At 35.2% G+C, this 72,089-nt stretch overlaps 1 protein-coding gene and 1 pseudogene across 4 annotated transcripts; both read right to left on the reverse strand.

The window, feature by feature from the left end:
- Positions 1-11,399: 11,399 nt before the first annotated feature.
- EED (embryonic ectoderm development) lies at positions 11,400-46,605 on the reverse strand. Of its 3 annotated transcripts, none has more exons than XM_081274556.1 (12): positions 45,250-46,599; positions 40,498-40,650; positions 38,635-38,727; positions 34,667-34,732; positions 33,156-33,281; positions 32,232-32,313; positions 26,062-26,153; positions 24,759-24,892; positions 22,517-22,622; positions 13,972-14,130; positions 13,153-13,226; positions 11,402-12,770 (listed from the first exon to the last, which is right to left on the reverse strand). In XM_081274556.1, exons 1-12 carry the CDS (start codon positions 45,361-45,363, stop codon positions 12,644-12,646), a joined length of 1,326 nt encoding a protein of 441 aa, XP_081130682.1. In that variant the 5' UTR covers positions 45,364-46,599; the 3' UTR covers positions 11,402-12,643. The 3 variants fall into 3 exon arrangements, with proteins under 3 accessions (XP_081130683.1, XP_081130682.1, XP_081130684.1); XM_081274558.1 differs by having other exon boundaries at positions 12,632-12,770; positions 14,061-14,130; positions 45,250-46,592; XM_081274557.1 differs by lacking the exon at positions 34,667-34,732 and having other exon boundaries at positions 11,400-12,770; positions 45,250-46,605.
- A 12,007-nt stretch (positions 46,606-58,612) lies between these two features.
- Positions 58,613-59,014, reverse strand: LOC308641973 (mitochondrial import receptor subunit TOM20 homolog; annotated as a pseudogene). Its single transcript has one exon. The product of its transcript is annotated as a mitochondrial import receptor subunit TOM20 homolog (transcript).
- Between the last annotated feature and the right edge of the window lie 13,075 nt (positions 59,015-72,089).

Consider the following 72,089-nt stretch of genomic DNA (forward strand, 5'->3'; position numbering starts at 1 on the left):
TATAAGGAGGCTGATTCATAGTGGGGTTGGGAGGGGGAGCATGGGAGGATTAGATGAACTCTAGATAGGGCAGAGGGGTGGGAGAGGAAGGGAGGGACCTGGGGGTAAAAAAGATGGTGGAATGAAATGGACATCATTACCCTAAGTACATGTATGAAGATATGAATGGTGTGAATATACTTTATATGCAACCAGAGATATGAAAATTGTGCTCTACATGTGTAATATGAATTGTAATGATTCTACTGTTATATATAATAAATTGGAATAAAAACTAAATTAATTTTAAAAATAAAATAAAATAGCAACCATCAGCTCTGCCTCACAGATTCTCCAGGTCCAGGTTATTCCCACAGAGCACAATATGGCTCCTGGATTCTCCCCTATTTCCTATTGCTGAAAAAAGGAGGAAATATGGGTTTGTGTGTGTGTTGCTGGTGTAGGATATATTTTTTTATTCTTTTCACTTAAACTGAACAAAGAAATCCAGAATTAAAAAGAAGTGTTGACAGTTCCAAGAACCTATGAACAGATGTTCGTTCTAGATGGTGCTGTTGGGAAAAGGGAGGCATGGGACCTGGGGGCAGGCAGGGTAGCTTTTGTAGGCACACATGTGATCTAGGCAATACAGGGCACTGAGCTCAGAAAGTCCCTATGCTTGGTTTATTGTTCTACTGTCCCCATCTAGAAATTCTTAATGATTTTATCTTTGCATTCACATCATAAGTGAAATCTAATGGAACAGTGTGGCATTTGTTTACATACAGGGAACACATGCAATATGAAGGTTTCTTGCTCCCCCCATAAATATACAGCACTCATAATTCGCCATGAGCACAGACTTTCAATGGACCCACAATGTGTAGAATTCAGTGAGGCTGAAAACAAGTGCAAGATAAGCAGTTATCTACAACTAAGCAAGAAGTGTTGACAGTTTCAAGAGGCCATGCTTTCAGTTTGAACCAGATCTTAATTTGAATGTAGAAAAAAGAAATAGCATTTTAGTACTACTAGAATATATGGTATAAAGTAAAATAAAAACAGTTGAGCTATTTTTGTGCAACACTTCTACTGCACTGGTATGAACAAAATATACATATATGTACAAACACAAAACAATAACTGTGTGATTTCTATAATTTTTACATAGGAGTTAGATGCTCTTGTGTTTCTCTAAAACTGTCATAACAGAATGTGAAGTTAGTAAACTGTGTGCTAATAATTTAAAATTTAACTTTATTTAGTGAAGATCTTTTTTTTTGGCGGGGGGGCAGTGATACCAGGGATTGAACTCAGGGGCACTCAACCACTGAGCCACATCCCCAGCCCTATTTTATATTTTATTTAGAGACAGAGTCTTACTGAGTTGCTTAGCACCTTGCTTTTGCTGAGGCTGGCTTTGAACTCATGATTCTCCTGCCTCAGCTTCCTGAGCCACTGGGATTACAGATGAGCACCACCACACCCGGCTTAACTTTACTTAGAATGGCATTAAATAACAAATTTTTTAAAATGCCTTAAATTGTTGGTTGGCCTTTATTTATTTACTTACACGTGGTGCTGAGAATTGAACCCAGGACTTCACACGTGCTAGGCAAGCATTCTACCAACTGCACTGCAACCCCAGCCCTTAAATACCAAATTATAAGACACCACAAGTTGAGAAAGAAATTGTAGGAGGAAAAATGATCATCTCATTTTTTTGTTTTTAAACAAGGGACTTGCACTTTCACTTTGTAACATGCAAATTATGTAGCCAGCTGTCTTCAGGACTAAAAACATGACCAGCAGCATCCTCTGTTTCTCTTGAATTGAATTATTCTTTCACAGATGAAGTTCAGGGGGCTCTAGGATGACTGCTTTCTGAAATCAACTGACAAGAGTCTCACTGTGTTCCCCATCCAGGCTTTGGCTCATTTGGGGGCAAAGAACATGCTCTTTCCCTGAAAGGATATTGACAGTGTAGGGGTCCTTAACACTTCTGTTGAACAGGGTCTTTTTCACTTTTTTTTTAAAAGAGAGAGAGAGAATTTTAATATTTATTTTTTAGTTTTCGGCGGACACAACATCTTTGTTTTGTTTTGTATGAGGTGCTGAGGATCGAACCCGGGACTCACGCATGCCAGGCGAGCGCACTACTGCTTGAGCCACATCCCCAGCCCTCTTTTTCACTTTTAAGTTGAAGTCCAGGTGAACTAGGTATACACTTTCAGGTGTCCTCATTATCCAAGGTACATTTGTAATCCAGGAAGGAAACAGGCTGCATGATGTAGAAATACATGGAGAGCTGAAGGGTTTCACAGCACTGGTACCTTTTTTTGTAATGCGTGTGTGTGCTAGTAATTAAACGTAGACTCTTGAGCATGCTAAGAATTTGGCTGTGAACCATCTGGTTGACCTTCAACTCTTAACTCTTGTTAAGAGTTCTCTTGTTTTAATAACTAGTAACCACCAAAGGGGTTATCAAAAAAATGGCTGGTGGACAGGAAATAGGCCCACTGTCTGTTTTTATCATTGTTTTCTTGGTACATAGCCATGCCCTGTCATTATATGTTGTCTATTGTTATGGGCCAGGCTATATGGGCAATGACCAAACAGACTTCATTTTACTGAGACTCCATGTCATATAAGAAATGCTTCTCGTGGATGGGGTTGTGGCTCAGTGGTAGAGTACTCCCCTAGTGCAGGTGAGGCACTGGGTCAGATTCTCAGCACCACACAAAAATAAGTAAATAAAAATAAAGGCATTGTGTCCACCTACAACTAAAAAATATTTTTAAAAAAGAAAAGAAAGAAATGCTTCTCCTATGGGAAAACTCCACCCCCTGCCATTGTGTTGATCCTGCTTAGCATAGTCTGTTTAGAAACAAAATTGTTTCTGTTCTTCTTATATAATGTAAATTGTCCTCTTTTTAGTTCCCATTTTTCTTGGACAATATACCCTGTCAGAGAATGATTATCTAGATGTTAGTTACCTTCTTCAATTTGTACTCAAAATGACCCACTTCCCCTTCTGCCTATGATTTTAGATCTCATGATGTTTGTTTATGGTTTTGATTCATAGCTACAGCCACTTATGTTTAATGTGGTTTTAGACTATAAAGGTGTGCTGTAACCCTTGGAGAAGATTGAAGGGTATAGACTTGTAGCCTGCCCTTTGGCCCGTCAGCTGGTGAATAAAAATGGTTCCATCTCCTGCTTCAAGTTGACTTGGTGATTTATTGAAATTTTGCCATAACACTAAGGCTGCTTTCATGCTATAGGAGCAGACTCAAATAGTTATAACGGAGACTATAAGATCTATATTTCCTATCCAGGTCTCTGTAGAACAAATTTGTTGACCCCTGATCTACAGAGATATAGACTAATAAACAACAACAAAAAAAAAAAAACTGACATAAGCTCTAATATATACTGTTGGGGCAAATATAATTTGCAACAGTAGAGAAAAATGCCCTTTCATTCAATAATTGATTCTGATGAATGAATCTGAGGAATCACAGAGGCACACAAAGATTTGCATGCTGGGCAGTTAATAAAACATTATAAAAGCAAAAAAAAAATGGAAGTAATGAACATGTCTAACAAGGCAGTCAACAGATAAAACTGTATTAATGGAAATGTATCAAAACATGCAAACAAATAACAAAATAATCTAATATTTGAAAAATCAGAAGCAACCTGAAAATAAAGCATATAAACAACATTTTTAGTAATATCATTTGTTTAAAATTATGCACACAAAAAACATCTCATAAATAAAAGCAATCATTTCTGGGAAGTAAATTAAAGGTGGATTTTACCTTTTCTTTTTTTTCTTTTTGTGATGCTGAGGATTGAAACTTAGACCCTTTGCATAATAGGCTATTTTTTATGCTTCTATATAAACAGCACATGTGATTTAGAAATTATTAAATTGGAGCTGGGGATATAGCTCAGTAGTACAGTGCTTGCCTAGCCTTGGATTCAATCACCAGGCACTATAAAAAAAAAAAGTGAGAATGGTATTGATTTTTTTTATCTTAACAGAATGTTTATAGATGAAATGACATGGTGTGATTCAAAATAATCTGGGGTGGATGTATGGGCAAAACAAGGTTAGCTATGCAGAAAAAAATCTATTTATTTATTTATAGTTGTTGATGAGCTTTATTTTATTCATTTATTTATATGTGGTGCTGAAAATTGAACTCAGTGCCTCACATATGCTGGGCAAGTGCTTTAAACTGAGACATAACCCAGCCCTAAAAAATCTTAATATTATGACATTGTATAAGAAATATGCTGAACAATTATCAAGTCAAAGAAGAAATAGGGAATTAAAAAAAAGATATCTTGAATCAAATAAAAATTGAAACATAACATACCAAAACTTATCAGATGCAATAAAGGTAGTTTTAAGAGGGAAGTTTATAGCATTAAATGTTTACTTCAAAAGAGATCTCAATCAACCTAACATTATACCTCAAAGAACAAGAAAAATGGCGAAGGTCAATAAAAACAAGAGTTTGTTTTTTAAAACGTTTAAAAAGGTGTGGTGATACATACCTACAATCCCAACAACTCAGGAAGCCGAGGCAGGAAACTTTCAAGTTCTAGGCCAGCCTCCACAACTTAAGACCCTGCCTCAAAATAAAAAAATAAAAAGAACTGGGGATGTAGCTCAGTGGTAGAGAGTCCCTGAATTCAATCCCCAGTACTGAAAACAATAAATAAATAAAAGTAAAAAGCTAAATAAAATAAAAAATCCCTGAGCTAGACTAAGACAAAAGACAGAATACTCATAAATAAAATCAGAAACAAGAGACATTACACCTGAAACACAGAATGCTGAGCATTATGAGAACGCTATGAACAATAATATGCCAACAAATTAGATAACCTCGAACAAATGAATTACTAGAAACCTATAATGTACCAAGACTAAATTATGAAGAAATCAAAAATCTGAACAGACCAGTAATAAGTAAGATTTACTCAGTAACAGAAAGTCTCCCACCAAAGAAAAGCCCAGAATTGAATGGCTTCACACCTGAATTCTACCAGACATTTAAAGAACTAACACCAATTCTCAAACTCTTCCAAAAACATGAGGAGGGACTACTTGCAAACTCAATTTACCAGACTAGCATTAACTCTAACACCAAAACCAGACAAGACAAAATAAAAAGCTAATATTCCTCATGAACATAGATACAAATATCCTCAACAAGACTAGCAAACCATATTCAACAGAATATTTAAAATATCATAAGCAATTGTCAATTAAAAATAAAAATTTAAAAAATAGTTACCAGGAACAGTATCACACAGGTGTAATTCCAAGGATTTGGGAGGCTTGAGGAAGGAGGATCTCTAATTTGAGGTCAGCCTCAGCAACTCAGTGATTTCCTAATCAAAAATGAAAATGGGCTGGGCACACACCTGTAATCCCAGTGACTCAGGAGGCTGAGACAGAAGGATGAAAAGAGCTAAGAAACTCAGCGAGATCCTGTCTATAAATAAAATACAAAATAGGGATCGGGATGTGGTTCAGTTGTCAAATTCTGAGTTCAGTCACCAGTACCCAAAGGGGGAGGGGAGAGAGAGAGACAGAGAGAGGGGGAGAGAGAGAGAGAGAGAGAGAGAGAGAGAGAGAGAGAGAGAGAGAGAGAGAGAGAGAGAGAGAGAGAGAGAGAGAGAGAGAGAGAGAGAGAGAGAGAGAGAGAGAGAGAGAGAGAGAGAGAGAGAGAGAGAGAGAGAGAGAGAGAGAAAAGAGGAAAAAAATGGGCTGGAAGTGTGGTCAGTGGTTGAGAGCCTCTCGATTCAATCCCCACTATGGGGACACACATACACAGCCATATGTAGCTCAACAAAGGGCCACATTCTAAAGAATCTTGTCATTGATTTTGTCATTGTGCAAACATCATAGAGTGTGCTTACAGACAGCTATAATGTCACCAGGCTTTATCATAGGGGGCCACCATTATATATATAGTCTGTTGATGTTGGCAAAGTTTTTATGAGGCAAATGGTCATTTTTGGTCTTGATCCCCAGTTCCTGACACAAGGTTCTAGAATCATTTTGTATATTGAGATAACTGGCAATTAGGAGTTTGGGGATAGCTTCAGGATGGGAGCTGACCATCAGAAAACCAAGGCATGATTAGAAGGTTTCAGCTCTATCTTGAGACAGAGAGGGGCAGAAGATGGCCAGTAATTTAACATGGCTACTAATGGAACCCACTCTCTCTCTCTCTCTCTCTCTCTCTCTCTCTCTCTCACACACACACACACACACACAAAACAAAAACAAAAACCTCTAAGCAATATGTTTCAGAAAGATTCTGGGTTGGTGAATGCACCTACATGCCCAAAGAGTGGTGCATTCTACTCCCTGGGATATAATCTCCCCTTTAGACCTCCCCCAGTGTACCTCCTTCATGAGGCTGTTGATCTGTAGCCTTAGCTGGTAATACTAAGCAAGCTGTTTTCTGGAGTTCTTTGAGCCATTCTAGCAAACTATTAAAGCTGAGGGGCTTACAGTCAGAAGTTTGGGAGATCTAGACTTAAGGATGGGCATCTAAAATATGTGCAGTCTGGTGGGACTAAATCCCTAACCTGTGGGGTCTGATGCTAACTTCAGATAGTGTTAGAACTGAATTGAATTACTAGAAACCAGTTGATGTCCAGACTGGTTGGTAGTGTGGAAAGCACTCACACATTTGGCATTAGAACTGTTGAAAATAGTTTGGCTATTGTAAATTGTGCTGCTATAAAAATGGTTATGCATATATCACTGTTGTATGACTTTAATTCTTCAGATAAATACCAAGTGGTATAGGTGGGTCATATGGTGGTTCCATACCTAGTCTTTTGAGGAGACTCCATATTGATTTCCATAGTAGTTGTACTAATTTAGCCCAACCAATAGTGTAAACGTGCTCTTTTCTCCACACCCACTCTAGCATTTATTTCTATTCTTGATGATTGCCATTCTGAATGGTATAAGATGAAATCTCAAGTGTAGATTTGCATTTCCCTAATTGCTAATGATGCTGAACATTTTTTGATGTATTTATTAGCCACTTGTATTTCTCTTTTGAGAAGTCTCTGTTTAATTCTTTTGCCCCTTTATTAACTGGGTTTTTTTGGTGAAGTGTTTTTTAGCTCTTTATATTTTCTAGATATTAATCCTCTGCAAGAGTTGCTAACAAGGATTTTTCCCATTCTCTGGGTTCACTCTTCACATTCTTAATTGTTTCCTTTGTGGCACAGAAGCTTTTTAACTTAATGCCATCCCATTTATTAATTCTTGACCTATTGCCTGAGCTTTAGGAATCTTACTGAGAATGTTGTTGCCTGTGCCTAAAATCTGGAGTGTTGACCCTACATTTTCTTCTGCAAGTTGCAATTTCTGGTCTAATTCATAGGTATTTGATCCATTTTGAGTTGACTTTTGTGCAGGGTAAGAGATAAGGGTCTAGTTTCTTTTTTTTTCCTTTAATTTTTATTGTTGGTTGTTCAAAACATTACATAGTTCTTGACATATCATATTTCACACTTTGATTCAAGTGGTTTATGAACTCCCATTTTTACCCCGCACACAGATTGCAGCATCACATCAGTTACACATCCACTGTTTTACATATTGCTATACTAGTGTCTGTTGTATCCTGCTGCCTTTCCTATCCCCTACTATCCCCCATCCCCTCCCCTCCCATCTTCTCTCTCTACCCCATCTACTGTAATTCATTTCTCCCCCTTGTTTTTTTTTTTCCCCCCAAGGGTCTAGTTTCATTCCTCCACATGTGATAACCAGTTGTCCCAGAACCATTTGTTAAAAAGCCTGTCTATCCTTGCATCTCCAAAGTATTTTTTTGGAAACTTTTTCAAGGATTAGATGATTTTATCTGTGTGGATTTGTCTCTTGTGTCTTCTACTCTGTGCCATTGGTCTATGTGTCTGTTTTTATGCCAATATCATGAAGTTTTTGTTACCATAGCTCTGTAGTATAATTTGAAGTAAGGTATTGTGATGCCTCCAACATTGCTTTTTTGGCTTAATATTGCTTTGGCTATTCTGGGTCTTTTATTCTTCCTAATGAATTTTAGGACTGTTTTTTCATGGTTTTGTTAAGAATATCATTGTTATTTTGATAAGGATTGCATTGTACGTTGCCTGTGGTAGTATGGGCATTTTAATATTAATTCTGCTTATCCAGGAACATGGAGGTCTTTTCATCTTCAAAGCTCTTCAATTTCTTTTAATGTTCTGTAACTTTCATTGTAGAACTCTTTCACCTCTTCAGTTAGATATATTCCTAGGTATTTTACTTTTGTTTGGGCTATTGTAAAACTGTTTTCCTGATTTCTAAGAAGATTCATTGTTGCTATATATTGTTTTATAACCTGCTACTTTGCCAAATTTGTTTATTACCTCTAGAAGTCTTTTGGTGGAGTTTTTTGTTGTTGTTGTTTTTAATCTTCTAGGTATAGAATCAAATCATCCACAGTGATAATTTCCTTTCCTAGTTTCATTCTTTTTATTTGCTTCTCTTGCCTAATGGCTAGAATTTCTAAACTGCATTAAATAGGAGTCGTGAGAGTAGACATCTTTGTCTTGTAGATTCTAAAGTAAATGCTTTCAATTTTTCTCCATTTACTATGAGGTTGGCTTTGAATTTTTAACATATAGTTTTATGATGTTGAGGTAGGTCCTTCTATTACTAGTTTCTTCAGTGTTTTTGTTATGAATGGGTGCTGAATTTTTCAGACTTCTCTGCATCTATTGAGATTACTAAGTGATTTTTGACCTTAATTCTTTTAATGTGATGAATTATTTATTGATTTATATATATGAAACTATCCTTGCATCTCTGAAATAAACCCAACTTGGTCATGGTGTACAATTTCCTTGAAATGTTGTTGGACACAATTTGCTAAACTTTATTAAGTATTTTTGCATCTAATTTCATTAGGGATATTGGTCTATAGTTTTCTTTCCTTGATGTATCATTATTTGGTTTTGGTGTGTGATACTGGTTTCATAAAATGAGTTTGGAAGGTTACGTCCTTATTTCATGGAATTATTTCAGGATTATTGACATTAGTTCTTCTGCAAAGGTTTGGTAGAATTTGACTGAGAACCCATCTGGTCCTGGAACATGGAGGTCTTTCCATCTTCAAAGCTCTTCAATGTCTTTTAATGTTCTGTAACTTTCATTAAAGTCTTTTTATTACTGCTTGTATTTCAATACAAGTTATTGACCTGTTTAGGTTTCCTACGTCCTGATTCAGCTTTGGCATGTATTCATCTAGAAATGTATCCATTTCTTGTAGGTTTCCCAGTTTTCAAAATAGTCCTAATGATATGCTGGATTTCTAACATCTGTGATGAGTTCTCCTTTTTATCTCTGGTTTCCATTAATCTTACTTTTCTCCCTTTTTTAGTTTGGCTAAGGATTTATCAATCTATTTAAAAAGAACTCTATTTCATCCATCCTTTGGATTGTTTTTTTATTCTCAAGTTCATGGATTTTCAGCTGTGATCTTAAGTCTTTCCTTCCTTTTACCGGTTTTGGAATTGGTTTGTTCTTCCTTTCAAAGGGCCTTGAAATGCATCATTAGGTCATTTATTTGGGACCTTTCTAATTCTCTTCAGCTATAAACTTTCCTTTCAGAACTACCTTCGAAATGTCCCAGATGTTCTGGTATGTTGTATCACTATTCTTATTTAAGAATTTTTAAATTTCTCACTCAATTTCTTCTATCACCCATTCATCCTTCAGAATATTGTTCAATCCCCATGCTGTTTATATAGCTTTCATAGGGTTTGGTTGTACTGACTTTTAATTTCATTCCATCATGATCTGATAAGATGCAAGGAATTATATCAAATTTTTTTGGTTCGGTAAGAGTTGCTGTATGGCCTAAAATATGGTCTATCTTGGAAAAGGTTCCATGAGATTCTGAGAAGTATATTGTTATTGTATGAAATATTCTATAGATGCCTGTTAGGTCCATTTGATTTATATTTTTAACATCCACAGTCTTTACTGAGTTTTTGTCCAATTGAGCTATCTAATGGTCAGAGAAATCACCCAGTATTATTGTACTAGGGGTTATCTGGGGCTCCAATTTTAGTAGTGCCTTTTATGTAATCAGTTACGCTCATACTTGGGGCATAAACATTTATTATTGTTATATCTTCTTGTTGGATTGCTCCCTTTACCAATGCAAAGTGACCTTTTTTCCTTTTTCTGATATAATTTTTGTCATATGGGAGTAGCTACTTCTGCTTGTTTTCAGACTCCATTCACATGATCAATTTCCATCCTTTCACTTTCAGGTTGTGGCTGTCTTTGATGTCTCTTACAGACATATAGTTGGGACCTGTTTTTTAATCCACTCTGCCAACTAACATCTGTTAATTGGAGAGTTGAGACAAGATACCTTCAATGTTGAGATGTTTATTAACTTCTGTCATTTTATTGTTTAGTCTAGTTTCTCATTTGCTTAGCTACTTTTCAAATGAGTTTTTTTTTCCTGTGAGCTCTGAAGCTTTTTCAATTTGTTTAATATTTAAGTTCTGTAGTGCCAGTTTACTAGTCATGAGTTCTCTTATTAGTTTCTGCTTATCTTGAAAGGTTTTTATTTCATCCTGAGTCTTGAATGATCTTTGCTTGATACAGTAGTCTTGGTTGACAGTTATTTGCTTTCAGGACTTGGAACACATTGTTCCAAACCTTTAGGGCTTGTAGAGTTTGTACTGAGAAATCAGAAGCAATTGTGATTGGCTTGCCTCTTAATATGACCTGATGTTTTTTCTCTTGAAAAATATGGAACATTTTTTTAAAAAATGTGTCATCCTTGTCCAGGAACCATGCTAATCTTCCGTTTATCTTTTCAATTTTAGTGTATGTGCTGCCAAAGCAAGCTCAATTTGTCATTCTTCAGTCTTCTTGATCACTTATTTGATCGTTTTTCAAGGTCTAAGAGGAGATGCCATCTTTGTGGTTTGCTTTCAGCTTTCATGGAACAAAGCTGAGAATTCAAAATTTCATTTTCTGCTCATGCAGGAAAAAAATTACAAAGAAAGATATTTCTAAATTATTAGATGAATCAGAAGATCACGAGAGGCAGACATAGCACTATACTCTAGAGATAGTGACAAAGCTGATTGTGTAAGTGAAATTTCAGCCTGTCTTCAGATGACCTACATTGCAGAATTTTCCCATTCAAGTAGTGAATAATATGTTTCTATGAAGGGAACATACTCTCACCCAGTTAGATTGTAACAGAAAGGATTTCACCATGCAGTAATTTGCCATAATAAACTGGACCACCTTGCTTTGCTAAAAGGATGTCACAGTACTATCTTTAATGTTTATGCATCAAAATTTATTTGCTTTTGGTTTTCAACTTAAGAAGGATCCACTGGATGCAAAGATGATAAATGTTGATAAAGTTTTCCTGTTTACTAAGAGTTAAAGCACTGTATTATTTCAGGGAGGTAGACCTTGCTTCAGAGACAGGACACTGTCCAATACCATACAAGTATACAATATCAAAACCAAATTTTAAAAATACAAAAAAGAAAATTTTATTAATCCTTTTAAAAACTTGACAAAATTCAGTCTTCCGTATTTTACCCTGGCCTGGCTCACCTCACCTTATCTCTACCATAGTTTCATGACTACTCAGGCTTTCTTCATTTTGCTTCAGGTTGGTTAACATTCGACATGTGATTGTGGTCCTCTTTGGAGATTTTGTTGTTGTTGTTCACAAATAAATGCAACATGCTTTATGTCTGAGACCAAAACCCAACTACCTTCCACCCTATGAGATCTACTTAATCTCACTTAGCCTATTGGCTACCATTTTAGAAATGAGGCAATAACTCACTACATGGACATACTATTCATTGTTAGACTGTGCATTTAAACAGTATGTCCTCTCCTTTGTTCTAATAATAACATTTCCACTAAATTTACTAATGGTCCAATTACAAATCTACTGACAAGAAAACATATGTTCTAATACTACTGAACTTTAAATATAATTACTTGTGGAATCATCACAGAAAAAAATCACTAAAACTATAAAACCATAAAACATATAATAGCCAATAATCATAAAATATACTTAGGGCTTATTATTTGGCAAATAATATTCTAAATGCCCCAAATACATTAAAATAATTTGCTTCTCATTTTTGTGGTAGTATTATTCATTTTACACATGAGCAAACTAAAGCACAGAGATGTTACTTACCCAAAGTTACACAGTGGCAGAGCCAATATTTAATTTCAGCTTAGTTGTAGAGCCTACACTTAATCTCTACATTAAATTGCTTTCTCCAGTTAAGAAAAAAAGATCATCACAAATAGATAAGCTATAATTTTATAACTTTCAACTTGCTTTCATCATAGTGAAAATAAAATAACACACAGCTTACAAAAATAAATTTTTATTAAAAGCAGTAGAGTCTGAGCAGGAAGACAGTACAAAGAATGTAAACAATGTAAACATCACTACATTCAGCTCAGCCTGATTGAACGCTGAAAAACAAGTCTAAATGCTCTATGTGCTCTTGCTAGCAAGATACATTAATTCTATTTTACACAGACAACACAGTCTAATTTTGAGTAGGAAAAAATATTTTATCGAAGTCGATCCCAACGCCAAATACTGGCATCATCACAAACTGCTATAAGAATGCTGCTATCCCTGCTAAAACTGGTTTGTCGAATAGCAGCACCACATTTATGATGAGTCAGTGTTGTACATCTAGGGAAAAAACATGACAAGAGGTTAAATATTTTACATTATACTACCAATATCTACCTTTAGAATGAATAAGAAAATAAACAGATACCAAGTCTCTTTAAAAAGAATTTAAAACCAGACTATCTTCATTAAAAGTTCAATCTCAAATCTCATAAAATTTGGGTATATTTTAAACTCAAGAGGCACCATATAATTTGTACAAGTATCACCAAGGTGCTCATTATTAAAATAAAAAAAATACTTGTAACTCTGAAATTTGTAAATGTTAAAATGTTATTTAAGGATGATATTGCAAATGTCAATATTTCTTCTATATTTGCATAAAACTTTGGGGGGAATAAGGCAGAAGTCTTTAATATTATAGAAATTTCTCAATACTTACTTGGCTTTATGAGGATCTTCTACTTCTAAATCCCAAACATAAAGTTTGCCAACCTGATTGCCCAATGCAAGCATCTGTGTAAACATTTTTAAAAACATCAAATTAATAAAATCACCATGCTCCAAGGCATTCAACAATCCTAAGACAACTTTCTTACTTCAGAAAAACCTTGGCTCCAGCCTCTGACTGCGCTCTTGACTATTTCTTTGGATCTGATTTGTAAATAGGAATAAGAGCAATTAATATTTCACAGGTGTCCTGAGTAAAATAAGAAGGCACTTCACAATTTTATGAAGGGCTTTACAGTTTACATTGTAATGTGGTACTCTTTTTTCTGCCCTGCCTTAAAGAATTATAGCAACAGCTGTGGAAAGCTCTTCCAAAACATGTTTTTCTTTTTCTTTTTTTTTTTTTAAAGAAATGAATACCCAGTTAATTTGTTACCACAGAATCCTAACAACAGATTTCTTTAACATTTTAGGTAACTAGTAACTAGTATTTAACCTGTCTTCCATGCTGATTTTCCTAGGAAAAAGCTACAGAAGTAATTTAACACTCCAATCACTAAAATATTAAATGTTAGTAACAGTTATTATGGAATGTAACCCAAATTTAACTACTGATACCAAACTGCCAATTTTATTTATAACAGGTATTGCAGATGGTATACAGAGCCCACAATGGCAGAATATTTTAATCAATACAAAACATCAAGATAGATTCTTAGAGAAAAAAGAACATGGATATAACAGAAAAAGCTAGAATTACAATGGTGTTTTATAAGCCAAATAATTTCAAAATGTAAAAATATGCTGCTACCTTTTGCCAGAAATCCATAGAAAACCTCATGTACCAAATGTCACACTGGCTGTAATCAAATCTCCCAAGAATAGTCACATTAGACTCACTAGGTTTAATTTTATCTATATCATCTTCCATTTTGCCAGGTTTCCAGCATACAATGGCATTTTCACAAGACTAAAAGAGAAAAATGAGAAAAACAAGTATTAATTTTAGAACTGAATTTTAAAAATTTAAAACAAGACTATTATTTTAGAATGACAAGTCAAAGAATGTGGTTAATCCAGTGATACACATTCATTTGTATACAGTCAATGTCCACATTTGAGTATAAGAAATCTGATCAACAAAATTAGACAATACAAAAAAATTATGTTGTTTGGAATATTCATGTTGGAAGTCACAATTTCTCTTCATAATCAAACCACGTTCAGCTCTAGATACTTTGGTACCCAGAGATACTTTGAAATTACATTTCAAAGGTATAATTATAAAAACACTGTATTAGAATACATGGCTTTTCAATATCTGGTCCTTCTTTTTATCACCAGTTTCCCTAATTTTCCAACTTATTTCTAATCCTTTATTGGATTCTTCAACCACAATGTCTGTACCACCTGACAGGTAACAGATATAATGAATTCATTCAATGTGCCTTGAAGATCAGGTTTGAAGTAGGGCAAAAGGAGGCAATCAAAGCAGTAGTTTAACATCAAGACACCAACATGTGGATGGGCTCAAATGGTATGAAGTTATACTTCTCTTATCATGTAACATTGACTCTTTGTGCACACATTCCTACTTAGGCAGGAACTGGTAAAGAATACAATGAAAAGAAAATTTCAAAACTGTGGGTGCCTTTCATATTATTAATTGGTAGAAGCCAGACATGCTGACAAAAATCTTCTGATGAATTGGATAGTTCCTCACCAAATTACGTTATACAGCACAACCTCAATAACACCAGATTAAGAAACCTTGGTTTAAGTAAACAGTGCTCCCTGGATTTTGCTGTGCAGCTTACACTATCAAAGGTGGCAACCCTGCAGCAAAGGTCACTGGCATTTAAACAGTTTAACCACATGGTCATAAGAAGATCAGAATGGGACAACACTTTTTCTTTTTTTTTAATACCACGGATTGAACCTAGAGAGGCTTAACAACTGAGCCACATCCCCGGCCCTTTTTTATATTTTATTTAGAGACAGGGTGTCATTGAGTCGTATAGGACCTTGCTAAGTTGCTGAGGCTGGCTTTGAACTAGCAATCCTCCAGAGCCACTGGGATTACAGGCATGCACCACCATACCTGGCAGGACAACACTTTTTTTTTTCTTTTTCAAACATAATGCTATATGGTATCTGTTACACAAGTTCTTAACTACAAAGTACCCTCAGAGATCACCTTAGCTTGATGACTCTTGAACAACAACTAGATCAATAATAACTTGTGGAGTTTTCTCAGGAACCTCATCGTGACCCCAACCCCAATGAATCAGAATCTCTAAGGGGAAGGCAGAAGCATAAGAATTATAAAATTGTTCTTCATGTACTTCTTACTGTGCTGATAAAGAATATTTTCCCCCCCTGTGGTGGGGGATCAAACCCAAGGCCTAAGGCATGCCAGCCAAGCACTCTACCATTGAGCTACATCCCCAGTCAAGGATTTTAATTATTAGAGTCCCGCTTCATGGAAAACTAAAGTAAGGGAAGATAAAAAGAATTTACCAGAGCTGATTCATTACCTTCGAAATCATCTAGGGAGCGTTTTAGAATCACAGATTTCTAGGGTTCTTGTGCCAAATTTAGAATGTTTGGGGGATAAAGTATAGGAATCTATTTTTACCATGTTCTTCCAGTGATTTTTAACACAGAGCCAGATTTGAGATGACCATTAATATTTAGTCCAACCTCCCACCTAAATTCAGAAATCCTGTCCTTAAGTATGATTACATTCCCAGTATGGGGAAATGAACCCAGGAGTATGGGTTCATGAACCACTGAATTATATCACTGGTCCTTTTTATTTTTTTGAGACAGTGTCTCACTAAGTTGCTAAGGGACTCAAACTTGTGTTGTTCCTGCCTCAGTCTCCTGTGTTGCTGGGATTATAAGTGTGCACTACTGAACAACTGGCCAGATTAAGTTCTAAGGGTAGAAATTTAAAGCTACTGGCTGTTTATTGCTGCTACAAAAAAAAAAAAAAAAAAAAAGAGTAGATTCACTTTTCTCTATTAATTCCCCTGAATGTAACTTAAAAGACTAAATATCATATATAAAGCAAACAATCTTAAAGGTGAGAAAAGGCAGACAAGTTATGAACCCAGGAATGTGAACCATAAGAGTGTTGAGTTCTCTGGATTTTCTTTATATCCCAGACTGGATGCTAGAGAAGGCAACACAGCAAGAATACTAACAAGTAAAGACAAGCCTCTCAAAACAGCACAGAAAAACCCATGACTCATCTTCACTTGAACCTACAAAATCCTGGTAAGGAACCATTCTTAAGTCATAACTAAGTACCTTGATTACATATCCACTGGTATCCCATACTCTTAGCATCAATAAGGTGACTTTCTGGCTGGCCTAGTATTAGAGAAAGGCTAGAGAAGGCCTAATAGAGTCAGGACAGTCACAACCACTCAGTGGTAAGGCCACAACTAACTATCCACACAGCAGTGGAGACTATTAGATCAGCACTAATGAGGCATCCCAACCCCTCCAACTATGGTTGTATTAACTGAGGCCTGGTAGAAAGGCTGTGCTCTCCTTCCCCAGCTGAAAAGTATCAAAGAAGCCTACCACAAGGGAAGCTTAAAAGAAGATCTAGAGTCTCATAATACCCCAAATATCCACAAATCAATAAAAAATTACTGGGATACTAAGAATCCGAAAAATCTCAACTTGAAAAAAAAAAAAAAAAGGGACACCAATACTGAAGAAATAGATGTCATAATTATCTGATAAGGATTTTAAGGCAGCAATCATAGAAACGCTTCAATGAGTACAAATACATCCACTTGAACTAAAAAAGGTTTCAGAAACAGAATATATATGGAAAAATTTGAAATAAAAATTGTATTATAATCAAAATTAAAACTTCAATGGATGGGCTGAATAGCAGAAGACAGAGGAGAGTTAAGAATTTTAAAAAAGAGAATAACAGTAATTATCCAATCTGAGTAAAAAAAGAAAACAGAACTTAAAAAAAGAAAAAAATCCGAGAAACAAAATTAAAGATCTAACATTTCATCAGACTCCAAACTAGGGAGAGTGCAGGGTTAAAAAATAACTCAAATAATGGTTGAAAGGTTTCCAATCTGAGACAAAAATATGCCCCCAAAACATAAACCTAGGGCTGGGGTTGTGGCTCAGTAGTAGAGTGCTCCTGTAAGCATGTGTAAGTCTCTGGGTTCAATCCTCAGCACTACATAAAAATAAATAAATAAATAAAATAAAGGTATCGTGTCCATCTATGACTAAAAGAATAATAATAATAATAATAAATAATCTATCAAAGATTCAAGAAGGTAGTGAACGCTAACAAAATAAATCTCCACTCAAATTATACTCAAACCCCAAACTACAAATATATTCATGTTCAATCTAAAAACTAAAAACAAAGGAAAAATGGTGAAAGCAGAAACAAAAAGAATGCCTTATCTACAGAGGAGAAAAATTTCCAGAAGATTCCTCATCAAACCAAAGAGGGGACAAACACTTTTTCAATAGTTAAAAAAAAAACAAAACCTAAAAAACTGTGAAGCCAGAAAACTATATTTAGTGACTACATCCTTCAAGAATGAAGAAGAAATAAAGCCATCCTTAGATGAAGGAAAACTAAGAGAATTTTGTCAACAGCAGACCTACCTACAAGAAGTTTCCTGAACAGAAGGAAATTATTTAAGAAGTCATCTTGGCATTATGAGTATGGAAGAACAGAAAAAGCAAGATGAGTAGTATGTAATACTCTCTCCCTTTTCTTTTGGGTTTTCTAAATTATATTTGATGACTGAAGCAAGATTCTGATGTGGTTCTCAATATAAAGCAAATATTTAAGAGTTATAAATGAAGAATAAAGGAATGAAAAGTCATACATTTCACTTGAATTGATAAAATACCAATACAAGGATGACATGTTACACATATATAGTAAAGCAACCACTGAAAAAAACTACAAAGAAATATACTCGAAGATATAATACATAAATAAAAATGGAATTCTAAAAAATATAATGTACAGGAAGTAATAGTGAAAAAAACCCAGAGAGAGAAATAAAAATAAAAACATATAAACAAAAATAACCAATCCAGCAGACTAATATAATTACCTATGTTAAGGCTTAAATATAAATGGTCTAAATAAATCAAATAAAATAAACCACCAGAAAGGATTAATAACAAAATGACTCAATGATATGTAATCTATAAGAAACTTACACAACTATAACAAACAGATGTTAAAAACTAAAATATTACATAACAATAAAAGGGTTAAGGCCACCAGGATACAGCAATACCAAATATATATGTACCGAATAACAGAACTGCAAAACATGTAATAGAATTGTCAGGAGAAAGAAAAATCTATATATATATATAGTTGGAGATTTAATCACTTGTCTCTTAGTAAGTGACAAAACAGTATACATAAAATCAATAAGATACAGAAGAATTTAACACCATCAACCAATAGTATCTAATTTTCACTTATAGAACATTCCATTCAATATCAAAATACTTATTATTTTCAAACTCCCATGAAACATATCTAAAATAAATTCACAGAACTTCTTTAAAAAAAGAAGATACCAATAAAAATTAAAACATAAAGAGCAACAAAATAAAAAGTTCTTTGAAAAGATCAATACTGATAAAGCTCTAGAAAATGACAAAAAAAATACAAATTTCAAGAATAAAACAGGTTTTATCATTAGAGACCCAGTAGATAGTCCCAATTCATTTATATAAAGTCATTATTACTGATACCCAAACCATATTAAAATAACAAGGAAAAAAAAATTCAGGTAAGTTTAATACTTCATGAATCATCCACAAAAATACTTAGAAAATAGAATTTTACGACATATAAAAGAAATTATACAGCATGACCAAGTAGGGTTTATTCTAGAGAAACAAGGCTGGATCAATACTCAAAAAATAGTACAATCCACTAAATTAATAGGCTACAGAATAAAGAAAAATCATAATTTTATCAACCTATGAAGAAAAAGCATTTGACAAAAATGAAACCCATTTGTGGAAAAACTCAAAAATTTAGGAAGAGAATACAATTCTCAACTTGACAGAGAATACCTAAAACAAAACAGAACAACAAAAACAACAACAAAACCCAGCTAATAATTATGAGACTACAGTCAAAATGTCTGTTCTTAACATGGTTATTCAAAATAGTACCAACAGTTGAGTTCATCAGTGCAATAAGGAAAGAAAGAAAAGGCATACAGATCATATAGGAAAAAGTAAAATTGTCCTATTAATAGATGACAAGATGGTCTACATAGAAAATCCCAAGTAATCACAGAATCAACAAGAACAAAAACACTTCTTAGAAAAAGCAATTTATTTAGGTTGTAGGATTCAAGATTAATATTCAATCAATTGTATTTCTATAGACTAGTTATGAACTCATGGAAATAGAAATTTAAAATACAATTTAATAGCTAAAAAAGAGAATAAAGAATACTTAGATGTAAATCCAACAAAGCACAAACAAGGACTTGTATGCTAAAAGGTATAAATGCTGATAAATACAATTTAAAAACTAAATAAATGAAAGACATACAGTATTTATGGATTATAAGACTCAAGATATTAGTGCCCCTCAAAATTACATATAAGTTAAACATAATTTCAATCAAAATCTCCTTCATCCCAAAAAGAAATCCCATTAAGATTTTCTTTTTTTTTTTTTTTGGTAAATGTAGACAAGATTCATTCTAAAACTTATATGTAAAGGCAAAAGAACTAGAATAGCTAAAAACAATTTTGAAAAAGAATAAAGCGAGAAATCAACCTATCCAATTTCAAGACTTATCATAGTGCTATACAATAATGAAGACCATGTATGTAATGATGGCACAGAGACAGACATACAGTTCAATGGAACAAAGTATGTTCAAATAATTTTTGACAGGTACAAAAGCAATTCAATGGAAGAAGCATAGTCTTTGAAAAAATAATACTGGAGTAACTGGATATGTATAGGGAAAAAACTAACTTCAACTTGAACCTCATACTTTTTATAGAAATTAACTCAAAAGATCATACATTTGAGGGAAAACATAGCAAGAAAACAAAACAAAAGAGAAAATCTTTAAGGCCTAGGACTTAGTGAAGAGTTCTTAGACAACATTAAAAGCATTGCCTACAAAATTTTTTAAAAAAATCAAAAATTGAATTTCATAAAAATTGAAGACATTTTAAAGACCCTTTTAAGAGGATGAAAAGCTACAGACTGGAAGAAAATATTTGCAAACTATGTATCTGACATAGGAGTCATATTTAGAATATATTAACAACTCTCAAAACTCAACAGTAAAAACAAAACAAAACCAATCCAATTAGAAAATGAGTAAAGATATGAAGAGACATCACCAAAAAGGATATATGGATGATAAATAAGCACATGAAAAAGATGTTCGACAACACTAGCCATCAGGGAATGCAAATTAAGACCACGATGAGATATCACTACACACCTATCAGAACAGCTAAAATAAAAAATAATGACAATACCAAATGCTGGCGAAGATTCGGAGACACTGGATCTCTCATACATTGCTGGTGAGAATGTAAAATGGCACGGCCACTCTGGAAAATAGTTTTGGCAGTTTCTTAAAAAACTAAACAAACTTAACCATGACCCAGCAATTGCCCTCCTAGGCATTTATCCCAGAGAAATGAAAAACAAGTCCACACCAAATCCTGTATAAAATCATTAATTAGCAGCTTTATTTGTAATAGCCCCAAACTGGAAACAACCAAAACAACCTACAATAGATGGTTAAATAAACTGTGGTGGTATACCCATACAATGAAATGCTACTTATCAATAAAAAGGAGAATTACTGATATAAGCAACAACTTGGATGGATCTCCAGGGCATTACATTGAGTGGGAAAAAACAATCTCAAAAGATTCCAAACTGTTACATTCTTGAAATGACAAAATTCATGTGATTAAAATAACAAGAAACTACACACACATTATAATAACAGTGTCAATATCCTGGGTTTCATATTGTGTTATACTTATGTAAAATATGACCATTAGGGGAAATTAGGAATTGATCACACTGGACCTTTCTGTACTTACTATCTTTGAAATTTCCTCTGAATATAAGTATTTCAAGATCAAAAGTGTAAGGGGGGAAAAAATAAACAACAGCAGTAAAACTATACCCATAGGAAAAGAAAAAGAAAATAAATTAGGTTCTGGCCCAAGAATACATGAATATCCTGAAATCCGCATCAAGAAACCAAATAGCAATTTTTTCCAAATCTGACAATCCAAATGTTCAAATAACATCACCAATAACTTCTCTCAATTGCCATCTTAAAATGTGTGTGTGTGAAAATTGAGCCCTCAGTATCTGTAAGAGAATGGTTTCAGGACCCCCCCCCCTCCAAATACCAAGTACTTTATATAAAATGGCACAGTATTTGCATATACCCTACACATATCCTCCCATAGACTCTATTTATCTTTTGGCAAAGGGGATTGAACCCAGGGGTGCTTTACCATTGAGCTACATTCCTATACCCTCCCCCTTTTTAAATTTAAGACTCAATCTCACATCTCACTAAGCTGCTGAGGCTGACCTCAAACTTGCCATCCTCCTGCCTTAGCCTCCCAAGTGACTGGGATTACATGGGTATGCCACTACACCCAGCATTCCCATATACTTAAAATCATCTCTAGATTACTTATAACATCTAATGCAATATAAATGCTATGTAAATGACTGTTATATTGCATTGCTTAGAGAATCATGACAAAAAAGTCTGTACATGTGCAGGTTTTTTTTTTTTTTTTTCCAATCAATGGTTGGCTGAATGCAGGATGTGGAACCCATGAATATGGAAGGGTATACCTACATCCATCAACATGTTAGAGCAGGATATGCAGGATGGGGCTATAGCCTATAAACCAACCAACTCCAGCCACCTGTTTTATAAATAAAATGTTATTGAAATAGACACAAACATATCAATAAAAAAAGAAACACTGTTGGTTTTAATTATTGGTTATTTTGCAACATCATCAAGTATCAGAAAACACTATCACTTTATAAGCTACATTTCTCTTACTGGAGCACAAATAATTGTATTATTCCCAAAATAAGTTTTCAAATCTACCAAAATATTAGACTTTGAGAGTCTAATATTTTTCCCTTCTAGTATTCATTTTAACCAAATGAATTTGCAAAGTTTCACACACACACACACACACACACACACACACACACACACATACACACTCACACACTTGCACTCTCTTTCTCTCTGAAAGTACAGCTTAACTGCAGTTTCTTTTCATACCTTGGAAAGTATCAAATCGCCTAACCATCGCACACAATCAACATAATTCCTATGTATGTCTCTGGTAGAAAAGTCAGGAAAGTGGATTTTCTGGGAAATAAATGGCCTGAAGGAAAATAGAAATGTAAAAAGTTAAAAGAAAAAAAATATTAGAAATGACACTAGTTTTAATTTTTGAATTTATAAAACTCTTTTTTGTGGTATGGCCAGGGGCCTTTTGCATGCTAGCCAAGTGTTCTACTACTGAGCTACATCTGTAGCCTGACTTATAAAACTTTTAAAAATAAAATGTGACTCTCAATTCCTCTGTTTCCAGACAACTTATATTTCAATCTGTTTACTGAAGAGTAAGTCTCCATTTTTTTTCTCTATTTTCTTCCATTATCAATTTTCAATCTTATTTTTGTCCAATGATATTTAAAAAATAAAATTGTACTACATATGACCCCAAATTAATCATTCAATTCTGAGTATCCTAACCAATAAAAAAGAAAGAGATCTGATAGCAGGGGTGAAATTTTCCCACAAAAGTACACTAAACTACTTATTTAATCCTTTAAAATTCAGCATTAATGGTCTATGAAAGTTAACATACTTAAGATAGCCATCTTTCTGGAAGCAACGAAACATCATCTCAAAGTCAGCTACAAATAAATTTACAGTCTTGCCTCAAGAAATAATTTCTGAAAAAGCCTTGCAGAAATCTGATAAAGACCTTTCCAAATAATTTCTATATTTCAGAAACTAAAATGTGACTCCATTTCTTCCCTTAAAGACACTTGCAAGAAGACAATGAATAAGATAAGCTGCTACCAATTCTGAAGTTACTGGTTTTAATACTACACCTAATATTTCTAATCTAGTAAATAATTCAGTTTTGTGTGTTTTTGTTGTGCTACGTATAGAACCCAGAATTCATATATGCTAGGCAAGTACTTTACCAGTGACTGCTTCCCCAACCCCAAGAGCCGGTTTTTATACTGAAATAATTATAGAATTACACATCATGAATTAATTGTCTTAGTCAATTGACATGTTCTCTTCTTACATTTGCCCTCATATGTAAAAAGCATGTTGGGCTGCATTATCTGGTATAATGCTTCCAATTCAAATTCTGGGAATTTGTTAAAACATTCAAATGTTATTGATGATTTAACGTAAATTTTTAACTGTTACACAATTACATTAAATGCCTTTAAGTCAAGTACATATTAAAAGTCTTATGATTAAACTCCTTCAAGGAGAAAACCAACACAACTCAATATTATTTTCTGTAAACTAAGAAATATAATTTGTATTTATTTCAGAAATATACAAAATAATTTCAAAATACAAATTCAACACCATATTAGTCCATGGTCTTTTAAAACAGAATTCTAAAAGTTGTATTTATTCTTAAAGGTCACTAAGGTTTGATGAGTGTACTTAAATGTAGCTTACAAATTTAACTATTATTAATATAGTTTGCAAACCAGAAGATAACCTCTAGCTCTTTGCTTAAACAAAAAGGCAAAATTAGTATATGTAAACATATGTTTAAAATGAAAGTGTTAATGATAGCCTCATGTAATGCTTAAAAAAGTTAGCTGCATTAAGAATTCAGGCATTTCCAAAACTGAGACATTTCAAAAACACAAGGAAGTTACAAAATTGCCCACCACACGGTATCATGGAACAAGACTTCTGAATTCAAATTTTCTCTATTTAATGAAGTGAGATTCATTTAAAAAAAAAATGTTATATTATCATTATTCTTTTTAAATACGTTCTATTATCTTGAATTAGAATTTACTGATGTGTCTTTTACTTTAGTCCACTAAAACTGTTAATATGTGGGCCTGGGGTTGTGGCTCAGTGGAACAGCACTTGCCTAGCATGCATGAGGCACTGGGTTAGATTCTCAGCACCACGTACAAATAAATAACAACATCTAAAAAATATTTTTTAAAAAACTGTTATATGTGTAAATTTAAAAGGTCAAGTATATGCATAGCTAAATAAAAATCAGTAAAATATGCTACTAAATGAAGGCAAAAACAGTTCTAAAGGGATTGTAAAAACTGAGCCATAAGCATTAAAAATAAAAGGTTTCCATTTAAAAGGGGTGAATTTTATGGCAGATAAATTATACCTAAAGGTTATTAAAAGACTTCTAAACTTAGTGTTGGGGGTTTATTGAACAATTCAGGGAAAAAGTAAAACACATCTATTCAACAGCACAATAAAGCATATTAACTGTTACCTGTTAGTTTTATTGGGGTTATAATCATAAGATTCCTTAATTGCATTCATCATTCTCTTTGAATTGATTCTCCAAAGTTTAAGGGAGTGATCCATACCACAGGACATTATTTTTTCACCCAAAAGGTCATAATCCTATATGTAAAACAGAAAAGTTTAAATTAAGTATAAAAATTACCATCACAAATTATATTTGTCCAATTTTCACCTAACACAGTGAAAATTGTATTTCAAATTGTATTTCAAATACTAACTCCATTTTGTTTTTCATCTATGTAATCCATAAATCACAGTTTACTACTTCCAAGATTTAAAGTTTTATTTGGTTTGTCACCAGAGTAAACGAGTTCTTATAATATGGAAGGCCAGAAAGTAAATTACGTGAATTTTACTTTTATCTATTCCATTATATTAAAGTATTCCCTTTGCTTGATTTTCAAGGTATATATTGAGTGCTGAGGTAAAATTATTATGACACAAAAAGCTGAAAAGTTACATTGCTTTTCTTGTCCAACTCCAATCAAGAAATTCAATTGATATCTGAATTTGAACCTATGAGTCCTTAAACAACTCAGATTTTATTTTATACTAGTAAATCAAAATATTTCAAAGTTATATTGGTGTTAGAATTCACTTTTTAAGTGAATAAAGGGAAAAAAACACGAGAGTTGGAAAAAAGTCACCTTAAACTCAGTGTGAGCACAATAAAATGCTTTCTAAAAAGTAGATAACTTACTTCAAAGAAAAAGGGAAAATATATTTTTTCATTTTCTGCAGTACTCTGGATTGGACCCAGAAGCCCCCTATCACTGAGCCATACACCCAGACCTTTTAATTTTGAGACAGGTCCTAAGTTGCCGAGGATGGCCTTGAACCAGCAATCCCATCTCAGCCTCCTTAGTTGCTGGGATTATAGGTGTACACTACAGTGCCGAACAAGAAAATGTTTCTTAACTAGTGTAATGTGTTCCTTCAGTAATTAAGAAACAGGAAAAAGAAAAAAAGTTACCTTTTTTGGGGTGATTTTAGATTAAAGATGGAAAGGAATAAGTTCATATTATTCTTACATGAGAATCTAGGCACTGGTAAGATAAACTACAGGTAATTTTTAAAAACAAACACCAAAAAAACTCTTACTCTATCCCTTCACCAGTAAGATTAAAATCTTACATTTTCAATAAATAAAATGCCTGCCTGGCAGGCTGTATGAAACAAACATATGCTTTCTATTAAGAACAGAGTTCCATGGGGATTGTTCACAGCTTATAAACCTGAACTTTACTCTCCTGTAGCTTTCAACTTACAGCACTTAGGACTTCATCTCTGTGCCCTTCTACACCTCCAAATATTGCCACCAGAGTGTCCGTTTGAATATTCCATAATCGTAAAGCATGATCTAGTGTAAACATACAAAAAATTAAGATGAACTTTTATCATTCATTTACTCTGAACTTTTTCAGCACCTCCTTAGAGAAGCAAACACTATAAAAGTTTAGACTTAAGTTACACACAGTAAAGACTAATAATGAAATCCATATTATATAGCAACTTAAAATATTTATAACATTTATAGTATTAACTAGATAATTTTTAAATTATGTAATTTAAAAAATATTTTAAAAATATTTTAAGCTTATTTATGTCAAATAAGTTTCTTTAAATAATATCCTAATTTGATGGAGAGATACTTTTGAGATTAAAACAGAGATTTAACATAATTTTATATTACACCACAGAATAAGGTACTAGCTCTTCCCTTCACCACACTCATATTAACAAAGCAAAAGGGATTGAGCAGATTTATAAGATTTCTACAGAAAGCCAAAAATGACTGAAAATAATATGCATTGTAACACGATTGTATAGTATGACAGTTTTCCTTTGAAAATTACGTAACTGTAATTTGAACAACTTCTTTTATTTCTTTTTTTTTTTTTTTGCAGCCCTGAGTACCAAACCCAGGGCCTTGCGTATACTAGGCCAGCCTTCTATCACTGAAATATACCACCCCCTGCCCCGTCCCAACTTATTCTATTAAACAATAAAGAATGTATAGCAAGCACCAGTGAAACTCCACATCATGTACAACCACAAGATGGGATTCTAATTAGAGAAGTTACACTCCATGTATGTATAATGTCAAAATGCATTCTACTGTCATGTATATATAAAAAGTTTTAAAAATATATAGCAAAAGAATGCCACGTAGAGCTTGAAATATAACAATACTCATATTGTAAATGAGTATTAACATACTATATAATTACCACCAGGAGGCAATAGTACATTGAGAAATTAACATTGCTATAAAACTGATTTCTTGATTCCAATCATGTACAAGTTTTTGAGTATACAAATGTTTTTCACTAGTACAAGTATGTGCACATGCATGAGCAAACCCACACCCCTACCTACAATTCATAATTTTATGTTTAATATTAAGGACCTGCTAGCTTGTTTTACAAAATGGTTACATTTTACATTCCAACCAGCAATGTTTGATCATGTTATAATTTCTCCACATCTCAATCAATACCTATCTGCCTTTTTTATTATAGCTACCCTAACTATCTGTGAAATGGTTCTCATTGTGCTTTTGATTTCAATTTCCTTAGTGATTAATAATGATGAACATCTTTTAATCTGTTTATTGGTCATTTGTGTGTGTTTTCTGGAGACATGTTTATTTGGAACTTTTGTCCATTTTTAACTGGGTTGTCTATTTATTGTTGAGCTGTAAGAGCTCATATGCTCATGACATATATTTTCTCCCATTCATAGGTTGTCTTTTCACTTTCTTGATGGCATCATTTACAGTAAAATTTCTACTCAACTTGAAAAGGTTGTATGCTTTTTTTTAAAAAGCTATATAGATGAACACGATGCTATTATTTGTTTACTTATTTTATGAGGTACTGAGGATCCAATCCAGTGCCTCACATGTGCTGTGCAAGCACTCTACCACTGAGCCACAACCTCAGCCCAAGGCTGTATGTTTTTTAAAAACATTCTTGCTCATACAATAGGGAAAGACCAGGGTTAAAAATTGTGATATTTAAATGAGGAGAATTACGTCTACTCAGCTGTACAGGAATATTTGAGCTCAATTACTGTCACCAAGGGACAAAAGTAACTTCTTTTCCTAGTGGTAATTTTTCTTTCTTTCTTTCTTTCTTTTTTTTTTTTTTTTAATATAGAGGATTGAACTCAGAGGTGGTTAACCACTGAGACAAATCCCCATCCCTTTTTTATATTTCAAGACAGGGTCTTGCTGAATTGCTTATATATTAATATTGCTGTAAAACAGCTAAATTGCTGAGGCTGGCTTTGAACTCATGATCCTCTTGCCTCACTCAGACTCCCGAGCTGCTGGGATTACAGGCTTACACCACCATGCCTGGCCTAGTCATAGTCATTTTAACTTCAGCCTCAATATTTACAGAAAAAATTGACACAATTTTCATATGGGAGTTTTTTTGTTTCTGGGGAATCAAACCCACAGCATTACACATGCTAGGCATGCCCTAATGTTAGGTAGTAGCTACCAATGAGAAGTGAAATGCATGCCAAGGTCACAAGCGTGCCTTAAATTACTTCTGAAACGGAAATGAGGAAAAACACTCCATTCACAATATCCTCAAAAAAAAAAAAAATAAAATACTTGGGAATCAACCTAACAAAAGAGGTGAAAGATTTATACAATGAAAACTACAGAACCCTAAAGAGAGAAGTAGAAGAAGATCTTAGAAGATGGAAAAATATACCCTGTTCATGGATAGGCAGAACTAACATTATCAAAATGGCGATATTACCAAAAGTTCTCTATAGGTTTAATGCAATGCCAATCAAAATCCCAAGGGCATTTCTTGTAGAAATAGATAAAGCGATCATGAAATTCATATGGAAAAATAAAAGACCCAGAATAGCAAAAGCAATTCTAAGCAGGAAGTGTGAATCAGGCGGTATAGCGATACCAGATTTCAAACTATATTACAGAACAATAGTGACAAAAACAGCATGGTACTGGTACCAAAACAGGTGGGTGGACCAATGGTATAGAATAGAGGACACAGAGACTAATCCACAAAGTTACAACTATCTTATATTTGATAAAGGGGCTAAAAGCATGCAATGGAGGAAGGATAGCATCTTCAACAAATGGTGTTGGGAAAACTGGAAATCCATATGCAACAAAATGAAACTGAATCCCTTTCTCTCGCCATGCACAAAAGTTAACTCAAAATGGATCAAGGAGCTTGATATCAAATCAGAGACTCTGCGTCTGATAGAAGAAAAAGTTGGCTACGATCTACATATTGTGGGGTCGGGCTCCAAATTCCTTAATAGGACACCCATAGCACAAGAGTTAATAACAAGAATCAACAAATGGGACTTACTTAAACTAAAAAGTTTTTTTTCAGCAAGAGAAACAATAAGAGAGGTAAATAGGGAGCCTACATCCTGGGAACAAATTTTTACTCCTCACACTTCAGATAGAGCCCTAATATCCAGAGTATACAAAGAACTCAAAAAATTAGACAATAAGACAACAAATAACCCAATCAACAAATGGGCCAAGGACCTGAACAGACACTTCTCAGAGGAGGACATACAATCAATCAACAAGTACATGAAAAAATGCTCACCATCTCTAGCAGTCAGAGAAATGCAAATCAAAACCACCCTAAGATACCATCTCACTCCAGTAAGATTGGCAGCCATTAGGAAGTCAAACAACAACAAATGCTGGCGAGGATGTGGAGAAAAGGGTACACTTGTACATTGCTGGTGGGACTGCAAACTGGTGCGGCCAATTTGGAAAGCAGTTTGGAGATTCCTGGGAAAGCTGGGAATGGAACCACCATTTGACCCTGCTATTGCCCTTCTCGGACTATTCCCTGAAGACCTTAAAAGAGCATGCTACAGGGATACTGCCACATCGATGTTCATAGCAGCACAATTCACAATAGCTAGACTGTGGAACCAACCCAGATGCCCTTCAATAGATGAATGGATAAAAAAAAAATGTGGCATCTATACACAATGGAGTACTATGCAGCAATAAAAAATGACAAAATCATGGAATTTGCAGGGAAATGGATGGCACTAGAGCAGATTATGCTTAGTGAAGCTAGCCAATCCCTAAAAAACAAATACCAAATGTCTTCTTTGATATAATGAGAGCATCTATGAACAGAGCAGGGAGGAAGAGCAGGAAGAAAAGATTAACATTAAACAGAGACATGAGATGGGAGGGAAAGGGAGAGAAAAGGGAAATTGCATGGAAATGAAGGGAGACCCTCATTGCTATACAAAATTACATATGAGAGGTTGTGAGGGGAATGGGAAAATAAACAAGAAGAGAAATGAATTACAGTAGATGGGGTAGAGAGAGAATATGGGAGGGGAAGGGAGGGGAGGGGGGATAGTAGGGGATAGGAAAGGTAGCAGAATACAACAATTACTAATAGGGCATTATGTACAATTGTGGATGTGTAACCGACGTGATTCTGCAATCTGCATTTGGGGTAAAATTGGGAGTTCATAACCCACTTCAATCTAATGTATGAAATATGATATGTCAAGAGCTTTGTAATGTTGTGAACAACCAATAAAAAAAATAAAATTAAAAAAAAGAAAAAAATAAATAAATAAAATAATCATTTGTTCTAATTTAAAAAAATTACTTTAGGTCCTTCTTTAAACTATTTCAAAGTAGATGAGAAAGAAAAGTGTGGTAGTTAATTTGTAGACAATAAACAGAAGCAAAGGAGCTAATGGGAAATATGTCAAAAGAAAAGGATTAATGGGATGGGACTTGACAGGGTCCATTGATGGTGATGTGAAGCTAGGAATTATGGCTATAGGTATCTTCATCTGTCTGGGAAGAAAGTTTCCTTTAGTAAAACAGGCGCACTAAGGTAACTTCTGACCAGCTACTGACCCCAGTGCCCACATCAACATGGGATTGACTTGTAGATGAAGCCCCCCTAAATAGGATGGCCACCATGACAGTTCCAGAGATGAGCAACTAAGGTCAAAAACTCCACTGCCTTGGGACTGGGGAATGTAGCTCAGTTGGTAAAGTGCTTGCCTTGCATGCACAAGGCCCTGGGTTAAATCCCCAGCAACACACACACACACACAAAAAAAAAAAACAAAAAAACAAAAAAAAAACAAAAAAACCCCTCCACTACCTGAAAGAAGTTGAACACCTGATTGGCAAAGAGTACAGAGTGGTCTCTAATTCTGGTAAACATCAAACACTAATAAATTTGTAGACAGCATTGTCTCCTTTTATCATTCTCTGCTCAGATGCCCTAGTGTCTCATTGTAAGAGTGCTCTCTGCTTTAAGTTTCACTTTGCTTATTTACTTTAATTTCACTTACTTTCTCTTTAAAGTCCTCTTGAATTGCTTTTGGTGTCTGATTTTAAATTTTGTTATGTCAGAACACAAGAACTGAGATTTGGAGTTTCAACTCCTTGCTTTCCTATAACACTACCACTGAGCTACATTCCCAGCCCAAGTTTTAATTTGAGGACTGATACGCCTAAGAAAAAACTTGACTAGAATAAGTAGAAGCATAAGAGAAGGCAATGAAAAATAGAAACAACACAACCTAATTCATTTTGGAAAGCTCAGAAATGATTTAGAATGATTAAGTGGCCTGTTTAGACCCAGAATAAACTTATAATGTCAGCATAAGCATAAGAGCAATACAAAGCTTTATCTTCATAGAAAATATTCTTAAAAGTTTATGCTGGAGAAATAAGAATTTTATGGAATTCTACAAAGAATCCTTTATACAACAATCTTCGAAAATTTAAAAAAACAGTGATTGTCATATGCTGTTTTGATTACATGATTAGACAGAGTGATGGTAACTGGTAAAAATGTTTTTTAAAACTATCTTTAAAAACTTTTTTAAATGCTATAACTTTGAGCCTGTGTCACTTAAAACCTGACAAAACTATAATTATTCATATGAGGACAAAGTTCTAGAAGTACAACAATACCATATGCTAAATGAGAAGGGTAACATATACTTCACTGTCAGTACCAATTATTTTACTAAAGTCTGATGTCAATGCCATAAGTACATTTCACTGTTCCTTTCTTTAATTCTTGGTTTGTGAAATACTAATGTAGCCTAAGATTTTATAAAAATTCACTGTTACAGAATGACCCCGCAGATAGCATAGGTTTTAAACGGGCCATTAAACCTGCTGGTGACCCTGTCCACCTTGGCCACGTTCATCTGGATGGACACGTGGTCCGTGGCACCAATGATGCAGCTACTGGTGAAGCATTTCTGTGGCATGTACAGGTCCACGAACTCACCAGCATCATCCTGCATGTTGAAGCGCACTAGCTGCCTCCACCACAAGTGCAAGCGCAGAAAGGAAGTGGCCTACTCTTTAAAATTGTTATTTCCGAAGAAATAAGACTAAAGAAACATTTGCTTCTCTTACCTTTACTTACTGACAGGAGAAGATTTGGATCTCTTGGGTGGAATTTCAGCTCATTGATGGCATTTCCATGACCAACATAGTGCTACAATAAATTTAAAATATTTCAAATTTCATATCTCGAAAATCAGTAAATTTTTTATAAGTCTTAAGAAAATGGAAAAATAGTTTTACTCATTAAAGTAGTGGTTTTCAACCTTAGCTACAAATTAAAATTGTCCTGCAGACTGAAGGGGGAAAAAGATGCTCAAGTCTCACTTGGATGTTCTGATAGGACTGGATAGCAAAGACTCATTTAAAAGATCCTTAGGTAATTTAATGTGCCCCCAGGGTTAAAAACAGTTAATTAAACCAGTCTCCATATCATCTTCCTAGGCTTTACCATTCAGTTAATCACAAGGTGTCCTTCAATCTACAAACCCCAGTTTGGGTGTCTTGCAAAACCTGGTATTTGTCCATTAAAAGCCTCTCAAAAGAAAGGCAAGAAGGGAAATTATTTTAAAAGAAAAGCATTACAAGCCTGGTGGTGGCATACCCCTGTAATCACAGTGATTTGGGAGGCAGGAGGATAGCAAGTTCAGAGGCCAGACTCAGCAACTTTGTTAGGCCCTAAGCAATTTGACAAGACCCTGTCTCAAAATAAAGCATAAAAAGCAATGGGATGTAGCTCAGGGATGTCACCCCTAGGTTTAATCTCTGCCAAAGAAGAAAAGAAAGAAAGCATTACAAATATTAACATTTTTCCCACTTATTCCTCAATTTAATTACACAACTTTCACAAAGGACTCAAAAAGATTTGTCTAAAGAAAACAATAAAAATGCACAAATTGTAAATTTTGCAGTCACTGATTAGATTAATTTTACATTGAAAACAGTATGTTTTCACCAATGTACATTCAAAATATGCAATTTAGCCATAAAACCCACCTTTATACATTGCATTGTTATAGGATTAATTATCCTTATTATGCCTCTTGATCCAGCTACCGCCAGCAGAGGATGGCTTGTATTGCTATCATAGGTCCATGCACAAGTGTAAAAGTTTTCATCAGCCTAAGAAATGCCACAGTTAAGAAATATATTTTTGAAATAAATATGTTAATAATTGTAATATGTAGAATCCTCTCAAAACACTGCTGTATTTTTTTTTTTTTTGCGGGAGGTGGGGTGGGGTGAGGGTGTACCAGGGATTGAACTCAGGGGCACTCAACCACTGAGCCACATCCCCAGCCCTATTTAGTATTTTATTTAGAGAGACAGCGCCTCACCATCGCTGAGGCTGTCTTTGAACTCGTGATCCTCCTGCCTCAGCCTCCCGAGCTGCTGGGATTATAGGCATGCGCCACTGAGCCCGGCAAAAGCAGTATGGTTTTTGACATATAAGTTCTGATTTTTTATTATACAACCAAATTTATAAAATGGTAATTTTAGGTCTAAAATCCATGCCAAATGAGTAAACAAAACTAGTCCCTTCACTCAACTGTATTTATTATTTAGCTGTTTGTATAATTCTGTTCTTATAGTGTCACTGTAGTGCCAAAGCAGCTATAGACAAAATGTTAACAAGTGGGCATGGTTGTGTACCAATAAAATTTTATTTACAAAACTAAGTCAAGCTGTAGGCTCTACTTTGCTGACCCTCTATCTTGATAGTTCTGTCCATCTCCAAATAAAAATAAATATTCCACTTTCCACTTTTTCTGTGTGAGATCTTCCCCAACTAGCAATACTTCTTTCCATTATCACCTAGAGAAGACTGTCTTTATCTTGTTTGCTTGGTTTTTCAAATGGATCTGGAAGAAGCTTTTACTGCTCCACCTAATCCTCTGCCTTTTAAATTTTTCCTTTTATTCGATAACTCGTGTTTTGTAATATTTTATTTCCTAAGCAGAGCATGTTAATTTTTTCCATCTAAGTTTTTGTTGATCCAATACTTGGAATGACTGACAGTTACAGCTTCTGATCAACTCAAGTTCATTATTAAAACTATGCTGAAATTTAAAAATTCTAGGCAAAGTCAAAGAAACAAGAAGTTTTAGCTAGTCCTAGTCTCAGCTAATATTTTCTATTACCAGATTTTTACTATTCCTTTCTCCAGTCTGATTCTGAGGATCAGGAAAGTCAGATACCAAGATTCTATTGGGTGACAATGACAGTGAAGGAATAACATTGCCTAAAGAAAGGACAGTAACTTGGGGCTGGGACTGGGGCTCAGCAGTAGCACACTTGTCAGGCATGTGTGAGGCACTGGGTTCGATTCTCAGCACTGCATATAAACAATTTTTTTTTAAAAAAGGCCTATCAACAACTAAAAAAATAAATTTAATTAAAAAAAAAGAAAGGACAGTAATTTAAGGGAATTAATTTAGAAAAGTTTTGGTTTTTTTATTGAAAATAAAAGTCTTTGACCAAAGATACTAAAACCCAGGAAAGGATACATCAGCATCCACATAAGACTGCAATAACCGGATTTCACCTTGTGAATGACATTCATATAATGTAACCTAATGAAAACAAAAATAAAGTAAATTTCATCTCAAATACAGAAACACACTCTTTAGCTTCTAAACATTCTAATCACAATATTATCTTAAAGACTCTACAGAAACTATTGCCCTAAAAATAACTCCTTTAAACTTATAAATTTATGAAAATCATTATAAAGCCTAATATGTTTCACATAATATCCAGAGTATATTAAATATTCTAGTAATGTTTCTATTTATTAATTTATAAATTATATTTATAATTTTATAATATTTTACAAATATTTTATTTCCCATCATTTAAATGTATTCTTCATCCTTATAATTGCACCAACCTCTCAAAGTGAATAAAGTTGAACACCCAAAGTAATTGTGGTTTATCATCCTTTATTTAAATCCATAACAAAAGTCTTTGGCACCATAAAGAAATAACAAATATTCAGAAACAGATACATTTACCATGATTAAAGAGTATACAATGTATCCATGTACCAACACATCAGCTGATACCCAATAAATATGTATAATTTTTGTGCTTTTTTGTATCAGTTAAAAAAAATTTTAAAAAGACTTTATGTAGTTATAGGCCATTATTAACATAAAAAAGTCTACAATTTGCTAACAGTGAATTGCTTTTCCTTGTATGGTAGCCCTTTTCATTTGATTCATATTCCAAAATTTAAAATATAGCAACATATACAACTTTAAAAATTTTTATAAAATTTGCTCCATTTTTCTTATACCTTAGTCACATTAGTAAAAATCTATTATTAAAATTTAACAGTAGCATATACTATGAAGATCCTATACATCATTTATCACTATTAAATTCATAAAATAATCTCCCCTAGATCATAATCTAAAAACTAATCTTCATGTGGTTGTTAATTATATCTTAAAAGATAATTGTTTTCCCTTTCTTCTTTTAAAGAAATCCTAATGGCAGGACTTTTTAGAATTCAATAAACTATATGTAATACACTTCAATGTCATTTTAAATGATTCTTTTTCTTAGAAAGCTTAGAACACTGCAATTAGCATACTTGAGCAGAAATTATACCAATTCTACTACTATCATGGCCAAGTTGAAGAATTATAATGGTAGGTTTATGGGGATATCTTAAAAATGGATTCAAATTGAATTAATGGGCTTCATGCCAGTTAGAAAATCTTTCTTGAAACTACACTTTTCCACTGATTGCTATTTTCAAAGAATATGAGAACTAAACAACTACAGGAAGACTACATATCACACAACCTATGTTTGGCTGAACACTAAGAAAAGCTGTTATCCCATGTTATCAACTTCACTAGTAACTTTCAAGTACTTTTAAAAAATTTTTTAGATGTAGGTGGACACAATACCTTTATTTTATTTATTTTTATGTGGTGCTGAGAATCTAACCCAGGGCCTTGCACATGCAAGGCGAGTGCTCTTACCACTGAGCCACAACCCCAGCCCAAGCACCAGAGTCTTAATGTAATTAAAACTTTCTCAAGTCAAAATTTATTTTTTAGAAAAAAAGAACTGGAAGGACGCAGCCCAGAATGGCTGATATTTGAAGAATACTGAACGGACAATTTCCCTGTTATCAAGTTAACTTACTAAAACAAAAAAATATTAATACAAGGAATCAAAAATATAGAAAACAAGTAGTTCACATAAAAAATTAGAACTCTCAATGAATTTTAACACAATTACTAAAGACACATAAGATGTCATTTTACTCAATTAAATGACTAATGAACATCTCAGATTCATTTCTTTCCTTTTTGAGCTAAGGGTAGATAGAGTAAGTGACTTGTTAACAGTCCATATCCAATTAGTCTATTTTCTTCCTATTTCTTTTTCTGAACACATCAATCTATTTCTATGCTATTCATCTTAATTCCCACCACAGTATTAATGGATAACCAAAATGTTAGCTACTTATAGACTTAAAGAGGAAAATTTTTTCTTGAGATGATTTCAATTTTTAAAAGAAAACCTGTGAGGACTCCCTGGAAATTCTAACTAGGGAATTCCTAGTTAGAAATGAATAGAATGAGTACATCTTTGCAACCCAGCTATTTAATTTAGCCCCTTATTTAATTAAAACCTTAGAGGATGCGGCTGTAGCTCAGTGGCAAAGCACATGCTTGGCATATGTGAGGCACTGGGTTTGATCCTTAGCACCACATAAAATAAAGGCATTCTGCCCATCTACAACTATTTAAAAAAAAAAAAAAAAAGTTGTTGATGCCATGATGTGTGCCTATAATCCCAGCAGCTTGGGAGGCTGAGGCAAGAGGATTGCAAGTTCAAAGCCAGCCTCAACTGAAATGAATTACAGTAGATGGGGTAGAGAGAAAAGATGTGAGGGAAGGGGAGGGGGGATAGTAGGGGATAGGAAAGGTAGCAGAATACAACAGTTACTAATAGGGCATTATGTAAAATTGTGGATGTGTAACCGACGTGATTCTGCAATCTGCATTTGGGGTAAAAATTGGGAGTTCATAACCCACTTCAATCTAATGTATGAAATATGATATGTCAAGAGCTTTGTAATGTTGTGAACAACCAGTTAAAAAAAAAAAAGAATTATACTTGTAACAGTCACCAAAGTTTAGAATAAATTATGTGTTAAGCAAGAAATATTATGCAAGACATCATTTTTTACACAGATAACACTTTCACTTAACTTCGTTGTATCTTATACTTAAAGTTTTTACAACTTTTATTTCTGTGAGATCATTATTTCATTTCTTAAGATCATTACTTGCTTGTAATATATATTTGGAAATTTTTTTTCAAACAAAAGACTTTTTTATTGTTTCCTATCTATTAATTCAAAGACTATTAAATATTGGACTTATAGAAAACAAAAAAAAAAAAAAAAGAAAGAAAACAAAGCCAGCCTCAGCAAAAGTGAGGCACTAAGCAACTCAGTGAGATTCTGTCTCTAAATAAAATACAAAATGGGGCTGGGGATGGTGACGCCCCTGAGTTCAATCCACAGTACTTTAAAAAAAAAAAAAAAAAAGTTAAGTGATGGTTTATGTTAAAATGTGCCAGCATTGCTCTTTTCACCCATTTCTCTCAATTTAAGATAACTCTGGCTTTCTTAAAAGCAAACTCAATGGTAAAGTACTGCCTAGCATGCTCAACGCTCTGAGCTGGATCCCTAGCACCACAAAATAAATTAGTAAGAAAATAAATAGCAAACTCAGATATTTATTGCAAATAATTAAAACACTTGCAAAACTGTTATTTAAACCCACTGGCTTTATGCTTTCATTTACAGAGCCATTAATTACTTTATTTTTTAAAAAAATCACAAATTTCTCATCCAATTCAATTCATAAGTAACAAAATAACTTTAAAAAAAGAGAAAAGTAGTCAAATGTGGTAGCATAGGTCTATAAATTCTACATACTCCACAGGCTGAGGCAGGAGGACCAAAAGTCTGAGGCCTGCCTAGGCAACTCAGCAAGACACTGTCTCAAAATTTTAAAACAGAGCTGAAGACATAGTGCAGCAATAGAGTACTTGCCTAGCATGCATGAGGCCCTGGTTTCAATCCCCATCACCACATCACACATACATACAAATACCCACACCACACATACAAATGCACATGCACACATGGACACACACACACAGCAAGAGAGAAGTTAGTTCTTTCAATCACCCAAAATACTTATGAAGAAATATAAAACCTGTTTGATGACCTACTTTAGTAATAAATGTATTTTCCAATAATAAATATTAGTTTTAAATTGACAATTTCTAGAAAGTTTTACTGTTAGATAAAAGAATCATATTGTTAAACCATTGTTAAATCATATTGTTAAACACAAAATTTAGTTCAAAATCATTCATTCTATAATAACAAATCCAATAATCAAGCAGAGGGCCAAAAAGACCCCATAACACTCACTCTGTTGCTTCCTACAGTTGCAAAGACTAATGGATCTCCTTCTTTACTGTGCCAGTTAAATTGAACTCCAAACAATGGTTGGTTATGATCTTCCTATAAAATAATCATGAAATAAAAATTCAACAGTGTCTCTTAGAAATAAAAAAAAGATAGTGAACTAACCGAACTAACCTTTACCCTTTCTCTAAAATATAATATGTTATTTTTGTGAATCATACATAAGCTGACTTTTGACTATAAAATTAAAAAATCTTGACTAGACCAGTTTTCACATCTTTATATACTGTATATGATAAAGTTTTATAACAATAAAAGACTTTGATCACTGCCTCAGTAACATTTATTTAGGTTACAATTATTTGTCTATAAAAAAACTTCGATATGTACCTTTCATTTTCTTTAACTCAAATCGTTTTTTCCAGAATCACAATACATTGGGTAAATTTTGATACACATATTTAACATATTGGGTCAAGAGGATAAATTTATTTTTCCAAAAGAGGAAACCAACAAATGGCTTTATAGAGGTAATATAACTTTTTGGCAATCACTAAATTTTACTAGGCTTAAATTTTCCTTTGTAAAGTGAAATATTATCAAAACTCTATTTAAATTACTGCTTTCTATTAACTCTATATAAACAATTTTAAATAATCTTGAATTTGGGTCTTTAAAGAAAAACATTCCAGGAATTTTATAATGAAAAAGAATACCTGAACAGTGAGGGCCGTGGGAGTAAATGGACTATATCTTCAGAGACATACAAACAGACAGATCATAAGATTACTCACTTTTGTTTACATGGTTATTTTTCAGTTTTAGGACTTCACTGGCAATCTCCTGGCATTTAACATTAAATTTCAAGTTTACTGGAAGGTACTGTTTTCACTTTAAAATTTAACAACTTTCATTTTCTTATCATTTGAAAAGCCATAGCTTTAGGCTTTTGAATTATTTAAAGGCAGTTAAAAACATCTTCCAGATATAGTAACTAACTCTTAAGCTAATATAATATTATCGTAATATTTTAATAAACACTTTTTTGAGAGGCTGAGATTAATTTCTCTTTTACACACTAAGCACTTAATTTTTGCTAGACAGGAAAACATCATGTAGCCACAGCTTCTTAAGCTCTCCTAAGCCTTTACCTAAAAGTATAATTAGTTATCTACATTTAAACACATATATATGAAGTAACATAATGTTTATTTTCCTTCAGGAAAAATAACCCCAAACTTAAAAAATAAAAAACACAAAGTGGAAATACATCAGAAAGCATTTAAAATAAACACCAGTAATCCTTTTTATAAAGTAAATGTTATTGAGGCAGTAATTTAAATAACCCTAATCTCTTATTTTCCCCAAATATTGACTACTGAAAAGTTTTTAAAATTGCACACCTTTTCCTTTTAAGACAAATATAAATAAAGCAAAGGACAAAAAGATTTTTTAAAAAAACTGTACAAAGTAAGACATCTGTTTCAATTTATACTTCTTAGTTAATGCGTAACATTCAGCTCTTTTTAATAACTGGTGCCAGAAGTAGCTCATGTTTTTTAAGGTTCACCAGAACATAAAGAGTTACATTTCCTAAAATATTTTATTTGAATTAACAAACAATAAAGCAAAACCACATGCAATACTCAGTATTACACATTTACATTAAAATAAAAAACAAAGCCAAAAAGCTGAATGTGGGAGATTGTATTATGCTATTTGAACCTCAAATTAAAAAAAAAAAAAAAACCTTAAAAACCCTCTAACATTAAAATATTTTAAACTTAAAAGAGTATCTTGTATGCCATTGAGAAATAATTCTAAAGCCTAACATTCAGCCCAAAAAACCTGTCTTTCTGAACATACCTTGAGGCTGTTTACACATTTGAAAGAATATTTGCATTTCTTCGACTTCCATTTTCCCTTTCCCCAACTTTTCCTTCCAGGTGCATTTGGTGTATTTGTAGGTGTATCAGGGCGTTCAGTGTTTGTACCACTTTCTATACTGACAGCATCATCCTATAAGCAGTAAATTAAGAAAAATTACATGAGACAGTGATATTTTCAGGCAAGTGACTTTATACTGGAAAGATCTAATGGACCTAAAGTCTGCAAAAAAAAAAAAAGAAAAAAGAAAGAAAGAAAAATGTACTTCTGTCTTCAAATAAGGATACAAAACACCAGAATTTTTGTAGGTATTTTTATATTTCAGCAAAAATGAAAACAAAATACTAATCAGATTGATAATGGAAAAGTAATATTGCCTTTACATAATAAGGTACTGACCTACGCCAGCTACTTTAATACATGGGATCATTTAATCTTTAGGGCACTTGTTAGATAAGGAGGTGTTGAGAAAGCCTAATTGTTCTCATTAGTTAGGGTTGCTGGGATTCCACCCTAAAACTGTGACTACTAAATAATTTCCTTGCTTGTTACTCAATTTGGAGCATAGAGGTAGGTGGCCATTTGAGGCCAAAGTGTTAATGCTTCCACTTTGATGTAGTTTTTACAAGTCCTGATATTCATATGCTGTATATTGACAACAAACTATTCAGAATTTAAAGTCTCAATGGCTTCAAATGGCTATTTGTAAATAAAATGTGCCTCGTAGTCCTAACATAATCAGAACCCTGAAGACAATAGTTAAAAGTAAAATCCTTCCAAATACAGAAATGAATGCAGAAATCTTAAAAATTCTTCTAATTTATTTCTTATCTCTGGTACAGAAGACATACTAAAGGCCCTTTAATCTCAAGACAATTTCACTACCTTCTTGAATTACAGATTCCAATGTCTCCTTAGGAATAAGATGATTTATTTACATCTATGACCCTAAATTCATTCAAGGAAAAGTTTGTTTTGTTTTGATCTTTCTTTCTTCAAGTGCCTACTAACATCTGCTAGAATAGTCTAAAAAACATTGCCTTTAGGGTCTATTTCTAAATTACTGCTTCCTAAAGCTGGTTTATATTACAGAAGGTTAAAATTAACTGAAGTATCAAAAGGCATAGTAAAAAAAATCATATTAACTCACTTGAAAACAACAATATATTTCCTGGGGATTTCAAACTTCATATGACTCCAAAATGAAATGCATTTTTAAAAAATACCCTATTCTGGAAAATACTAATTATCTAGCATAAAAAAAAATAGATGGAGACAGGTGGCACAAAGTGCTCAACAAATATTTGAACTGTAATTTAATGTGAGTGCAATTAAACATTATGGAAATAGAAAATGTAAAATTTTAAAGTTGGGTTCCTAGCTTGAAATGTTTTTTATGTCTCCCTATATTCTCCCCACTTGTCAGTTGTATTTACATAGTTAAAATCCAGGATAGAAAAATGTATCAATGAAAAACCATGCTTGTAGTTCCAAATTATCTGATTACAGTCTTCCTCACTGTCTTTACTGCTAGACATGCAAATTTTGTCACCATAGAATAAATTCAGTATAATTCCCTTTCCATTAGTGTAAAAAATATTTTGTCTCCATTTGCAATTCATCCCTTCATTTCTTTATTTTATATAAATTTGTACTGTTTGGACTTTTTTGGTTTTCAAGTTATAACATTTACCTAATTCCTTCAAGTGAGTAAAATAAAAATGTTAACAATGTTCACACACTTTTTTTCTGAAAAATTACCTTTTAACAGAAGAGAAATGAAAGAAAACGAACAAACTCTGGAGTTGGGAATGTGGCTTAGTGGTAGAGTGCTTGCCTAGCATGCATGAGGCCCTGGGTTCAACACCCAGCACCACAGAACAAAATAACACAACTTCTTTTTATTTTGGCTAAACACTGAGCCATTAGTCAAGAGGCCATACAAAAACATTGTCACACTGCATATTTTATCTCTTGACCACTTAATTTACCCATCTATCTCCTCCAAAGGCAAGATGGAATCAAACGGAAACAAAATGCTTTCATTTTGTCTTTAAATTAAAATAAAATCTTTGTTTAATATGTACTCAGGCTGACTCCCACCCTACTCCTTCCTCAAAGTGCAGAATGACAATGCCCAACAAGAAAACAGACTCAGGAATAGTAATTTGTCCCTTAATCTTGTCCCATTACTCTAGCAAAGGGCAAGCCTCCAGATTAGGCCTTCTGGTATCATTAACCACAATAACCATTAATACTCTTTCAGACACTAACTACTTTACAGTCATCTGATCTTAAAAAGCTTGATAAAATGACAGAAATATATACAATAAATCTCAAATATGTTCTTCAATTCTTTTAATAACTTTTTAAAGAGTGTTAGCTGGGGCTGGGGATGTGGCTCAAGCGGTAGCATGCTCGCCTGGCCCGGCACCACATACAAAGATGTTGTGTCCGCCGAAAAACTAAAAAATAAATATTAAAATTCTCTCTCTCTCTTAAAAAAAAAAAGAAAATTAAGATCAATGTAGCTAATTAAAAGAGTGTTAGCTGCTCAGGTTACCTAACTCCAACTCAAAAACACTTTCTTCCCCCACCTGCTTTTGGTCTTGTTATTATTCCCTCCCTATAGAGTAAAACCACTGTCCTTGTTAGTTTTTCTGGAACTTATTTTTATAAAATGTTCTCTACTCTGTGTTGTATGGAATTCAGAAGGTCTGTGAATTCAAGTGGGGAAAAAAATTACATCTTAATTTCCACCACTTTGAAATTTTACACTTCCTTCTGTTATAATGGAGGTAATACAGGTGCCAATGTTAGCATAGTTATGATTCTGTCACTAATAGAAATTAGATATTTCTTTTTTTAATATTTATTTTTTAGTTTTTTTTTTTTAGGTGGACACAATATCTTTATTTTACATTTACATGGTGCTGAGGCTCAAATCCAGTGCCTCACCCATGTAGGCGAGTAAATACTCCACCACTGAGCCACAACCCCAGCCCCGAAATTAGATATTTCTATATCACACTGGTTAAGTGTCCTTTATCCAAAATGCATAGGACCAAAAGTGTTTCAGATTTTAGAATATTTGCATATACTTTACCATTTGAACATTCCTAACCCAAAAATGTTAAAAGCTCCAAAATTCTAAACATTTTGAGTGCCAACAACAAATTTCAACTCAAAAAACCCATTCTTCCCCTACCTGCTTTTGACCTATCATTATTCCCTTCCTCTAGAGTAAAATTACTACCCTCGTTGGTTGTTCTGCATTTCAGATTTTGCATTTTCACATCAGGAATGTCAACCTGTATTACAGTTGCTATGGATCTTGAAAAATAAGCCTGTCACTATCCTCAAATCCAATGCTAGATTCTGTTGTTAAAAGAAATATATATTATTAAATCTGATTCCACACCCCCCAATCCCATGGAACCCAGGGCCTCCCACATGCTAGGCAAGTGCTCTACAACTGAGCTATCCCCCTGGTCCTAAAAAAACTTTAAAAATATATTATACAATTTTATAATTGATCATGTTTTGTAACCCCATATACTGTATTTAGTACATTTAAAAATGTTATTTTGGGAAGACTCCACAGGCTTCATTGAGGGGTCCAAGCATTAACACCAAAAAAAAGTTTAAAATCTCTGTCCCCTATTTGGAGGAAACAAAACAAAAATCTAATCCAATCATTTGGTTTTTAATTGCTTCAGAAGGTACCAAAGAATATATTCCCCTCAGGGGTCTACAAAAAAGAAAATAAGCTTTCACTTTATTTTGTCCCCTGAATTTTTCCTCACTCTAAGTAGGTTTCACATTTTCATTATATTTTTCCCGATTATTAAGCATATGAAATGGCCAGAAATATAACTCTATATGATCACAAAATAAGTAACGGTAATTATTATAAATAATTAACAAACATTTGTGTACTATTTATTATGGGACATATACTCCTTAACCACTTTACTTATATTACCTCATTTAATCCTCACACTCCGTTTAACCTTCATCTAAATAAATCTGTCTTTACCAGGGTTGCCTAAAATCTTCCAGGTCGTTCCCTTTACAAACTGCCAAAGGAGAAACTACCCCCACCCATACCTAACTCAAACGTGGTTCCCCTCCTAGTCAGAAGAAGACCCTCTCAATTATGCCTTTACAGAAAAGGTGACACTCGGGCACACCCCACCTCCACCGACAGGGCAGAGGCAGCCACAAGACCTCCTTTAATAAAGTCATCTAAACCCCTATGTCAAAGATCTATACTTTCCATCCTGGAGTTTCTATTGGTATCTAAGGGTGGCACAGACCCTAAACTCCTTGAAAGGGGTGCCTAACAGACTCAGCCTCTTCCTTTCAACTCTTAGGAAAATCTCTAACATGCCTTTTAAACCTACATGAATCTCAGATCCGGAATCTTCCCTATATCCCCCAAAGACTCAAACACTTCTGCATCACATGTAAAAGGAACTCAAAAGAGACCTCTCAGACCCCTGTAACCATTTAAATCCCTCTCCTTCACCAAGTTTCTGCCAGTTCTCAGCCCCAGCTCAAAATCCCCCCAGACAAGTTCAATTTTCTCCAGCACGCCCGCGTTTTCCCGAGTACAGGGTGACACCTCTCCCTCCCCCCACAGTCGCCCGCCCGCCCCCGCGCCTACAGTTTTAAAAGAACTTAAAACTTCTACTCCGGAGTCGCGTGACTGCTAGGGGCTGCACTCACATTCTCATCTCCAGAGAGATCCGGGTTGCTGTTCTCGTCGCTACTCAGCTTCTGTTTCTTTGCCGAAGGCATGTCGGTTCCCGCCGGCGCTGTCGACACTTCCCTCTCGGACATATTCCTCCGCCTCCCTCCAGGTTCCTGCCGCCTCGGGCGGGGCCTCCGCCACACCGCCGTCAAGCAAGCCCGGCCCGAGCTTGCGGCAAAGTTGCCACTGCCGCCGCCACCTCCACCGCTCCCCCCACTGTCGCAAATCGCGCCCAGCCGCCGAGGCGGGCGTGCGTGCGACCCCGCCACACTGCTGAAAAAGGGGCGCGCGCGCGCGCCCTCCTGCGCAGCTTCCTGGCTTCTTCCCTTTACCCACTCCCGTCTTGCTGTTTTCCCGCCGCCCTCCCGACAGATTGCACGGAGACGTATGATCCGTTGGTTTAAGAGGGCAGTATTTCGTAGGTCCCCTTTCCCCACCACCGCCTCGAAAAGAAGAGGCGGAACTCAAAGGGATGCTCCCTCACCCCTTTCTTCCTTCCAAAGACGTTTCAGCCGCAATTGGCTCAATCCTTCGATCTCCGACCCGCTGCAAGGGAGCGAAAGTCTGTGGAATGGACTAGACCACCAATGTCCCAGAGAAGGGGAAGGAATACAATAAGTCACCTATTGCTTTACCTGTGTATTCCAAGTGTCCTTAATATTGAACTTGGAGGATAATGTTTTCCCTAAATCATGGAAGCGTGGACACCCTACTTTTCGCTTGAGGATAGAAATCGGAAAAACTGTACACAGTTTCCGAATCGCCACCCCTATCGAGCAAATGGAAGGCACTCACCAGAAGATGCGCATGCGCCCAGGCGTATTCTCGCGCTGGGTTGTCGGGAGCCACCTCCTCCAAGCCCCTCCTCTTTTCGAATTCTTGTTTGCTGAACCAGGTAGTCTATCGGGTGTTCAAAGTCGGGCTGGATTTCGAAATGCTCTTGGATTCAAGTCTGGATGTACCCTAAATTCTTGACGAATATCTTATTCTGATGAATATTTGTTGCAATGAATTAATGATTATCATCACCTAGTTGGTGCCAATATTGGTTAAGGTTTAAATAGAGATATCATTAAATTACCTTACTCTAGATTCCAGTGTGTTACAAGCGAAGTGCCCCCTTAGAAGATTATCAAGGCCCTGGAAAACGCCAAGACCTGTAAATCATTGCTCGTCGCTAACTGTGTATGCGATTGTGAGACTTGGGCAACGGTCCTTTTTTTTTGGTTTTGCACGTCAGATACGATAAAAAAAATTTAGAAAAAGACAATAGAATTGTTTTATGTCGCTGAAATATTTGGCCCTGTTGCATGTATCTGGACTCTTGACCCGTGCCAAATACACCAATGAACCTGTGGATTTCTTGGATGGGTAATTAAACCATATAACTGAATGAGTATCAGGAAGAGGAAAATGATGGCAATAAAATAAAATACAGCATTCCCCTGTTTCAGAACGTAATTGTGATTACTTGTCTTTCTGGGTGTCAGTGTCCTCATCTGTAAAATGAGGAAATAGGAAGGGACCTAACATTTCTTGAGCGCCCACTTGATAGTGTATATATTTTCTCATTTAGATTTCAATGTATCTTCCAGTGGATAACCAGTCTAGAATGCCCCATCCTAATATTCTAGCATACTTAAATTACTTATGCATGCAGATTGCAAGTCACACTTTCTTTTAGATATAAGCAGAGTACTGGTTGAGAATGAGAAAAAAAGGAGATAAAGCAATGAAAAAGATTTTTACAATGAAGTCTCAGGAAAATTAAGCGGGAAAAAATTCAAGTTCAGGTCTTAATAATTGCAGTTATTGTTGAGCACTTCTAGTGAGTCAAGCACTGCAAAGATTTCTTCAGTATGTAAGAGAAATGAGACAAGTATAGAGCCAGTTACTGAGAAAGTAAGAAGTCTGGTGCTATCGCTTTTATGGACAGAAATGCACTCCCATTATTGGGAAGGACATTCGTGAAATATAGCTCTACAGATAAAGGATAATCAACAGAAGCATTTCAGGTACATATTACTGTGGGAGCTGGGAAGTGGGAGTCAACTTCTAGATGAAAAGTGCTGAATATTTGAATAAAGGACACATGGGAAGAAAATACATTTTCAGCATTTCATGTTACTGTAACAAAGCAAAAATATTTTTAGAGTCTTATTAAGGTTTGGAGGGATTATTTTTTAATTTATTTTCTGATGAATCAGGGTTGATAAATAGAAATTAGTTCATGTTCTTTATTAACAATGTTAAAAAAAACTTATTCTGAAAGTTGTTTAAATGTTAGGAAAATACACTCAGGGCTGTCTTGATAGATGTCAAAATATAATGGAGAAAAGTGATCATGCTCAACTCTAAATACAGCAAAGACAAGTGAAGATGAGATGGGGGAATGTGGTTGAAAATTATGAAAAGGAAGATATCAAAGACATGAGCATTCTAGCTAAGCCAATTTAACAGGATTGTTGCTGAAGGTAGCCACAGTAATGAGACATCAAGGATTGGGAATTCTTTCTGAACTGACTTACCAGAACTCTAGTACAACTGAATTAGACAAGCGAAGACAAGGTCCAAGGACAAGACCTAGATGAAAAGAGGGTGCAAAGACTCCTAACTAAAGCCAAGGAGAGAGCCTTTGTCACTATTTATTTGTCACTTAATGAATATTTACTGAGTACCCTCTATATGTCAATATCACAGGTATTCTATATAAAGTACTACTTTTGTAGTATTAATATGTAGACATCTACCCAGTTTCTCAATACCGAATTCTACCATGAAGGATTTCAGAAACCATCACAGTTGGAGAGATCTTACCTCCTATATTTTACAAATGAGGAAACTGAGGCTTAGGGTAATTAAAAGTTTGTCCAAAGATGAAGAGCTCAAGTAGCAGAGCTAAAGATTGTATTAAATCAAATGAAAAGCCAAAGAAACAACAGCTCTAGACTTCTGTAATTATCCTCACAGAGCTTGTTTGGTCTTTAAACCACACAATCTTTTACACACCATTAAAGAACATCAAAAAGTTTTCTCAGCCAGGCACAATAACATAACACCTGTAATCCAAGTAACTTTGGATGCTGAGGCAGAAGGATTGCAAGTTCAAGACTAGCCTCAGCAATTTGGCAAGGCTATAAGCAACTTAGTGGGACCCTGTCTCAAAACAGAAAAATGGCTGCGGACTTAGCTCATTGGTCAAAGCACCCCTAGGTTCAATCCCCCCCCCCAAAAATAGCTATCTCACTTAGGACAGAGGACATAGCTAGACAAACCTGGGAAAATACAAACAAGTCTGGAACATAGTTAATAGTAACATGTATTTTAGTTTCTTAATTTTGACTTGCATATTATGATACTATGTTAACAATGACAGAAACTAGATGAGGAGAGTCCAGGAACTACCATGTTTGCCACTGTTCTGTAAAACTATTCCAAAAAAATTTTTTTTTAAAAACTTAAACTTAAAATAATGCTATCTCAAGTGGCCTATTGAGAACTCAGTAAGAAATACTCTCTGGGTCCACACAATGTCACATGCTTGTAATTCCAGACACTCAAAAGACTGGAAAAGGCAGAAGAATTGATAATTCAAGGCCAGCTTCAGCAAACTTAACAAGACCCTCAGCAACTCAGGGAGATCCTGTTCCAAAATAAAATTAAAAGGACTGGGGATGTAGCTCAGTGGTAAAGCATCCCTACGTTCAATTCCCAGTTACCCCTCTTCCCCCCAAAAGAAAGAAATACCCTTTGGCTTCAGATAAATGATTGGTTGATCTTGAAAAACTTTCCAAGATCATTTGGTTATATAAAAAAGAAAATTCACATTCTTCTTTGGCATTGTCTTCTGGTATAAGTTTCATATCAGGAAATGAGTTTCAAAAGCTAAATTAAATCCTTCCCATTTCCATTGAAATTTATTTTTCATTCATACAGTATTTTTGTCTCTTCTGCTTCATAAATAGCAGCTGTTCATCATCATTCATGCAATCTCATATGCTTGCAGATCTAGTATTCTATGAACAGAACATCATATGGCTTCTTTGAACATTTAGAAATGAATGAGGAAAAAAAGGAATGAATGAGGAAAAATTTATTGAATGCCATTTATGTGCAAAGCAGTATATAATTTCAAGTATGGAGGTTCAATAAAAGGGAAAATAGGACACAGGACCTGCCTTTGAAAAGCCTGATATTCTTCCAGCATTAAAAAAAAGTATCTCATGCACTTAATAAATATTTACTGAGTACCCTCTATATGTCAAGTACTGTTCCAGATGCTGAGGAGACTTGATAATAAGGAAATAAAATAGATTCCTGCTGTCAGAGTTTATTGTCTAGAAAGAGAAACAAACTTAACCAGACAATCACCAAATAGATGTAAAATTACAACTGTAGTAAGTGGTATAAAGAGAAATAGAAAGTCAGGGCTGTTGTTTGCCCATATGGTGTCTTATTTAAAAAAGGCATTACCATAGGCAAAAAGAGCCCAGAGAAGGTAAACCTTGGCAAGCAGACTGTGCCTTTGGTGAATCAGAAAAAGATGCTCCTTTATCCAGTTTGATACAGCCTTGTTCATGAACAGGCCTTTGTGAGTGGAGCACAAACTGGATTTCACCCCCATTCATCACCTCAGGTGAGAACCTAGGTTTATATAAATAACCTGCATAAGCGTAAGTAGCAGACCTATAAAAAGGTTCTAGATTCATATAGTAAAGGAAGGCTTCAGAGTTTCCCTGAGGAACAGAAAGAAGAGTGGAACTTCAAGAAGAATGAGTTAACCAGGTGAAAGAGAAGAACAACATTCTGAGGAGTGATAACAGCATCTACAAAAGGCCCTGGGGGCAGGAATGAAAGGAACAAAGGTCATTGGTAAGCTTAAACAGTCAGTGCTGGTGAAGGACTGGACAAATGGCGAGAATATGATAATATATAAAGCTAGAAAAGTAGGTAAGAAATCAGACCATGCAGGACATTGTAGACCATATTAAGATTGTTGTGTTAAAATGTATATCCAGCTGATAGGACATATACAGAAGGAATTATAATGGCATTACTTTATTTTAATTTTGTTGATATTTCATTTATATATAGTGAAATGCACAGGTCTTAAACATGCAGTTTGATGAATATACATCCATGTAATCCATATCAATAAGATGTGGATGGAATTTCTAGCACTTCAGAAATTCTCCTATTGCCTCTTCCCAGGCAAACCTTTATTCTCCCCAAGCAATCCACTGTCTATATTTCCTATATTTGTATATTACTTTTGTTTTATATGAGCTTTTCCTATTCTCAAATCTCACATAAGTGGAATAATTCAGTATGAGCTCTTTTGTGTCTGATTTGTTTGGTTGCACATAATGTTTTTGATATTTATAAAATGACATTAACATATAAAGAAAAATACTGTCTAGGTCACAACTTTCACATTTCAACAAGCATAAGAATCATCTGGACAGCTTGTTAAATGACAATTGTCTGGACCCCATTTCCAGAGATTCTGATGTACTAGGTTGGGGTATAGTTTTTTAGTGTATATCTCTAACAAACTGAGTATTCAAGTATTCAAGAAGCATACTTTGAGAACCTCTGATCTAGACAACAAAAATAGTTCCTAAGAGCCTATTTCTTTTAAAAAAATTATTTTAAAGGAAATTCTATGTGCCAGGAACTGTCCAGGTTGATGAGATTTAAAAATAACTAAAATGTCATGCCTGTCCTCTAGTTACTTAGAGTCTGGTAAGAGAAGACAGGGGTAAACCAAATAAGTATTTCTAGATCTCTTAGTCTATTCATTAAATAGTGGACACAATATTAAAACCATTAAGAATAAAAACTGTATAATGAATCCCATCCTAGATGGGATTCCTCACTTGGCAGTAGGATTCCTCACTGCCAAGCTGACTGCAAAGATTGAGTTTTACACATGTTTGGTACTGCACAAAGTGTTTTCTGTGCAACACACCATCTAATCCTCTCAATTACTCTTTGAAGCTGGTACTACATAATCCACATTTTATGGATGAGGGAACTGTAGATTAACAGTAGAGTGATTAACAGACTAGACAAAGACCTCAGTGAGTAAGTGGGAGAATCAGAATTCAAACCCAGATTTGGTTGACCCAGGTGCTAGTTCTTTTAAATGCCAGCTCTCAGGAAAAAAGCAACCTTATTTAGTTTTCATGCTGAAATATTACTGAGTAATATTTCATATTAGAAACATTTAACAAGAATACTGTATTATTACAGGATGGGTAGGAGAGTAACTAATTTTAACTTGGTTGAAATCGGAGGAGTCTTAATGAAGATGTAGGAATTAGTTTAGAAGGTAAGTTTTTGTCTGTGTTACCCTAATATAGTCCTAGAGACCAAGACAATCCAATGGGTATACATGCAGTACTAGAAAAACGCATTCTATTGCAGATAAGGAAAATTTTATTGGGGTCAAATATAGCTTGAATGAAATCTCTCATGATTACGTAATGCTTTTTCTTATCAAGTATAGACCTTATGATTGCTAATTTAGCTTTCTAATTACCTCTACAATAAAGAGGAAGGGTTCTAAAAACTGACTATTCATATCTAGTCACTAGAGAAGTATATTCTGCATAACTTTGGCATATGGTTCATAATAGGTTTCTCTTTAGTTTGGGAGGTGCTAATCAAGAAAAGCCTAAGACTGTTGATCAATAATGTAAAGGTAGCCAAAGAAGAGTTTTTGCTTAGAGTTCTGCAGAAAAAAACTGAAGGCTGGCAGATGAGCTCTGAGACTATTTTAGTACTGCAGACCTGAACTAAGGCAATAACAATGAAGATGGAAAGCAAGAAATTATTTCCAGAGATGTTTAAGAATACAATCTATAGGATTCCCTAATTCAAGGAATGTGAAGACTAAAGGGAGAGGGGCAAAAAATGACTCAGATTTATAGTTTAGCTGACTTCCTGAATGGTGATATCGCTAACTAAGATAGAAAAAAATAGGAGTACATAGAATTATTAACTTTGTTGAAAAAACAGGTACAGTATTATTTAATTTCTCAAATTCAAATAGTCTCAAAAACAAATGCAAAGGATTTGTTCACTAATTTAAGTGAAGAATTAGCTCAAACAATGGAGATAATTCCAATGTCTTAATCTTTCAAAAAAATTTTTTTGAGGGGTACTGGGTGTTTAACCCAGGGGCATTTTACCACTGAGTTACATCCCCCAAGCCCTTTTAATTTTTTTTTTATTTTGAGACAGGATCTCACTAAGTTAAATTGTTAAATTGCTGAGGCTGGCCTGGAACTTGTGATCCTCCTGCCTCAGCTTCCCAAGTTGCTAGAATTACAGGAGTGAGTCACCAAGTCAGAGAGGTTTGTGTAAGCATTAAATAAGACAATGTGTGTGGAAGAGCTAAAAACATTTATTAAAGGAAAATTTGTTAAAAAATAAATTTTGGCTTTTGAAACAAAATTTGATCCTGCTTTAAAATTGCCATCTTCGATTTTAAGAATGATAGGATTTTATCTGCAATTTTCCCCTTATACAATAAAGAAAGGATGCAGGAAAATATATTTTAGTTAAAAGTAGCTATCTTTTGAGATACTCAGGGCTCTTTTCAAATGTAAATCAAAACTAGCAATGCTCCCATTTAAAGTGCTAAGACAAAAAGGATTCAGAAAGTTGCACTAAGAAGTAACATTCATTGCAGGCTTGTTATATGCCAGGCACGTTGCACATTTTATCTCATTTAATCTTTATGATATCCTTGCATCTGTTTTTACAGATGAGGAAGCTGAGACAGAGAAGTTAAATTAACTCGGAGTCGCAAAGATGATATGTGGGGTAGCAAGTTTTGAGTCCATGTAGCCTAACTCTGGGACGGAGTTCTTCAACCCTGCACTATGTAGCTTTCCACAGAATTGTCAACATGTTCTCTATGTGAATGGACTTATATATTGGTTTTTCTCTTTCCTTCCTTCCTCCCCACCTCCCATTCCTTTCTGATTTTCTGTATTTTTGGTAATATGCATATATTACTTTTGAGTTAAGAGAAAGGATTATTTTAATTTAAAAAGCAATCAGATACATTAATTAATTTTAAATAATCCAGTTCTCCTCTCTACTTAATTTTGATTTTAAGTATTAAGTGCATTGCTGTTTGAAGGCAAAGTCTTCCTGGGTGCATGGTGTGTGTGTGTGTATATATATATATATATCACATTTAATTCCCTGAAGACTACAATTTCTGCCAGATCAATTAACTGTCATTATTTTAGAATCTGGAATATGCAAGTAAATCCCCAATTCTGAAATAAAATTTTAGGAATTAAAGCTAGATAAACAGGGGGCTGGGGATGTGGCTCAAGCGGTAGCACGCTCGCCTGGCATGTGTGCGGCCCGGGTTTGATCCTCAGCACCACATACAAACAAAGATGTTGTACCAGCTGATAACTAAATAATAAATATTAAAAATTCTCTCTCTCTCTACCTCTCTCTACCTCTTTCTCTCTTTAAAAAAAAAAAGCTAGATAAACAGTTTTGTTGTTGCTGTTAATAAACATTTGTAATCTTTATATCATCTGAAATTTTGTTAATGAACCATAAGAAATTCACTATTATCCATCAGTTAAAGTCAGGGTCCAAACAGTTCTGAGATCTGATATTTAACTTATAACTGTAAGGCTATTCCCTTAGAAGTATAAAACTGTATTTCTAATATATTTGTGAAGATTTGGTCTTCCCTTTTGCTGTGTTCATTCTGGTTTGTTATTATGTGATGTCTCAGGAAAATTAATCTGTTGGATCAGATAGTGCTGTGTGTGCTGGAATAAGTCAACAACGAGAAAGTTTTTGTGTTGAAAGAGTAATTACATAGATCAAATTACATAGACTCCAAAACAACATGAGGCACTTAAAGAAAAAATAAAAAACAAAAATACATCTGCTCTCTATAACAGGTTGCATTCAGATTCACTGAACTTGATGTCAATTCACCATCCGTGCAAATAACCAAAATAAGAAAGATATATACTTAATATATTTTATGCAAAAATTACTTGCTGCTTTTGGTTTGTAGATACATTTAAAAATATGCCTGGGAGAGAACCCTGAATAGGATCAAAATAAGAGTTTTTCAAATGAAGATTTGATAATAAAAATGAATACTTTAAAAAGAGAGGGAACTAAACTAAATTAGAAATTATACATTTTGAATTTATTCCAACATGGGGTTTTATTTTATTTCTTTGATGGAGCAAAAGGTGACTTGTGGTTCTTCAAACAAAATTTTGATAGAGCTAGTTTAAGCATTCATGAGGTACAGAGTGTCAATGAACAGATTTTGATGAGTCAAGTGTAAATAAATCAGAAACATATGGATTATATTCCTCTAAATGCACATGAGTTTCAAAGTGTAGAGGAAAACCTGCTCAGCAAAATGCTCGGGACACTTTGAAATCTAAATATTTGGAATGTTGAATTTCAACATTTGAGGTATTCACTAAATGAGGCCGTGGCTATTTGTATGGGGTAAATACTGGAGATCAATTTTCCTTAACTTCATTTCTCCTCACTTTTCCTAAATCTTCTGCCCAGGAATAAGAATGTGTATTTTAGTCAGGGTGCTCCAGAGAAAAAGAACTAATAAGACCTGTATATTTACATATACAGATTCATTTTAAGGAATTGGCTTATGCAATTATGAAGGTTATAAAGTCCAAAATCTGCAGTTTTAGCCTGAAGGCCATCTGCTGGCAGAATGCTCTCTTGCTCAGGGGAAGGTCAGTCTTTTGTTCTATTCAGGCCTGCAGATGACTGAATGAGGTCCACTCACATTATGGAGAGCAATGTGCTTTGCCAGTACCCACTCATTTACATGTTAATCTCATCCAAAAACCCTCAAAGAAACATTCAGAGTAACATTTGAACAAATAGCTCAGCACTGTGGCCCTATAAGTTGACTCATAAAAATGAACCATCACAGGGGCTGTGGTTGTGGCTCAGTAATAGAGTGCTCACCTAGCACATGCAAGTCCCTGGGTTTGATCCTCAGTACCACATAAAAATATATATATAAAATAAAGGTATTTTGTCCAATTACAACTAAAAGATAAATATCGAAAAAGAAATAAAAATTAACCATCACAGATGCCTAGTTGGTTGATATGGACCATTTGTTAAATTTGATATTTAGAATACTAAAGCAATTCCAGTTCAAAAGGATGAATAAAATTCACTAACAAACTTTTAGAGCTAGAAAGCTATTGGAGACCCTCTAGTAGTATTTCTCAAAAGAGATGCTTTTAGCATGTGGGGTAGAGTAGTTTTTGGATGAGGGAAAATGTTCTGAGTATCCCAGGTCACTCAGCCTCTCTGACCTCAACCCATAAATGCTAATAGCTCTCTCAAACATTGTGACAATCACAAACTTTTAACTGACTTAACAATGCAATTATTAATTTATACCAGACTGTTTTGCAGTATTAATGAATCTATAATTACACTACCAAAAATAAGATTTAAAATGTCAACTCTGAATGTTATCAAATGTTATAAAAAAACTGTAATGTAGAAAGTTGGTAAGGATTTTAGGCATAAAATTACCAGGGTTTTGGTCAACACATAAGTGCAATTTGGGGTGTTAAATCAAAAGCATAGATAAATTACCTCCTATTTTGAAAACTTTTTGAAAAATAGGAAATATTAGTTGGGGAAGCATTAATCCAAAAGAGTAAACATGAACACATTGGATACCATTGTCCATAAGGAAAGGGAGCATTTCTGAAACAGCAATTAGCTTTGGTTTGAAACTCACACCTTTAAGATAAGAGTGTGATTGTCTCTTGCTCCAGGAAGCCTCCCCCAACCATGCAAATGCATTTCATTGATATTCACAGAAGTCATCATCCTAGTTTATAGTTGGTGTTGCTGTCTCCCCCATTAAACTATATGCTTTATGAAGTCAGATACATTGTGTTGTTTGTCTGCCTTGTACTCCTAACATTCAGCCAAATACCTGGCATATAATAGGAGTTCAATAAATATTTGTTGGCTAGGGGAATAAGGAGGGAACAGCATAAAGAAAACAAATTCTATCTTTACGGAAACTATGCATAAGAGAGAAACGTCATTGCTTTTCCTCACCCATTGCAGAGTTCATGCCTGACAAATTTGGAAAATCTGGCAAAAAAACAGTTAAATAAAAGGAAAGAATAGACACTAATATCATACAAATTTTATGTGACATGGGAGTCATCTAAAATGGATAAAGACCCAAAGGCCAGAGAAAACTGCACTGTAGAAGTGTGATTGGAGAACAAAAGGGAATACTGTAATGGTGATAAACTGAGGGGAGCTGAGCAAGTACTGTTTGTTCAGATTCTTTTTGGCCTCCAGGTATAGGGCAGGACCACTCCAGAATAAGGATCTTATACCCTACTTTCAGGAAAGGTAGGTCAAATAATTTTTTTTTTTAATGGTCTGCTTCAAAGGAGAAATGTGGGAAGAAGCTTCTGTGTATTTTTTTTTCAATTTCCTTCACTTTAAAATAGTCAGTATGCCAAGGTGTCATGTTTTAGAGTAGGATTTCCTGCATCCCATCACAGGCATATATCATTTCAATTATGACACCTATAGGACAGGAACCATATTTTATTATTCATGTGTTTACCAAGTCCTTAGCATTGCACCTGGTACACAGAAACCATATTTTATTATTCATGTGTTTACTAAGTCCTTAGCATTGCACCTGGTACACGTAACAGTTCTCATACTTCATTGAGGTATGATTTATATGCAATAAACTGCATTCATTTAACATGAATAGTTGATAGTTTTGAGGCAAATGAGTTTTGACAGCAGAGTAACAGCCAATTGAAATACAAAACATTTCCATTATCCAAAATTTTCTTCATTCCCCTTTACAGTTATCTTCCCTGCTTCACCCCAGACCCATGAACACTAGAGATTAGTTTGCATTTTCTGGAATTTTATATAAATAGAATAACACAGTATATACTTTTTAAGCTGTATGTATATTGCTGCACAGATACTTAGTTTGTTCCTTTATATTGCTGAATGATATTTCATTGTATGGATGCACTGTGATGCATTTACTAATCTACCTGTTAATGGACAATAGGGTTTTGTTGTTGTTGTTGTTGTTTGCCATTAAGTACCAAGGATCTTTATTTATTCTCAGTTCTGAAATGGAGTCTGTAACTCAGATAATATACCACTATTTGAAAATAAAAGGTCCCACCAACCCCAGTCTTCCCATATTTTTAGTCACAAGATCACACTTCATTCACGGCAGAAGACAATCAAGCTGAAGAATTAAGGAGGTACACTGAAGATAAAAGCAAAAAAGGAATAATCTTACAAGCAGATCATCTCAGTTACTTAAAAGGTTAAGTTTCAGATTAATTTACACAGTAGTGACAAAACTATTTAGTCTCAGTGAAAATGAAGACAGTCATACCATTTAGAAAAGATCAATTTAGAAATACTAATTCAAGCAAGCATGCAAAATTCAGAATATTAAAAAAAAAAAAAAAGCAAGGCCTGGCTGCACAAATACACTCAGGTGAATTGCAAACTGAAAGGGACACTTGAGGATCAGCAGGCCAGTCTCTCCTTCTATGAATGAGGAAAGTGAGCAGACACCAACTGGCGAAGCTCATGTGGCGATACCAGGTGCACACAGATCTAACTCCTGGTGCCATCTGCAACCCCATATACTTAAAATAAGGATATAATACCCAGAACACAGAAGCCCACTGATTTAAATAAAAGATTTTAGAACTGATACACAGGGAGGAGGTAAAGTTAACACAGCACAGTAGCACACTTCACATTTCACAGATGAAATGATCTCTCAAAGATTTAATGCTTTAATATTAAGATTTAATATTGTTTTTCACAAACAATAAAGTTTCTATCCAATTTTCTGATTTATAGTAAAATGTATTAGCTTAAAAAATGTGCACTCTTCACACTTTTTTGCCTAACTTTTAAAACTGAGAACTGGCTATTTTTTAGCCCAAGAAACCTATGCCATGCATACACTTTAACTGCACGTCTTAGGAATACATAAAATCTGTTATATTTCAGTAACTTATAGTGTATTTACAAAATGAAAAGCTCTCTCAAAATACACTTTTCACTGGGAAAAATAAATAAAACAAATGAATGGATCTACATAAAGCAAACAATAACTTTGGTAGACTTCAGTGTAGGACAGTCTATAACAAAAACATTTGCCCTTATTCCCCCAGAGCTGCTCATCTTCCAAGTTAACAATTTTTAACATTTTTTTATCTGAGATTTTATTATGTTGACATTTGTTTCTCATTCCACATCATCTTCAGCTAAGCCCTGAGCACTCACAATTCTCTAATTGTTGGAAGCTTAGTCAGAAGCATCTGGAACACTGGTGGTGGAAGAGTTTGCTGTAACACTTGCAGCAACTGCTGTGGCTGTCCACAAACAGCGATTGCATTTGTCAGATGGTCCACACCTTTCTCATATTCACCTGAGCTAGCAGCTCTTCTGAACAGCTTCAGCATCTTTAAGGTCCGATAACTTGGAAAGCCCAGCTCTCTCCTTGGCAAGCTTCAGTTTCTTTCTTTGTTCCCAAAGCCTGTTCTTGAAGTTGGGGTCGCTGGGCCTTTTGCGGTAGAAGTAGATGCAGTAGCTGATGGAGAGCGCCCCACACACGCAGGCAGTGATGGTGCTGTTCCGGCCCACCATCTTCCCTCAGTATGGCCAAGCCGCTGCAAGCACTCCAATGAGCCTCGCAGCCTGCCACTCTAATAGGGTTGTTTATAGTTTTGAGCTATTATGACTAAAGATGCTATGGTGATTCATGGATAAGTATTTGTGTAGAAGTGTGCTTTCATTTCTTTAGGCAAATACCCAGGAGCAGAATTCTGAATCATATAGCTAGTAAATTGTCAAAACCATTTTCGAGATGGTTGTACCATTTTTCATTGCCACCAGTAATGTTTAAAAGTTCCAGTTGATCTACACCCTCCTCAATCCATGATATTGTCAGTCCTTATAATTTTAGCCATACTGGAGATTACATAGTAGTGTTGAAAAACTAATGTGACTCCATTTTTGAGAACCAGCCTCTACCTCAGAGCAAAGCCTGTCCAAGAAAGGGGGTGTGACCCTTGTCCTTGGAAAAACCCACAGAGTACTAAGCACATACCCACCCTGCTGAGTTGTTTGTCTGTAAATAACAGGAGAGGTCTGAGGCGCCAGGTGTCCCTGACTCAGTTAGGCTAGTTGAGGACCCATAGCAACCCCCCTAGCAACCACCAATCAGCATGAGACAGGGAAAATACCTGGGATGCCAGACAACCCCCTCCAGTAGTTTATGGTGGTTGATAACATGTTGGGAAACCATGTAGTTTAGCACATACACCCCTCGTGGCCTAAACCAATCAGTTCAAAGGAATCTCCCTCTTTTTTTTTTTTTTTTTTTTAAAGAGAAAGTGAGAGAGGAGAGAGAGAGAGAATTTTCAACATTTATTTTTTAGTTCTCGGCGGACACAACATCTTTGTTGGTATGTGGTGCTGAGGATCGAACCCGGGCCGCACGCATGCCAGGCGAGCGCGCTACCACTTGAGCCACATCCCCAGCCCCAGGAATCTCCCTCTTGTACTAACCAATCACCCCTACCCAACTTGTTCCCACCATTGAATGTGCTAATCAATGTTAAGAGTTGTTGTTTGACTTTCCTGCGGCGGTATGGAATGATTTGCTGTGTGATATTGTGACGCATAGAATATCCCCCTAAAACCTATACAATCTCACTGAACAAAGGACTGGGACTCACTCCCTGGGACCGCTGCATCGGGAACGGTTGTGAGTCCAGGCTTGAACTTGCAATAAAGACTCTTGTGTGCTTGCATCATATTCAGCTCCTGGAGGTCTATTGGGGTCCCACGAATCTGGCATAACAGTATCTATGGTTTTAAAATGAATTTCTCTGATAAAATGATGTTGAACACTTAACATGTTCAACATTCCATATATACATCACATATATCTTCTTTGGTGAAGTGTCTGTCCAAGTGTTCAGTCCATTTTTGCTTTTTGGTACCAGGGATTGAATCCAGGGGCACTTAACCACTGAGCCACATACCCCAGCCCTTTTTAAATTTTTATTTAAAGACAGGGTCTCACTAAGTTGCTGAGGCTGGCTTTCAACTCACAATCCCCCTGCCTCAGCCTCTGGCGCCTCTGGGATGGCTGGCGTGTGCTACCCTACCCAGTTCGGTCCCTTTTTAAAAATTGGATGTTTTACCTTTTTTATTGAGTTGTAGGAGTTCTTTATATATTCTAGATACAAGTCCTTCAGCTAATAGGAGTTATTTATATATCCTCGATATAAATCCTTTGGCTAATATATACAAAATGTTTTGTCCCAGTCTGTGGATATCTTTTCTTAATGGTATCTCTTAATAGCAAAAGTTCAGATTTTTTAATCCAATGATCAATTTATTCTTTTTCTTTCTTTCTTTCTTTCTTTTAAAATTTTGGTTCTGAGGATTGAACCTACGGGTACTCTACCACTGAGTTACATCCCCAGATACTTTTTTTTTTTTAAGTAAGTTTTCACTAAGATGCTGAGGCTGACCTTGAATTTGCAATCCTACCTCAGTCTCCTGAACTGCCAGGATTATAATTGTATGCTACCATGCTCAGAAAAATTAAATTTATTTACCTGATATTCTTGTCTCACACAGAATTCATATATGTGATGCTCTGTGAAGCTATACAACACAGATGTTCTATAATGTCCCCATCTCTGTACTCTGAGGTTTCCATTACCTGAAATGCCGTTTCCCTCATTTTGGAATAAATGTTCTCTCTCCATGAAGCTTTCTGCCATCTTCTCAATCAGGATTATTGTGACTTTTCTTGATCTCCCAAGATACTCTTTTATTTTTTATTTATTATAGTAATATAATAGCTTTCATGTATTATTACTATGTAAGACAGTGTGCTAAGTATTTAACATGGATTACCAGTTATAGTCATCATAGGAACAATATATGTAGATATTATTTTGTTCCAATTGACAGATGAAGAAATTGAGGGTTAAGTCCCTGTAGTATGCTGTTTTAGTCCTTTGGGTTTATACCGAGGAGAGGGACAGCTGGGTCAAATGTGGTTCCATTCCCAATTTTCCAAGCAATCTCCATACTGCTTTCCATATTGGCTGCACAAGTTTGCAGTCCCACCAGCAGTGTATGAGTATACCTTTTTCCCCATCCTTGCCAACATTTATTGTTGTTTGTCTTCATAATAGCTGCCATTCTGACTGGAGTGAGATGAAATCTTAGAATGGACTTGATTTGCATTTCTCTAATTGCTAATGATGATTTTTAAAATATATTTGTTGATTGATTGCATATCATCATCTGAGAAGTGTCTGTTCAGGTCTTTTGCCCATTTATTGATTGGGTTATTTGCTTTTTGGGTGTTTAACTTTTGAGTTCTTTATATACCCTAGAGATTAGCGCCACATCAATGTTTATAGCAAAACAATTCACAATAGCTAAACTGTGGGACCAACCTAGATGCCCTTCAATAGATAAATGGATAAAAAAAATGTGGCATATATACACAATGGAATATTACTCAGCAATAAAAGAGAATAAAATCATGGCATTTGCAGGTAAATGGATGGAATTAGAGAAGATAATGCTAAGTGAAGTTAGCCAATCCCAAATAACCAAATTCCAAATGTTTTCTTTGATATAAGGAGGCTGATTCATAGTGGGATAGGGAGAGGGAGCTTGGGAGGAATAGATGAACTCTAGATAGGGCAGAGGGGTTGGAGGGGGAAGGAGGGAGTATGGGGTTAGAAATGATGGTGGAACGTGATGATCATTATTAATCAAAGTACAAGTATGAAGACATGAATTGGTGTGAATATACTTTGTATACAACCAGAGATATGAAACATTGTGCTCTATATGTGTAATAAGAATTGTAATGCATTTAACTGTCATATATAAATAAGAGAAAAAAAGGAAAATGATTTAAAACAGTGCTGAGGGTTAGGGGCTTTCTGTAATAATATGATCATATGATTAATAAATGTTTATATTTTTATGTTAAAAAAAGGAATTGAGGGCTGAGGCTGTAGCTCAGTGGTGAAGCACTTGCCTAGCATGTGTGAGGCACTGGGTTTGATCCTTAGCACCACATAAATATAAACAAACAAAATAAAGGCATGCTTTATCTATAACTACAAAAAAAATTATTAAAAAAGGAAATTGAAACACAGAGATTAAGTAATGTGTCCAAGATCACACAATTACCATATTTCAGAGTTAAAATTCTAAGGTCTCTTTGAATCTATTTGGCTACAGAGTCTGTGTTCTTAACAGTTATGCTGCTGTTCTGTCTTCAGATAGTAGTACCTATTTTGCTTGCATCTCTCCCAAACTGAGATGGTACTCAAAATATTGCTTCCTGGTATACTTGGAAAGATTGCTTGTGAGGCCCCAGAGATAGCAGAATTAAAAACCCTTAAACAGCAAAAAGGAAAGGTCTTTGAAGTCTCCTTGTAACTTATGGTGAGTGTGCCCCAGACAGAGTGGGAAGTAACTTTTTACTTTGCCTCCATGTACAAGTTCTTTGAGTAATGTTTTGAGTTAGCACATCTGATGTCACTAAAGTAGCTTTCCATTTTAAACCTTGGGGAATTTGGTGAAACTTCTTTGTAAATGAGAGCTACAAATAGGAAGAGCTAAATCACTTCTTGGTTCTTCTTCTTAAAAATACAATTTGTGTCAGGTGCAGAGGTACACACCTGTATTTCCAGGGGCTGGGAAAGCTGAGGCAGGAGGATTTCGAGTTCAAAGCCAGGCTCAGCAGCTTAGCGAGGCCCTAAGCAACTTAGCAGGACTTTGTTTCAAAATAAAATATTAAAAAATGGCTGAGGATGTGTCTTAGAGGTTAAGCACCCCTAGGTTCAATCCCTGGTACAAAAAAAAAAAAAGATATCTACACATAAATTAAATTTGTTCCAAATTATTAAAGTACAACTTGTGTATTTTAGATAATTTGGAAAAATGAAAAGCACAAAGAAGAAAATTCTCTTATAACTCTACTACACTGAGATAACCATTATTAATGTTTAAATAGTCTATTCTGGAATCCAACATGGCGGCGGGTGCGGAGAAATCAAGTCTCTGACCTCTTCAGCTGCGTGGGCATAGGGAGTCGTAAACTGTCTAAATGCTGTTTGCTCAGGATCACTAGGCAATGCTGAGCTGACGTGGATCTGGGGTGAACAGTTTGGGCCTCTCAGAACACACACCGAGCCCAGATCGCCTGCATTCAAGCTCCGGTTCGCCTGCTTCTCGTGACTCAGCACTAACGATCCCACTGAAATAACTGGTTGGCCCTTCTGAACTTACAGAGGTAAAAGCCAACCGAGCCTTCATAGGCAGTGGCCACAGGATTGAAACAGGGCTTGGGAGAGACAGTCAGGACCCACCCATTGCATCGGTCACCCAGCAAAGGGAACGAATGGTCACCATTTGCATGGGATACCACCATGGCAGAGAACTGACGTCACGGGCGGAGGAGATAACTTCATTGAAACCAGCGGTGACAGGTGTGTAATCCCCTAGCCATCCCTCTCCACACAGCGGGGAAACCTTAAGGGCCCCTCCCAGCTCTCCCATAAGGGCCCTTCCCAGCTCTCCCGTGAGCGCGATAGCCAGATGGAGGGAATCAGGAGTGGCGCGGGACTCGAGCGCGGAACTCCCGGCTACCGCTCCCACCAGTGCTGACAACTGAGGTCTCTTGCACCAGCTACCGGGGCGTGGCTACCGGAGGGCAAGCAAATTCACTGGGGGTTCTCAGCCCCAAGCTCTACAAACTTAGGGTCTGAGGGAGGCAAACAGGGAGAGTGTGCCCAGGCATTCATGAAAACAGGGCTCCCAGGAGCAGCAGACCTGGTGTGTAGCCAGTATTGTGGTGAGCGTCACAGGTGAGCCGGGCCTGGCTTGAGGAAACACAAGAGAAGGCACTAGGCACTCAGGATTGGAGACCTGCCCAGTCTGGGAGAAAGAGCTGCTGCACAGTGATTGGTTCCCACCTATTGAGAGGAGAAGCTTGGTCCAGTGGGCACAGCTCCACCTACTGGAAGAGAAGTTAATCGAACTCTATGACTGCATTTATTATTATTATTATTTTTTAATTTGGGTTTTTTCTTTCATTTTCAGTTTTTTGTTGTTCTTTAACTTTTTTAAAATGTTTTTAATTTTTTTATTTTATTATTATTATTATTTTTAAATTTTAATTTTCATTTTTTATTATCATTATTTTAAAATTTTTTTTTCTTTCTTTTTTTATTTTCTATTTTTTTCTCTTTTGTCTTTTCATTTCTTTTCAATTTTCTTATTCCCCCTTCCTTGAATTCTACCTGCTTACTCTCATTCTCTTTAGTGACTTCTTCCCTTCCATTCTAATATCTTTCCTCCCAAGCATCAAATAAATTTATAAGAGTAAACAGTAACTCAGCAGTCAAACAGAACAAGAAGTAACATGAGTAGCATAAAAAAGCAAGGAAGAAAAGGAGTACAAACAATGAAGGACAGCCTAAATATTCAGGAGGACCTAGAGTCATCAGAAAAATGGTCATATAAAGAACTCAAGGAACACCTTAGACAGATGGAATGGAACCTTAAAGACGATATGAGACAGCAAATCCAAACAGTGAAAGAACACATTGAGAATGAATTACATAAACAGATAAAAGAAGAAGTTAAGCATCTTTATCAGGAGATAGAGATTATAAAAAATAATCAAACAATAATTCTAGAAATGAAGGAAATGATAAACCAAATTAAAAACTCAATTGAGAGTATCACTAACAGAGTGGAGCAAGTAGAAGCCAGAACGTCAGATAATGAAGACAAAATATATCATCTTGAAAACAGTCTAGCCAACTCAGAAAGGCTGGTAAAAAATCATGAGAAAAACATCCAAGAGATATAGGATAACATAAAAAAACCAAACTTACGAGTCATCGGGATAGAGGAAGGTACAGAGATTCAAACCAAGGGAATGAGTAACCTGCTGAATGAAATAATTACAGAAAACTTTCCAGAAATAAAAAAGGAAACAGATATACAAATTGTAGATGCATACAGGACACCGAGCACACAAAATCACAGTAGACCAACGCCAAGACACATTGTTATGAAGATATCCAATATACAGAACAAAGAGAAAATATTAAAAGCTACAAGAGAAAGGAGGCAGATTACATTCAGGGGTAAATCAATAAGGTTAACAACGGATTTTTCATCACAGACGCTGAAATCGAGAAGATCCTGGAACAACGTATTTCCAACACTGAAAGACAATGGATGCCAACCAAGAATTCTGTATCCAGCAAAATTAAGCTTCAGGTATGACAACGAAATAAAAATCTTTCATGATAAACAAAAGCTAAAAGAATTTGCAGCCAGAAAACCCGCATTGCAAAGTGTCTTGAGCAAAACACTACACGAGGAAGAAATGAAAAACCACAACCAAAACCATCAGTGGGAAGTGCCTCGGTAATGACAGAGGGTGGGGGGGAAAGCTAATCATGGAGAAACAAACTAAATTTTAAAAAAAAGATAAATAATCACACATGGCTGGCAGTACAAACCATATATCAATAGTAACTCTAAACGTTAAAATGGCTTAAACTCTCCAATAAAGCGACATAGGCTGGTAACATGGATTAAAAAAAACAAATCCAACAATATGTTGCCTCCAGGAGACACATCTGATTGGAAAAGACATACACAGGCTGAAGGTGAAAGGTTGGGAAAAAATATACCACGCACATGGTCCTTGTAAGCAAGCAGGGGTGGCCATCCTCATATCGAATAAAATCGACTTCAAGACTAAGTTAATCAAAAGGGATAAGGAAGGACATTATCTACTGTTAAAAGGAACCATTCACCAACAAGACATAACAATTATCAATATTTATGCACCAAATAATGGTGCTGCGACATTCATAAAACAAATTCTCCTCAAGTTCAAGAATCAAATAGACCACAACACAATAATTATGGGTGACTTCAACACACCTCTGTCACCCTTGGACAGATACTCCAAACAAAAGTTGAATAAAGAAACTATAGAACTCAATATCACAATCAATAACCTAGACTTAACTGACATATATAGAATATATCAACCATCATCAAATGGACATACTTTTTTCTCAGCAGCACATGGATCCTTCTCAAAAATAGACCATATATTATGCCATAGGGCAACCCTCAGTAAATATAAAGGGGTGGAGATAATACCATGCATTTTATCTGATCATAATGGAATGAAACTGGAAATCAATGATAAAAGAAGGAAGGAAAAATCCTACATCACATGGAAAATGAACAATATGTTACTGAATGATCAATGGGTTACAGAAGACATAAAGGAGGAAATCAAAAAATTCTTAGAGATAAATGAAAATACAGACACAACATATCGGAATCTATGGGACACAGTGAAAGCAGTTTTAAGAGGAAAATTCATCGCCTGGTGGTCATTCCTCAAAAAAAGAAAAAACCAACAAATAAATGAGCTCACACTTCATCTCAAAGCCCTAGAAAAGGAAGAGCAAAACAACAGCAAATGTAGCAGAAGGCAAGAAATAATTACAATCAGAGCGAAAAACAACGAAATTGAAACAAAAGAAACTATTCAAAAAATTAACAAAACCAAAAGTTGGTTCTTCGAAAAAATAAATAAGATCAACAGACCCTTAGCCATGCTAACGAAGAGAAGAAGAGAGAGAACTCAAATTACTAACATACAGGATGAAAAAGGCAATATCACAACAGATGCTACAGAAATACAGAAGATAATTAGGAATTATTTTGAAAACCTATATTCCAAAAAAATAGAAGATAGTGAAGACATCGATAAATTTCTTAAGTCATATGATTTGCCCAGACTGAGTCAGGAGGATACACACAATTTAAACAGACCAATATCAATGGATGAAATAGAAGAAGCAATCAAAAGACTACCAACCAAGAAAAGCCCAGGACCGGATGGGTATATAGCAGAGTTTTACAAAACCTTTAAAGAAGAATTAATACCAATACTTTTCAAGTTATTTCAGGAAATAGAAAAAGAGGGAGCTCTTCCAAATTCATTCTATGAGGCCAACATCACCCTGATTCCGAAACCAGACAAAGACACCTCAAAGAAAGAAAACTACAGACCAATATCTCTGATGAACCTAGATGCAAAAATCCTCAATAAAATTCTGGCGAATCGAATACAAAAACACATCAAAAAAATAGTGCACCATGATCAAGTAGGATTCATCCCTGGGATGCAAGGATGGTTCAATATATGGAAATCAATAAATGTTATTCACCACATCAATAGACTTAAAGATAAGAACCATATGATCATCTCGATAGATGCAGAGAAAGCATTCGACAAAGTACAGCATCCCTTTATGTTCAAAACTCTAGAAAAATTAGGGATAACAGGATCATACCTCAACATTGTTAAAGCAATCTATGATAAGCCTCAGGCTAGCATCTTTCTGAATGGAGAAAAATTGAAGGCATTCCCTCTAAAATCTGGAACAAGACAGGGATGCCCTCTATCACCACTTCTATTCAATATAGTTCTCGAAACACTGGCCAGAGCAATTAGACAGACGAAAGAAATTAAAGACATAAAAATAGGAAAAGAAGAACTTAAATTATCACTATTTGCAGATGACATGATTCTATACCTAGAAGACCCAAAAGGGTCTACAAAGAAACTACTAGAACTAATAAATGAATTCAGCAAAGTGGCAGGATATAAAATCAACACGCATAAATCAAAGGCATTTCTGTATATCAGTGACAAAACTTCTGAAATGGAAATGAGGAAAACCACCCCATTCACAATATCCTCAAAAAAAAAAAAAATACTTGGGAATCAACCTAACAAAGGAGGTGAAAGATTTATACAATGGAAACTCCAGAACCCTAAAGAGAGAGATAGAAGAAGATCATAGAAGATGGAAAAATGTACCCTGTTCATGGATAGTTAGAACTAACATCATCAAAATGGCGATATTACCCAAAGTTCTCTACAGGTTTAATGCTATGCCAATCAAAATCCCAACGGCATTTCTTGTAGAAATAGATAAAGCGATCATGAAATTCATATGGAAAAATAAAAGACCCAGAATAGCAAAAGCAATTCTAAGCAGGAAGTGTGAATCAGGCGGTATAGTGATAGCAGATTTCAAACTATATTACAGAGCAATAGTAACAAAAACAGCATGGTACTGGTACCAAAACAGGCGGGTGGACCAATGGTACAGAATAGAGGACACAGAGACTAATCCACAAAGCTACAACTATCTTATATTTGATAAAGGAGCTAAAAACATGCGATGGAAGAAGGATAGCATCTTCAACAAATGGTGTTGGGAAAACTGGAAATCCATATGCAACAAAATGAAACTGAATCCCCTCCTCTCGCCATGCACAAAAGTTAACTCAAAATGGATCAAGGAGCTCGATATCAAATCAGAGAAGAAAAAGTTGGCTCCGATCTACATATTGTGGGGTCGGGCTCCAAATTCCTTAATAGGACACCCATAGCCCAAGAGTTAACAACAAGAATAAACAAATGGGACTTACTTAAACTGAAAAGTTTTTTCTCAGCAAGAGAAACAATAAGAGAGGTAAATAGGGAGCCTACATCCTGGGAACAAATTTTTACTCCTCACACTTCAGATAGAGCCCTAATATCCAGAGTATACAAAGAACTCAAAAAATTAGACAATAAGACAACAAATAACCCAATCAACAAATGGGCCAAGGACCTGAACAGACACTTCTCAGAGGAGGACATACAATCAATCAACAAGTACATGAAAAAATGCTCACCATCTCTAGCAGTCAGAGAAATGCAAATCAAAACCACCCTAAGATACCATCTCACTCCAGTAAGATTGGCAGCCATTAGGAAGTCAAACAACAACAAGTCCTGGTGAGGATGTGGGGAAAAGGGTACTCTTGTACATTGCTGGTGGGACAGCAAACTGGTGCGGCCAATTTGGAAAGCAGTGTGGAGATTCCTGGGAAAGCTGGGAATGGAACCACAATTTGACCCAGCTATTGCCCTTCTTGGACTATTCCCTGAAGACCTTAAAAGAGCGTACTACAGGGATACTGCCACATGGATGTTCATAGCAGCATAATTCACAATTGCTAGACTGTGGAACCAACCCAGATGCCCTTCAATAGATGAATGGATAAAAAAAATGTGGCATTTATATACCATGGAGTATTACGCAGCACTAAAAAATGACAAAATCATGGAATTTGCAGGGAAATGGATGGCACTAGAGCAGATTATGCTTAGTGAAGCTAGCCAATCCCTAAAAAACAAATACCAAATGTCTTCTTTGATATAATGAGAGCAACTAAGAACAGTGCAGGGAGGAAGAGCAGGAAGAAAAGATTAACATTAAACAGAGACATGAGGTGGGAGGGAAAGGGAGAGAGAAGGGAAATTGCATGGGAATGGAGGGAGACCCTCATTGTTATACAAAATTACATATAAGAGGTTGTGAGGGGAATGGGAAAATAAACAAGGAGAGAAATGAATTACAGTAGATGGGGTAGAGAGAGAAGATGGGAGGGGAGGGGAGGGGGGATAGTAGGGGATAGGAAAGGTAGCAGAATACAATAGTTACTAATAGGGCATTATGTAAAAATGTGGATGTGTAACCATGTGATTCTGCAATCTGTATTTGGGGTAAAAATGGGAGTTTATAACCCACTTGAATCTAATGCATGAAATGATATGTCAAGAGCTTTGTAATGTTTTGAATAACCAATAAAAAAGAAAAAATAATAAATAAGTAGTCTATTCTCATTTTTTTCTGTGCACACATAGTCATGATATACACATATTTGGAAAATATAACCGATAATGCCACAATTTATAAGCAATTTTTACAACCATACATGGTAAATACTTTGTTTTCCTTTAACATCATTTTCACAGCTGCATAGTATTACATCATAAATATAACCATAAATTATTTAACCCCACCCTATTGTTTGGATTTAAGTGGTTTCTGATCTTTCATATGTATTCACATGCTTGCATGTGCATGTTTACTTTGTCTCTGATTATTTCCTCAGGAGCAGGAAGTGGGAGAGAAGCTAAATCACTTAATGTTCCAAGTTACATTTCACTCTGGTAGAATCCTACCAGTTAATATTTTCAGTGGAGCTAAGTTACCATTTGATGACTAAAATATTGGTAATCCCTTAGGGGCCAAATCCTAAAAGCTTTGCCAGAATCTGTCCACTGCTAGAAGGAAGAGTAATGGCTCCAAGCAATAAGGGAAAAGTCCCAAGCATTTCAATGTTCATATCAGAGCACCAACTTTGCCATATGCCATGCTGACTGGTTTACACTTCCAAATCCATGGACTGACAACAGAAAATAGCTGTACATTGAGTTCTGAACAGAAATGTTAGTTTTAACCCAGTTAATTAGCTATGTCACACCCTACCCCAGGCTAATATTTGTGGGCAGAATCCATTTGTGATGTGTATTTGTAGGCGGCTTCTTCTTGATATCCATAATACCTTCAAACTCAAAATTTTTTTCTGAATGAATGAAATCAACATTATCTTTATGCTTACTTCCTATTGACTCCTTTGGGAGATTTAAAAGATGCATGCTCTTGGAATTTGTTATCACAAAGACTAGAAGACTTATCTATAATGAGAACAGAATTTGGCCAACTGAAACAACTTTAATAGGTTGGAGTTTCTGGGCAGAGATCTCTGACACAGGTTTACTAATCCATATAATAAAAAGACCTTGAAATAATCTTCTTCCAACCTGCATTTAGAATCTACACAATTGCAACATACTTGTGTAACTCAATACACATATCATTTAAAAGAAAAAAAAACATCAACAGGAAAAATGTATTATTTAAACAGAAATTTTGTTGAAACTTGATGACCAATTTCTTTTTTTTTCCTCAATAAAATTCCAGTAAAACAGGTATCAATGTCACAAAATGAATTACAGTGAAAATACATCTAAGGTTTTGGAGGACCATAATTATTATTTTGCTAATATCTTTATAAGTAGTCTACTACTTAACACTCATATATGTCATACTCATGAAAACTATATCATCCACAGACAGTACATTTGCATAAAATAAGGAATATTGTGTGAGGCAGAGGAAGGCCTTAAGAAGCTCCATAGTTTTCCCTCTAATGATTCTAGGAGAGAAAAATATACTATATAGTTTCTTGTGACTTTATTGTGAAAATCCTAAGGGCACACATCCTTGTTCAGAATCAATGTCTCTTTGCCCATGAATAATAAAGGAGGATGTCTTTTTTCCATTGTTTTAACAATCTATTTGGAACTGGGTAATTTATGAAAAATAGAGCTTTATTTGGTACATAGTCAGGGAGGCTGGGAAGTCTCAGAGCATAGCATCGGTATTCAGTCAGTATCTTGGGGGACTTCTTGCTGTATTATAACATTATGGAGGACATCACATGGTAAGACATAGCAAGCATGTATCAGCTCTGGTCTGTCTTCCTCTTCTTATAAAGCCCCAGTCCCATCATGGAGGTCCCTTCCTGGTGCCTTTATCTCATCTGATTACTTATATTCTGACAAGGTAAAATCAGCTGGTACTGAGGATGCTCACCCCTGTAGATAGGACATAGAGTTCACTTCACATTATCACACTCCAGTCTGCTTCAGTTC

The sequence above is a fragment of the Spermophilus citellus genome (genome assembly GCF_964194105.1).
Source record: "Spermophilus citellus genome assembly, chromosome: 2".
Lineage (NCBI taxonomy): Eukaryota > Metazoa > Chordata > Mammalia > Rodentia > Sciuridae > Spermophilus > Spermophilus citellus.

What these genes read in the sequence shown, in the direction of transcription:
- EED (XM_081274556.1), bottom strand. Translation starts at nt 45,363, where the DNA reads ATGTCCGAGAGGGAAGTGTCGACAGCGCCGGCGGGAACCGACATGCCT. An exon ending in TAACAATGCAATGTATAAAG is followed by an intron (nt 32,314 to 33,155) that starts GTGGGTTTTATG and finishes AATTTATTGTAG; the next exon opens with CACTATGTTGGTCATGGAAA. An exon ending in AACCCCAATAAAACTAACAG is followed by an intron (nt 22,623 to 24,758) that starts GTAACAGTTAAT and finishes ATTTTCCTTCAG; the next exon opens with GCCATTTATTTCCCAGAAAA.